Below are 72,089 nucleotides of genomic sequence, written 5' to 3'. Positions count from 1 at the left end.
TACACAATATGAAGAGGCTTGAAAAGCCCTACTTAATTTCTAAAGGAAGGGAAGAACTTCCCAAAGGCCATTTTGACATCCTCATACTTTAGGTATATATCAGAAGATTCAGAGTTGGGCTCAACATAGTGTACAGCACATCAACCAGTTTACTCCTCTCTGGGCTATAGCAACAAATAGGACTTATGTAGGCACAGAAAACAGTTGTGTAATACATTAACACCACAATAAGATGGGATAAACAGGTAGAGAATTCCCTCTTCTTTCGCTCTGATGTCTGAATTTTCAGGATGCTGAAGATAACGAGCCCATAGGACACCAAAGTCAGAAGAAAATTTATAAAACCATAGAAGGCATCTGCCAAGACAGTACAGGAGAGCAACAAGAAAGGAGGGATCTCACAGAAGAAATGAGTAATTACATTGGATCCACAGAAGGACTGTCATGTCATCAGACCAGTATGTATAGAAGAACTGAAGGCACACATCAGCTGCATGCCAGCTGGCAACATATTGCAGAGTGTCTTGCTCATCATAGTGCTATAATGCAGGGGGTGACAGATGGCCACATAAGTCATAAACCATGACTGTGAAAAGAAGCAGTTCTGATGATGCAGACCAAGTAGAGAAGTAGAGCTGGCCATGCAGCCCCCACAGGAGATGGTGTTCTCCTGTGAGAGCAGCCCCTCCAGCACTTTGGGCAGAATGGAGGAGGTACAGATGATATCCATGGTAGCCAAGTTGAACAAAAAAAGGACATGGGGCTATGCAGGCTTGAGTTGAATGTGAAGACTATAATGATGAGTAAATTGCCTGTGAGAGCCACCATATACAAGCAGAGGAAACAGCCAAATAATAAAATCCAGAGATGTTCAGAGAATTTCTGGAAGATGAACTCTGTCACCTCTGAGTGGTTACTACTGGCCATTGAGCTAGGAGGGTTTCCTGGATCAGACAGCAGTTTCTTGGATTGGACTTTCAAGTCTTGACCCAACCATACTACTTTGACTGGGATAACAACTAGAAAATGAAAACAGATTTGATAAGTGTGCATGCTTGATTTAAAACTCATGTCACCCAAACTATGGAATAACTTTCACAATAAGAACACAAGAGCAAATAAAGAACATTACAACTTTCCCATGAACTCCTTGCACAGTCATATCCCTTAAAATTAAATCTAGCATTAATCTACAATTACAATTTCATCTTCCATTAGGTTCTTTTGCTTTGTTTGTTCTTTTCATGAATTTCTGGCATCCTCCATATGCACCAGTTTCTTCTATATATGCATACACTCTAGGCCTTCCATTACTTGGTTGCACATTACTTATATTCCCAATCCATCCCAGCATGGGTACTCCTGTTATATCACAGATAGGATATACACATATGAGTAAATGTATGTGTATATATTGATATTCACAAATATATGTATTTATATATCATATATATTCTTTATAATCTGATTTGTGGTACATGAAATCAAAAGGTTAAGATATCTCCTTCCTTCCTGAAATTCATAGTCTAGTGGCTTTCCCACATTTATTTTCAGATTCTAACATCTTTATATCTCAGTCTCCTTGGGAAATAGGTAGTATTATCATCAGTATTCCCCATTTTATGAAAGAGGACACCAATGTTAATAGAGGTTTAATGACTTGCCCGGGTTACCTAAACATATTATAAGCTTTAAGAGTGCAGAGACCAGGATTTTACATATCTTACTCCTTAGCATTGTACTATGCCTACAGAAGGTGCACAGTAAATAATGTTATATGTGTAGTCTCTCCTCTCTGTCTCTTGTTCATTCACATCTGCTCTCTCTCATTCTTTCTCCCTCTACCTCCTTTGTGATTTAAGGTTTTTTTCCCTTATTTGGAAACTCAAATATAATATTTTCCAAATGAAACTAATCTTTCTATGCTCCACACATTCCTAGCCAGTTAGTTAAACACATAGTATAATGACATACTTGTGATGTGAGATTTAATGCCTAATATAGTTATCATTTATCCATAACTGTCATTTTGAAAGTATTATGTATTCTTTGGAAACATTCAAATAATAAAGCAGATATTCTTGTTATCCTACGAAGCTGTCATACTTTATTTGGCAAGGGCTCTTCTCTTTTCCTCAGCTGGTGGTGCAATGGATAAAATGCTAGGACTAGAGTCAGGAAGATCTGAGTTCAAAATCTGCCTCAGACACCTTTCCTCATGAATGATATTACGCAAGGCACTTGACCCCAGTTTCCCCAACTGAAAAATGGGGATAACAACAGCACTCACCACACAAGGTTGTTTTGAAGATCAAATGATAAAATATTCGTAAAAGTGCTTAACAAGGTGCCTGGCACATAGTAGATGCTACCTAACTGTTTATTTCCTTTCCCCCATTTTCCTTCAGTCAAGAGACTTCCAAGTCACCCCCAAGAATATATAGGAAGAAGGGAAGGGACAAAGACAAGGTGAAAAAGAGAGGCAGGCACCCAGATGAACTATCTAAGCATACCGCTGCCAATAATTTTAAAATAACTTCCCAAATCAAAAGCTCAGGTTTGAGACATTTTCCCAGATTAGGACCACTTAAGAAGTCAGTAGGAGAGGTCTGTGGCACCTGGGTGGGCTCTGACCTAGAGAGCATATGCTGCTGCACCTGTGGTGGGCATGGGGGACAGCTACAACAATAGCAGCAGTAGCAGGAGCAGCTTCAGGAGCTATAATTTCAGAGATGGTGCAGCTGGTTTGAAAAACATTGCAGGGATGTGCTTTGTTGGCACTGAGTGCAGCTGATGCTGACTGGAACTTCTATTGCAGATACTCAGATCTGGGTTGTAGTTCCTAGCCAGAGAGTAGTGCTGGTGCTCAGTCACAAAGGAGCACAAATGCAGGCCAGAGTTCCAAGACAGAGATGAACACTAGTAAGGAAATTGTAGGAGAATAGATGCCCTGCTAACCATCCCAGGGCCAAGAAGAGTGCTAGCACTTGGAGCTGCAGGGAAATAGAGGTGTTGCTGGGTAAAGACCAGAGTGCAGATGAGAAGACCAATGACCATACCTCTTCCCAGATAACACATTGGAAGCACCAAAAATTGCAGACCACCAGAACTAGCTCTGAAAACAGTATCACAAAAAAAGCCTGAAATTTGAGACAGAAAGAAATGAGAGCAAGGCAAGAAAATTATGAAAAGAGAATTGACAGCCTGCTCAAAAGAGACACAAAAAATATTGAAGGAAATAACATCTTAATAAAGGAATTAACTTAATAGTGAGAGGCACAAAATTCAATAAAGAAAAGAACTATTTCAAGAGCAGAATAAGCCAAATGGAGAATCAGGTACAAAAATTCACTGAAAACAAAAGCTCCTTAAAAAACAAAATTGGCCATATGAAAAAGGAGTACAAAAACTCACTGAAGAAAATAATTCCATAAAAATTAGAATTGGACAGCTGAAAGATAATGATTCCATGAGACTGAAAGAGTAATAAAAACAGTCTAAGAAATGAAAAATAGAATAAAATGTGAAATATTTTATTGGAAAAGCAACTGATCTGGAAAATAGATGGAGGAAAGATAATTTAAGAATTATTGAAGTTGAAAAAATACTACCTTAAAAATTAGATTGGAGCAAGTGGAAGCTAGTGACTTTATGAGAAATCAAGATATTATAAAACAGAAACAAAGGACGGAAAAATGGAAGACAATGTCAAATATCACATTGGAAAAACCACTGACCTGGAAAATAGATCCAGATAGATCGAAATTCCAGAGCTCCCAGATCAAGGAGAAAATACTGCAAGCAGCCAGAAAGAAACAATTTGAGTATTGTGGGAACATAATCAGAGTAATACAAGATCTAGCAGCTTCTACGTTAAGGGATCAAAGGGCTTGGAATATGATATTCCAGAGGTCAATGGAGCTAGGATTAAAACCAAGAATCACCTACCCAGCAAAACTGAGTATCATGCTCCAAGGCAAAATATGGATATTCAAGAAAATAGAGGACTTTCAAGCTTTCTCAGTAAAAAGACCAGAGCTGAATAAAAAATTTGACTTGCAAACACAAGAATCAAGGGAAGCATGAAAAGGTAAACAAGAAAGAGAAATCACAAGGGACTTACTAAAGTTGAACTGTTTTGTTTACATTCCTACATGGAAAGATGATGAGTGTGATTCATGAGACCTCAGTATTAGGGTAGCTGAAGGAAATATGCATATATGTACATATATATGTGTGTGTGTGTATATATATGTATGTGTGTGTGTGTGTATATATATATATATAATATATATATATATATATATATGTAGACAGAAGGCACAGAGTTAGTTGAATATGAATGGATGATATCTAATAAAACAAAATAAAATTAAGGAATGAAAGAAGAATATATGAGAGAGGGAGAAAGGGAAAGATAGAATGGGGTAAATTATCTTGCATAAAAGTGGCAAGAAAAAAGCAGTTCTGTAGGAAGGGAAGAGAGGGCAGGTGAGGGGGAATGAGTGAATCTTACTCTCATCGGATTTGACCTGAGGTGGGAATACCATACACATTCAATAGGGCATCTTACCCCACAGGAAAGAAGGAGGAAGTAGATAAAGAGGGGTGGATGATAAAAGGGAGGGCAGATAGGGGGAGGACGTAATTAAAATCAAACACTTTCAAAAACAGACAGGGTCAAGGGAGAAAATTCAATAAAGGGAGATAGGTTAGGAAGGAGCAAAATATAGTTAGTCTTTCACAACATGAGTATTGTGGAAAGGTTTTACATAATGATACATATCTGGCCTATGTGGAATTGCTTGCCTTCTTAGGGAGGATGGGTGGGGAGGAAAGAGGGGAGAGAATTTGGAACTCAAAGTTTTAAAAACAGACATTCAAAAACAAAAAAAAATGTTTTTGCATGCAACTAGGAAATAAGATACACTGGAAATGGGTCATAGAAATTTATCTTGCCCTACAAGAAAGGAATTGAAAAGGGGGTGGGAGGGGAGTGGGGTGACAGAAGGGAGGGCTGACTGGGGAACGGGGCAACCAGAATATGCACCATTTTGGAGTGGGTAGGAGGATAGAAATGGGGAGAAAATTTGTAATTCAAATTCTTGTGAAAATCAGTACTGAAAACTGAATATATTAAATTTTTAAAAATGCAAAAAAAAGAAGGTATGTATTTGAATCCTGCCTCTGACTCATACTAACTCAATAAACCTGGATAAGTAACTTAAAAAATGAAAAAAAAAGAAAAAAAATAATCCAGTTTCTCTTATGAGAACTCACATTTGACTAAAACTACTGGGAAAACTGGAAAATGTTATGTCAGAAACTGGGCATATGTTGCAAGGTCCTCCACCTCAACAACCAAATCATGGGGGTCTGTTAGCCACCCACACCCAGTCCTTTGCCTAGCAAAGGGCCTGATCATGCGGACAATGTATGGGGCGGGAGCCGAAGGTGGTGAATGCCTCCAATTTATTCAGGATAGCAGCAAACTTTTATATCTTAAGTGACGTAGGTACATTCTTTGGTTACGTGGGTGAAAGAACAGGTAAAATCAAGACACCTGGGTACTAGGACCGCCCTGACTCTGCCTACTCTCCTCCCCTTCTCTTCCCGTGCTAACCCGAAGCTCCCTGTGGTCAGGCAGTCCAGGCAAAGAACTGGAAGTTCCATGTGCTCTGGCAAGCCCAGACAGAGAGCCAGAAGTTCCATGTGCTCCAGCAGGTCCGGGCAAAGACCTGGAATTGCTAGGGAGGCAACAAAGGCCAGACCCCTCCTCCTGGCTACACCCATGTCTCAGAGCCCTGAGTTTATCTCAGCAGGCCCTGGGCATGGAGGTCCAAGGAGGGCAGGGCTCAGCTCTAACTTGGCCCATAACAGGCATAAATCAATATCTTATACTGCATACCAAAATAAAGTAAAAATGGTTTCAGAATTTAGATATAAAGGCTGATAGTATTAGCAATCTGGGAGAAGAAAGAATAGCTTGCCTGCCAGATTTATGGAGAAGGCAAGAATTTATGACCAAGCAAGAGATAGAGAACATTATCAAATGTAAAATGGATAGCTTTGATTACATTAAACTGAAAAGTTTTTGTTTTGTTTTTTTTTTTGTACAAAGCCAATGCAACCACGAACAGGAGGGGAAAAAGAAAATACTTAAATAATTTTTAAAACCAGTGTCTCTGATAAAGGCTTCATTTCTAAAATATACATGGAACTGAGTCAAATTTATAGAAATAAAAGTCATTCCCCAATTGAGAAATGGTCAAAGGATATGAACAGGAAGTTTTCAGAGGAAGAAATTAGAGCTAACTATAGTCACAAGAAAAAATGCTCTAAATCACTAATGATTAGAGAAATGTAAATCAAAACAACTCTTATGTACCACATCACACCTGTCAGTTTGGCTAACATGACAAAACAGGAAAATTATAAATGCTGTAGAAGATATGGGAAAATTGAAACCCTAATGCATTGTTGGTGGAGTTGTGAACTGATCCAGTCATTCTGGAGAACAATTTGGAACTATGCCCAAAGGGCTTTGAAAGTGTGCATACTCTTTGATCCAACAATATTACTTCTCAGGATGTATCCAAAAGAGATCATACAAGTGGAGAAAGGACCCATATGTACAAAAATATTTATAGCACCTCTTTTTGTGTTGGCAAACAATTGGAAATTGAGGGGATGCCCATCAATTGGGGAATAGCTATACAAGTTGTGATCTATGAATATGATGGAATACTATTGTACTATAAGAAATGATGAGCGGACAGACTTCAGAAAAATCTGGAAAGTCTTATATGAACTGATGCTGAGTGAGGAGAGCAGAACCAGGAGAACATTGTACACAATTACAGACACGATGTGTGGTGACTAACTTTGATAGACTTGGCTCTTCTCAGCTATGCAAGGTTCTAAGTCAACTCCAAAACACTCATGATGGAAAATGCTGTCCACATTCAGAGAAAGAATTATGGAATCTGAATGCAGATTGAAACAAACTGTTTGCTCTCTCTTTTTTGTTTTGTTTCTTCTTTCTCATGCTTCATTCCATAGGTTATAATTCTTCTTTGCAACATGACTTATGTGAAAATATGTTTAATGTGAATGTATATGTAAACACTTTGTCGGACTGCATTGCCATCTCAGGCAGGGAGGAAGGGAGGAAAGGGAGAAGGAGAAAATGTGAAACTCAAAAATTTGTGGAACTGAATGTTGTAAACTAAAAAACAAATAAATCTGAAGTAAAAAATTAAAACCCTTAAATTTTACTTTATTCTACTCAAAAAAAAAATTGTGATGCAAACTCTTGTGGAAATCAATGCTAAAAACCAAAAAAAAAAAAAATTAAATAAATAATGATAATACAAAAGAAATAATGTATTGAGTTCTCCCCTCCCCAATTCAGATGGGACTGTTGGTTATTTATTATTTTGTTTGGGAAATGCAATTTTCCAATGAGTGACAGCAATCACATGGAATAAATTCTAATAATACGTTAAATTTAGAAACCAAATTATATGAGTGGATTTTAATTTAAATGTATCCTATATTTTCCTTTCGATCAATTTTCAGATTCTGCCGTGGTGTTTTCAGTAGGGTTTCTTCTTCCTACAGCCAGTCTCAGATTGTTTTCTCAGTTGGAGGAGGACCAAACTTACGCTCATTTTTGCAAACTGGATCATTTTTAAATTGAATTCAGCATTGTACGAAAATCTTTTCTGACCATTTCTAGGCAGAATGTGGCAAAATGTAACCTAATATAATGGTAACAAATGTGAAACAATGAGTGCAAAGACAAGAAGTGCGAAAATGTGGGAAAAGCAAGTAAAAAAATCTACAACCACTGAATGAGACACACCTAGTTTTAAGACCCCAATTTTTTTCAAAAAAAGGTGCGTTGTATACATGGGGAAATACAGTATATTCTCTTAACTATCCTAAAACTGAGAAAGGTCTCATGAATTGCAAATGTGTGGGACAAAAGAGAAATCAAAACAAAGATTTGGATGCCTTGAAAGCAGAAAGGAATTTATTGCTTTCTCCTGAGAAAGGGTACAGCGCCTTGTGCAATAATGCCGGCCAGGGAGAATAAAAGTTGGGGGCCCCCTGTCCCTTCAGTCCATTGGTTGGGCTTCAGAGGGCACACCATGTTCATGGAAATCTATCCCAGCAACAGTGGAAAATTAAAGAATCCTGCCCAGAGACAAAGAACAAGGAAGTCTTTTAACAGTCCTTTCGCTATGTGCTCAAAAACAAGATCTAGGTGCAAGGGGGAGTGTTTGCACATGGTACAGCTTGTGCTGTAAAGCATATTTTTTGCAAGGTCAGCTAGCTGAAGGTGCTGCTTTGCATGGGAGTGTGTTTTCAACCTGAAGTATAAGAAACTATTAACTCTTTGAGGAGGCTTCACTTCTGAGAGTTCATCTCTCACGTAAGCATCATCTTTCCATGTAGGAATATTAAACAAAATAGTTCAACTTTAGTAAGTCCCTTGTGATTTCTCTTTCTTGTTTGCCTTTTCATTCTTCTCTTGATTCTTGTATTTGAAAGTCAAATTTTCTATTAAGCTCCTGTCTTTTCATTGAGAAAGTTTGAAAGTCCTCTATTTTATTGAAAATCCATATTTTGCCTTGGAGCATTATACTCAGTTTTGCTGGGTAAGTGATTCTTGGTTTTAATCTTAGCTCCAGTACAAGCTGCTAGATCTTGTGTTACCCTGCTTGTGTATCCACAAGACTCAAATTGTTTCTTTCTGGATGCTTGCAGTATTTTGTCCTTGACCTGTCTGGGAACTCCGGAATTTGGCAACAATATTCCTATGAAGTTTCTTTCTGGGATCTTTTTCAAGAGGCAGTTGGGGGATTCTTTCAATTTCTATTTTACCCTCTGGCTCTAGAATATCAAGGCAGTTCTCCTTGATAATTTCTTGAAAGATGATGTCTAAGCTCTTCTTTGATCATGGCTTTCAGGTAGTCCAATAATTTTTAAATTATCTCTCCTGGATCTATTATTCAGGTCAGCGGTTTTTCCAATGAGATATTTCACATTGTCTTCCTTTTTTTTCATTACTTTGGTTCTGTTTTATAATATCTTGATTTCCCATAAAGTTACTAGCTTCCACTTGCTCTAATCTAATTTTAAGGCGGTATTTTCTTCAGTGTTTTTTTGGACCTCCTTTTCCATTTGCCTAATTCTGCCTTTCAAGGCATTCTTCTCCTCATTGGCTTTTTGAAGGCCTTTTGCCATGTGGGTTAGTCTATTTTTAAGGTGTTGTTTTCTTCAGTATTTTGGGAAGTCTACTTTAGCAAATGGTTGACTTGTTTTTCATAGTTTTCTTGCATCACTCTCATTTCTCTTCCCATTTTTTCCTCTACTTCTCTTACTTGCTTTGCCCTATCATTTTTGAGCTCCTTCATGGCATTAGACCAATTCATATTTTTTGGAGGCTTTTGATGTATGCTCTTTGACTTTGTTGATTTCTTCTCGTTGTATGTTTTGGTCTTCTTTGTCACCACAAAAAGATTCCATAATCTGAGTCTGAGTCCTTTTGTGACTTCTGATCATGTTCCAAGCCAACTACTTGACTCTTGAGCTTTTTGTCAGGGTATGACTGCTTGTAGAGTAGAGAGTACTTTGTCCCAAGCTTTAGAGGCTGTGCTGCTGTTTTCAGAGCTACTTCTACTCCACAGTCACCACAAGCAAGCTCTGCCAAACCTGCACTCCTCCTAGCCCAAGAACCTCCTACCAGGATCTTGACCTAGGCCCAAGCAGGACAAAGCAAGAGAACCCTGCCTCTGCTCCAGCAAAGCACTCCCTGCACTCCCACTCTGATCTGCTGCTTGATTCCTCCCACAGTGTGACCCAGGGACTCTGGAAGCAACTGACACTGGAGATCTGGAAGCAGCCACAGGGGCTTCCTACTGCTTTAGCAGCTATTCCACCTCCACTGCCCCAGGGGCCTGACCACCCATTTCTCTCTCCCTGATCCAGCAGTTTTCCCACTAACCTGTTCAGGTGTCTTTGGCATTTGTGGGTTGAGAAGTCTGGTAACTCCCGCACCTCAGTGATTGATGACCCTAAGTCCTGCTCCGTCCAACTCCTGGTCTGGTTGGTCACAGCAGAGCCCATGCTGGGTTGCGCTCTGCTACCAGCACTGTGTGATAGACCCTTCCAGAAACCATCCAGGCTGTCCTGGGCCAGAGATCTACTTCCCTTTTTTATTTTTTGGGTTCTGCAGCTCTGGAATTTGTTAAGAGTCATTTTTACAGGTGTTTGGAGGGTTTGGGGGGAGAGCTTAAGAGAGTCCCTGCTTACCAGCCACCATTGTGGTCCCGCCCCCCACATAGTAAGCTTTTAATAAATTATTTTTTACTCAATAGACTTGATTACATAATGTTATTGTTGTTGTTCAGTCATTCCAGCAGTGTCTGACTCCTTTGGCAGTCTTCTTAGCAAAGATACTGGAGTGGTTTAGCATTTCCTCCTCCAGCTCATTTTACAGATGAGGAAACTGAGGCAAAAAGGATTTACTTGTCTAGGGTCACACAACTAGTAAGTGCCTGGGGTCAGACTTAAACTTGGGTCTTCTTGACTTGAGGCCAAGCTCTTTACCCACTGTGCCACCCAGTTGCCCAAATGTACATAATTCCCTCACTCAGAAAATTTTCAAGGGCTCCTTATTGATTCATAAGTAATATTCAAACTCTTTTGACTGACATTCAAGACCTTCTATATTCTGACACCATCTTGATTTTCAGCTTTATCTCATTTGATTCCATTCCACACGCCTAACAACCCAGCCAACTGGGACTACCACATGACAACATCAGTTCCCTGTTGAAAAATCTTTAACGGCTCCCTATTCCAGGATAAAGTTAAACCTGGCAATTGTACCTATACCTCTCTTCTCCAGATATATTTTATATTGCTTCCTTCTATGTAGTCCATATTCAATCCAGACTGGTCTATAACCTATTCCATGATCTTTAAATTTTCATCTCCAGCCTCCATTTCTTTGCATTGGTTGTTTCCCACGCAAAGAATGTATTTTCTCTTCACTTTCTTGAGTTCCCTCAGTTACTTCTTTTTTTTTTCTTTTTTTTATAAGAGAAATGTTATTGTAGGGTATATTATCATAAAGCCACCCTCAAAACACTATTTTAAAAATGATATTTTAGCAGCATGTTACACTCTCCCCTCCAACCCCCCAATACACACATATTTAGTTAATGCCAATGACTTCCAATTTTCTCCAGGAGCAGATACAAAATGTTCTGGTTGGCGTTCAAAGATCTTTATAACCTAGTCCCCACCGACCAGTCTTGTACCTTATTTTTTTATTTATTATTTTTTATTTTGCAGCATTGATTTTCCCAAGAATTTGAATTACAAATTTTCTCCCCATTACTACTCTTCCCCCCACTCCAACATGGCATATATTCTGCTTGCCCCATTCCCCAGTCAGCCTTCCATTCTATCACCACACTCCCCCCCCCCCACATCCCCTTTTCCCTTACTTTCTTGTAGGGCAAGATAGATTTCTATGCCCCTATTGCCTGTATATCTTATTTCCTAGTTGCATGCAAAAACTTTTTTTTGAACATCTGCTTTTAAAACTTTGAGTTACAAATTCTCTCCCCACTTCCCTCCCCACCCACCCTCCCTAAGAAAGCAAGCAATTCCACATTATGTGGAAGGAGTAAATGTATTTTACTCCTTCCTATTCTATCTCCCCTTATTGAATTTTCTCCCTTGATCCTGCCCTTTTTCGAGAGTGTTTGCTTTTGATTACCTCCTCCCCCTATCTGCCCTCCCTTTTCTCATCCCCCCTTTTTTATCTCCTTCCTTTCTTTCCTGTGGGATAAGATACCCAATTGAGTGTGTATGTTATTCCCTCCTCAGGCAATTCCGATGAGAGCAAGATTCACTCACTCGCCTGCCCTCTCTTCCCTTCCTACAGAACTGCTTTTTCTTGACATTTTCAAGTGAAATAATTTACCCCCTTATCTCTCTCTCTTTCTCCCTCTCTCAATATATTCCTCTATCATCCCTTAATTTGATTTTATTTTTTTAGATATCACACAGTCATACTGAAGTCAATCTGTGCCCTCTGTCTTTCTATATGTGTATATTCCCTTCAGCTACCCTAATACTGAGGTCTCATGAATCATACATGTCATCTTTTCATGCAGGAATGTAAACAAAACAGTTCAACTTTAGTAAGTCCTTTATGATTTCTCTTTCTTGTTTATCTTTTCATACTTCTCTTGATTCTTATGTTTGAAAGTCAAATTGTCTATTCAGCTCTGGTCTTTACACTGAGAAACCTTGAAAGTCCTCTATTTTATTGAAAATCCATATTTTGCCTTAGAGCATGATACTCAGTTTTGCTGGGTAGGTGATTCTTGGTTTTAATCCTAGCTCCATTGACCTCTGGAATATCATATTCCAAGCCCTTTGATCCCTTAACGTAGAAGCTGCTAGATCTTGTGTTATTCTAATTGTGCTTCCACAATACTCAAATTGTTTCTTTCTGGCTGCTTGCAGTATTTTGTCCTTGACCTGTCTGGGAACTCCGGAATTTGGCAACAATATTCCTAGGAGTTTTCTTTTTGGGATCTTTTTCAGGAATTGATTGGTGGATTCTTTCAATTTCTATTTTACCCTCTGGCTCTATAACATCAGGGCAGTTCTCCTTGATAATTTCTTGAAAGATGATATCTAGGTTCTTTTTTGATCATTGCTTTCTGGAAGTCCAATAATTTTTAAATTATCTCTCCTGGATCTATTATTCAGGTCAGTGGTTTTTCCAATGAGATATTTCACATTTTCTTCCTTTTTTTCAACCCTTTGGTTCTGTTTTATAATATCTTGCTTTCTCACAAAGTTACTAGCTGCCACTTGCTCCAATCTAATTTTAAGGTGGTATTTTTTTCAGTGGTCTTTTGGACCTCCCTTTCCATTTGGGTAATTCTGCCTTTCAAGGCATTCTTCTCCTCATTGGCTTTTTGGAGGTCTTTTGGCATTTGAGTTAGTCTATTTTAAGGTGTTATTTTCTTCAGTATTTTGGGGGGTCTACTTTAGCAAATGGTGGACTTGTTTTTCATGGTTTTCGTGCATCACTCTCATTTCTCTTCCCAATTTTTCCTCTTCTTCTCCAACTTGTTTTTCCAAATCCTTTTTGAGCTCTTTCATGGTCTAAGACCAGTTCATGTTGTTCTTGGAGGCTTTTGATGCAGGCTCTTTGACTTTGTTTACTTCTGTCTGTATGTTTTGGTCTTCTTTGTCACCAAAGAAAGATTCCAAAGTCTGAGTCTGAATCTGATTCCATTTTCACTCTCTGGCCATGTTGTCAGGCAACTTACTTGACCTTTGAGTTTTTCATGGGAGTATGACTCCTTGGAGTATAGAGTACCTTGTCCCAAGCTTGAGGAGCTGTGCTGTTGTTTTCAGAGCTACACAGCAAGCTCTGCCACACCAGTGCTCTTCCTCCCCCAAGAACCACCAACCCAGACTGGATTCTGATCTTAGCTGGTTCTGCACTCCAGCTCAGATCTGCCCCTTAATTCCTCCACCAGGTGGGCCTGGAGTCGGAAGCAATTCCAGCTGTAGTTCTGTAGCTGCACCACCTCCACTGCCCCCAGGGCAGTGGCCGAACTGCGAACTCCCTTCACTTTCTCCCTGCAGCTTTTCCCACTAACCTTCTCTGTTGTCTTTGGTGTTTGTGGGTTGAGAAGTCTGGTAACTGCCATAGCCCAATGATTCAGGGCACTATGGCCTGTTCCCCCTGGCTCCAGGTCTGTTTGGTCCATGTGGCCCTCACCAGGCTCTACTCCACTCTGCTCCCCAACCCCGTGCAATAGACCCTACCCAACAACCATCCAGGCTGTCCTGGGCTGGAGTCCTGCTTCCCTCTGCTATTTCATGGCTTCTGCAGTTCTAAAATTTGTTCAGAGCCATTTTTATAGGTGTTAGGAGGAAGCTGTGTGGGAGCTCACACAAGTCTCTGCTTTCCAGCTCCCTCAGTCATTTCTTGCAGGGCTCAACTGAAATGTCATTTCCTGGGCTCTCATTTTGCTCAAATACTCTTATACTTACTTACCTGTATACATGTTATATTCTCCCATAGAAGGTAAAACTTCTTGAAGGCAGGAGCAATTTCAATTTTGTCTTTGTATCCCTGAGGCCTATCATATTTCTTACATTTAGTAGGTTTTTTAGCAAGTATGATCCAGTTGAATTGAGCTGAACTGATTTTATTTGCAGTGGTGAGGAATGATATCATAGAACCATCAAAGAATTATTTGCTGATTTTCACGGTAGGGGAGTAACTTCTCATAATCCTAATGGCACAAAATTTTTATCAAGTTGAAGTCTAGTCAGTCATAGTGTTGAGGGAGTGAAGTAGATTTGGGTATGAACTTTTAAGTTCAATTTTGTAAATTCTGATAATACCTGACAGTTTAAAGGGTGAGCAAAGTAGATTACCTAACATCCCAAGAACAGGAAAGGGCCAGTGAAAAGCCAAGATTGGCCCAGGGATGAAAGTAAAGTCACTCTTAGGCAGTAGAAGAATTTTGAGAAAGTAAGGGAGACAAAAGAGTTCAAGAACTGAGAAGGTCAGAGAAATAAGCAGGCATTCAGGGATGAAAGTCTCTGCCCTGGTCCTGACTTTGATGGTTGTGCGATTTCTTTCTTCATCAAGAATTATATTTCTAAAGCCAAGGGAGTCAAGAAAGATTGGGGGACTGGACTAAGCAATGCAGTTCCCAGGAAGAAAATAAGTGCTTTATGTTCTTGCGTTTTCCTGAGTCCAGGACCCTATGCCATGAGGAAGAACCAAGTTACCCCAAAGTAGAAGTTCTCTTGACTTACAATCATTCTTATGAACACAGTCAAGGGTCCAGGATTCAAAAACTAGATTTCTTTGCATGAAACCCTTGTGTTCTCTCCCTTAAGTGTATGGACTGGTGAGTTTGAAGAAAAGACAAACTAAAGGATCAAAGGGATGACATGGAGGGGAGGGGAATAAAAGAAAAGGAAGAAATGGAAAAACCTGAGAATGGGGAAAGTCAAGAATAGAGAAATTGCAATGGAGATGAAACAGAATATTTTATTTACAGATCATAAGTGTTAAGCAAATTCTTTCTTTAGCACTTTCTTCTTATTTTTAAAGAGGAGTTGGGAAGAGTGGGAAAACGGACAGGATGGAGGGAAGTATGCAGTTAACTATAACAACAGTGAACACAGATGGAATGACCATACCCCTACAATCAAAAAAAAAATAGCAGGACAAATTAGAAAGCACAATTTATTTATAAGAAATACAATTGAAATACAAAAGTTCTCACAGATGGGCTTAAGAAAAAATTTTTAGGCTTTAGCGGAATGAAAAAAAGATCTTATAATAACATAGTTTTACATAAGTCTTCAGTAAATACAGCCATAAGAAAAAGGGAGAAGCAGAGAAACAACTTTATAGATAAAGGTTCTAGAGATAGCCCCATGTAGCCAGAATGGCCTTTGTTTTCTTTGAATGACTCAGTTTACCTCATTGAGCTTCCCTGGACGCTGGGGCTTGCTCTTCCGGGGCAGGACCAGAACTTCCTGTGTGATGAGTCATGGGGCTGGCTGAGGGGAGGTGTTAGCTCCAGAACCTGGTCTACCCTAGGGGGAGGAGCCAACTCAGGAACCAATCGGCCCTGGTCATTTGGGCGGAGCTTGATGATGTCAAAAACCCTATAAGAGGGGAGAGGACAGCTTGAAGATTCCTCTCTCTTCCTTTTCCGGTTGGAGCCAGCGACAGTTACAACGACAATTACAGAGGCAGTTACGACAGTTACGTCAGTTACAGCCACAGTTACAGCCACAGCTGAAGCAGGAGCTGCCAGTAGCAGAGCTAACCTACGGGAGAAAGCTGAACAAAGACTTCAGGCCATTACAGCGACAGTTACAGCGACAGTTGGAGCCAGAGGCAGTTACAGAGGCAGTTACGACAGTTACGTCAGTTACAGACACAGACACAGCTGAGGCAGGAGCTGCCAGTAGCAGAGCTGATCTACGGGAGGAAGCTGAACAAAGACTTCAGTCCAGTGGGTAATCTTATTACCATAAAAGGGGGAAACATGATTTTGCTTTACGCAATCATGTTTCTCTGTAGCCTCCTGGTTACTCTTTCAAGGCGTACTTATTGGGCCTGGAAGCTTTCGATCAACATATCAAAATGGGGTTGCTGGTTCATGGGTTGGTTACTGTTGAGCCTAAATAAATGTTTTGATTCTTCTGCCTTCTACTTTGAGAGTTTCTTATATCCGGCGATTCCGAACCTTTCAGACATGTTTATGATCCTCTTTGAGATTATAAACTCTGCCCTCCTGATACATTTGGCGTCACGAACAGGATCGCTAGGTATAAGATCTCTATTTAGAAGCAGAACAATTCCAGAGGAAGAGATGAATATCCCAGGATGGGAGGATCCATTTTATTCCTCCCTAGCAAAAGAATTGGCTAAAAAAGCTGGACCCTGTGAAAACTGGGAACCAAGGCTACGGAGAGGAGATCCTAGGGATTTGGAAAAGTGTTTACGAGAAGTTGGGATTCAGTCAGGGGCATCACTATCTAGGCAAAGCTGGATAGTGTTATCAGCCTACCGGCTAGTATACGAAAGATTGAGATTAAGTGAAAGACATGGGGGCACTCCTACCCCACAGGAAGAAGAGGAATCTCAGATAGCAGGAGACCAAACTGACTCAAATGAGAACTTTTCTATTAATGTGGCTAAGAGCAACAGGAGACCAAAAAAGCCCAGAGTGCATTTCAACCCAGCCCAGAAAGAGCCTGACTGCCTGCTTCGTCCTAGCCATGGTGGCAGAGGAAGTGAGTGGGGAGAGAATGAGACAATGTTACAGGATGTGCCTCACACAGAGAATAGGAGATGGTTAAATGATCAGACAAGGGCTCGACCCATACAAAGGAGGAAGACAGAAACCCGAGGTGAAGATTCAGTTACAAGGGAAATTCAGGAAGATTTCTCACCGCAAGAGGTCACAGATATTTTGAGTAGATTCAGCCAAAGAATAGGAGAACCATTGATATCTTGGATGGTAAGACTCAGTGATCAAGGGGCCGGTGGAATATCAGTAGATGGGACAGACTGCATGAGATTCATAGGTATCAGCCATGATCCTCTAGTTCAACAAGCTTTTAGGGAACATCATCAGCAAGGAGATGGTGATAGCAGGACTACTCTGTTGGCATTAGCCGCTGTGGGATGCAATAAGAGATATGCTACTGATTCTATGTGGCCCACTGAGCACAGACCCTGGTATTCACTTAGAGATTGTATCATGAGACTAAAGGAGGAGGTAATGAAGACTGCCATTATGACAGGAACTGCAGACAAATATTACAATGATTCAATGGAACTGCCTCATAGGAATTTAATAATTAGGACAGCTCCCCCTGCTTATAAACAACTAATTTTGAATTTATTACTTGGAGAAGTAGGGAGCCGTCTTACAACAGTGATAAATAAGATTTTACAGTTATATGACTTAGGTGACTGGGGAAGGGATAGATCTCCTCGAGAGAGAAGAGTGAATAACCAGCAAACTTGGCGCCAAAGGAGAGTAACAAGGAAAGAAATGTTTACTGCTTTATTGAGAGCAGGGGTAGGTTTTGAAATGATAGATGGAATTCCAACCAATGAATTATACAGAATGTATAGAGGACTTGATAACATGAGAAATAGGGAAATAAGAACTGCTCCTGCAAGCCCACAAGCCACTCAGACTGAAGGTGACCTTGTGTGATTAACGGATGAAAACTTGTACATTTGGGGAAAGGCTGGGAGGACAATCTTAGTCTCTATCTAGGGTGGGATCCTCTTGGTTTCCTCATTATGTTCCTTTTGAAAAGAAACATTTCCCACCTGAGTTTGGCTTTGATGTTGGATCTTTGCATAACTGAAATCTCAACCAAACTTGAGATGATTTTATTTGAAGAATTATAGTCCATACTTGTCTATTCTTTCTGTCCTTTGTTTTGGCTAACCTTGTTGCTAGTTTTGTTTCCTTCAGGCTTAAGCACCCTGCACTTTCCGGTGACTGCCTAAGCATGTAGCATTCTTGGAATTCCTGCCAGCTCGTTAAAGAAATGACCTCTGGAATGGGACTTTTTGGGGGCAGGGCCATCTCTACATCCAATTTCAGCATGAAGAAGCTATGGAAAATGAGACCTTCACCCCTCACCCCAAGATTTTGAGCCCCAATCGTTCAAGGGGGGTGGAAATGATGATAGTGTTCTGTTTACTTATTTTGTGTTATCCTTGCTGTGTTGTTTTATTGTTATGATATTATTGATCCTATGTAATGGATACAAGGATTTAGGGGTGGACATTTGAATTGTTGATAATTGTTTTGGGGATGATTGATTGAAGAGATTATTTTGCTGGGACCTAGGGGTGGATCGCATTTGAATCGTTAACCAATGTTTGGGAATGTCACTGAATGATATGTTTTGCTTTATAATGAATGATATGTTTTAGTTTCCTTTGTAATTGGATCACAATGTATGTTCTAGGATACATGGCTGATTAGATTATGTATCCTATAACAAGGGGTGGAGTGTAGCCAGAATGGCCTTTGTTTTCTTTGAATGACTCAGTTTACCTCATTGAGCTTCCCTGGACGCTGGGGCTTGCTCTTCCGGGGCAGGACCAGAACTTCCTGTGTGATGAGTCATGGGGCTGGCTGAGGGGAGGTGTTAGCTCCAGAACCTGGTCTACCCTAGGGGGAGGAGCCAACTCAGGAACCAATCGGCCCTGGTCATTTGGGCGGAGCTTGATGATGTCAAAAACCCTATAAGAGGGGAGAGGACAGCTTGAAGATTCCTCTCTCTTCCTTTTCCGGTTGGAGCCAGCGACAGTTACAACGACAGTTACAGAGGCAGTTACGACAGTTACGTCAGTTACAGCCACAGTTACAGCCACAGCTGAAGCAGGAGCTGCCAGTAGCAGAGCTAACCTACGGGAGAAAGCTGAACAAAGACTTCAGGCCATTACAGCGACAGTTACAGCGACAGTTGGAGCCAGAGGCAGTTACAGAGGCAGTTACGACAGTTACGTCAGTTACAGACACAGACACAGCTGAGGCAGGAGCTGCCAGTAGCAGAGCTGATCTACGGGAGGAAGCTGAACAAAGACTTCAGTCCAGTGGGTAATCTTATTACCATAAAAGGGGGAAACATGATTTTGCTTTACGCAATCATGTTTCTCTGTAGCCTCCTGGTTACTCTTTCAAGGCATACTTATTGGGCCTGGAAGCTTTCGATCAACATATCAAAATGGGGTTGCTGGTTCATGGGTTGGTTACTGTTGAGCCTAAATAAATGTTTTGATTCTTCTGCCTTCTACTTTGAGAGTTTCTTATATCCGGCGATTCCGAACCTTTCAGACATGTTTATGATCCTCTTTGAGATTATAAACTCTGCCCTCCTGATACACCCCAATACTTAATATTAAAAGATAAAAAGTAATGGACACTTTCTAATTTTCTGAAACAACCCTCCCCAATGTTTACATTAATGATTTATCATTTTTTCCTTGAGAAAGAAAAAGTTGTTTTGTTTTTTTTTTTCTGGGCACTCTTGACATCCTTATTTCTCAAAGTACAGATAAGAGGGTTCAATGTAGGACTCACAGTAGAGTAAAGCATAGCCATGATCTTGCCCTTCTCTGGGAAGTAGCTGGAGGCTGGGCTTACATAAACATAGACTATATTTTAGTCACTACAATGAGGTAAGAGGAGCAGATAGAAAAGGCTCTTCCATTTATCCTCTGTTGTCTGATTGTCATGATGCCGAAGGTGCTGGAGCCTTAGGACAGCAGGGTAAATAGGAAACTCGTAACAGCAAAGAATGTCAGCCATGGTGCTCATGACATTATTCTATATGTGGAGGACCAGGAGAGTAGCAGCATAGAGGCGATCTTACAGAGAAAATGGTCAATCCCATTAGGTCTATAGAATGACACTTTCAACAAGATGATGGTATTTGTTTTGGTGCCAAATGCGCTGATCCACCCCACCAACACCAGGGAGACACAAACTTACCAATTTATAATTGTTATATGGTAATGTAAAGCAAGACCTGGGAGAGGCCACATGCCAATCATAAGCTATAACCAAGAAGAGTGGAACAGTATTTCAGCTTCTTGTTCCTAAGGGTTGTATCTCCGCCCAAGGCATGGCGGGGGCAGGGGGGGGGGGACCTTGATGCTTTGCTTTGGTCCTATGGGTGTAATATATGAAACTTTTTTTTCATTCATTTGTGGAGCTACCTTGATAGGAAATAGTGATCTTATATTTAATTATGGATATTAGTGAACTGGGGAGCACGTTTTAGAAAGGCATTGCATAATCACTGAGATTACAGAGTCGTTTTAGTGATTCAGTACATTTAATTAAATAACTTCACCTTAATCTGCTTTTATTATATTCTATGCAGGTTTCATGACCAAGCCAACGTTCAACATTCTCTGTCTCTCTCTCTCTCTCTCTCTCTCTCTATCTATCGTTGTCTCTCTCTGTCTCTCTGTCTGTTCCTCTGTCTCTCTCTGTGTCTCTGTCTCTGTGTCTCTATCTCTATCTCTGTGTCTCTGTTTCTGTCTCTGTCTCTGTCTCTCTCTCTCTCTGTCTCTCTCTCTCCATCTCTCTCTCTCTCTGTCTCTGTCTCTCTCTCTCTCTCTCTCTCTCTCTCTCTCTCTGTCTCTCTCTCTCTCCCTCTGTCTCTCTCTCTCATACTCTACTATTTCTAAAAGAGCAAAAGGAAGAGAGAACATCCACCATCTGATTCTGGCCTACCATATTTGCAAATTCCCTTGCAGGCCCATTACATCTGTATTACCACTCAAAATTGATGAGAGGGTTCTGTAAACTGCACATCTATGAGTACAAGAATAACTTATCATTGATACTCTAGCACCTGAGACTATACAGTAAGAAAAATCTTTGGGGTATTAGAAAATCAATTAAAGTCTTGGGACTTTCTATCAGAAGTACAAGAATACACTTATCCAAATCAATCCAGTCCAGAAATCTATACATTTCTAAGCCTTCACTTACTAAATAGAGGCAGTTTTCTGAGGGCTTCCCTGACATCCTTGTTCCTCAAAGTGTAGATAAGAGGGTTTAAGGTGGGGCTAACTGCTGTATATGACACAGCCACCAACTTTGCACTTTGGGGAGAATAGTTAGAGATGGGACTTACATAGGCATAAAACACAGTGCAGTAATACATGGTGACCACAATCAGGTGGGAGGAGCAGGTAGAAAATGCTCTCTTCTTGCCCTCTCTGGTACGGATTCTCATGATGTTAGAGATGATGAAGCAGTAGGACACAATGGTCAGCAGGAAATTCGGAACTGAGAAGAAGACATCAGCAAGGAGTGTCATGATATCATTCACATATGTTGAGGTGCAAGAGAGAAGCAACAAAGGGGGGATTTCACAGAAGAATCGATCAATGATGTTGGGGCCACAGAAAGATAATCTAATCATAAGCCCAGTATTGATGATTGCATTAAGTCCACAGATGCTCCATATGCCAACTGCCAGAAGGATGCAAATCTTCTTGCTCATCATGGTGCTATAGTGCAAGGGGTGGCAAATGGCTGCATACCTGTCATAAGCCATGGCTGTGAAGAGCAGGAGCTCACCAGATATAGACCAGCCAAGGAAGTATACTTGGGCCATGCATCCACCATAGGAAATGGTGTTCTTTTCTGAAACCAAGTTTTCCAACACCTTGGGAAGAACAGAGGTTGTGCACATGATGTCTAACATAGACAAGTTGATTAGGAAAAAATACATAGGTGTGTGAAGAACAGAGCTCCAAATGACCAGCACAATGATGAGGAGGTTCCCAGTGAGTGCAGCTGTGTATAAGGAAAAGAAACTGCCAAAGAGCAAGATCCTTAATGGAACACTATCTGAGAAACCTTGAAGGATGAACTCAGTCACCTGTGTCTGGTTATTCAGCAACATCCTGTTGAGCGCAGAATTTTCCACACTTTTTCTCTTGTTGTCTTCCAATACCAGTTGAAATAGTTACATAATTCTCTGGTTCTCTCTCCCAACTAGCTGAATTTTAAGAGAAAACAATTTTTAAAAAATTAATCTATGGAAAACATATAGGAATAATCCAGGCGATCCCATAATTTATTTGCATTTTAAATTTGGAATATGAGTCAGTGAACAAAAAAACTTAATTGGAATATGAATCAGTGAACAAAAACAACTCAATTCAATTAATATGAAAGTTACAAAACAATTTTTAAAAGCCTGGATTATCTTCCTAATGCAGAAGGAATCATAGGGTACTTTTGTACAAATACTTATGAATAAACATTTATGGTGCCTACTATCTGCCAGGTCAGGATTTGAACCCTCAATACAGTATTTTTTTCAACTAGAACACTTTTATATTTCTTCCCAAAATGCAATGACTAAAATATACATTCATTCCAGGTTTATTGACAGCATGGTTTTCTGAAAGGGCAAGACAACAATTTATCCTTTATTTGAACTTTGGCTGGAATGCCAGCTGGGTAAGACATTGGTGTGATCTTGGTAAATTATCTAATTTCCCTGGGCCAATATTTCTCCATCTATAAAATTAAAGGGCTAGATTACCTTGACCTCTGAGGTCCTGTCCAATTTTGAATTGATATGATTCTATGATCCTGTAACTTCCAGTATCTTCCTCAAATAATTTCCTCTAACTACAGATGGCTGAGAAGGTGCTAATCTGCATTGATGGAAGGAGTTTATTTCCCTGCAAATTTTCTATGCCAATGAAATCACAAGTCCATCCTAGTCTCAGCCAAAAAATTAAAAGTCAGTACAACCAATCCAACTTGCTTTGTACCTATTTACATTCATACAAATTTAATTCAGTACATAAAATGTTACAGCTTTTCAAACACTGTCCCTATGTCTACATCAGCAGTCTTGGTCTATTCATTCATTTTCATTTTCTCTTACCAGGATAATCCTGAAGAAAATCTGAGAAATCCAGATCTTGGATGAATCACTTAAACTCCCTCTGCCTTAATCCCTCAACTGCAAAATGAGGTGGTTGGACTGGATGGTCTCTAACATTCCTTACACTTCTAAATCTATGGTTATATTACTTTTTGACACTCTAAAATAGTTCACACTTCCAATATCTCAGTTGTTCAAGAGGTCTAGGGAATGAAAGATTCCAAAATGTCTATAGTTTGCTAATTAGAAAAATACATTTGGCTTGACACAGAAAAAATGGGGCCTTAAATAGAGGCTTTCTTTCATGTACAAAGGTCCTGGGGGAGAGACGTTGAAAGCTCCTTCTTCCTCATCAAAGAGAGATGGGGGACTGCTAGGAACAAATGCTACATACATTGCAAATAGAATCTCTGCATGTTTCTCATTGACTTTCTTTGTCATGATGGAGAGATAATGCAGAGGAATGTAGGCGTGTCAGCTATCAAGCAAGGGAAATAAGTGCCACGTAAAGACAAAGGACTTCAAAGAAATGTTTTTTAAATATTTCAGTCCAACAGAAATTCCACCAAAATTCCATATATATATATATATATATATATATATATATATATATATATATATACACACATATATATATATGTATGTATATATATATACATATATATATATATGTATGTATATATATGTACACACATACTTTATTCAATATCATGTAAGTTATTGGATAAATTTGACAATGGATATGACTGTTTAATGATCACTGACGTGTCAATGATAAATATAGGATCTATTTACAAACACACACACACACACACACACACACACACACACACACACAGGGGCAGGGTGGGGGGGAGGAATCGGGGTTAAGTGATTTGCCCAGGGTCACACAGATAGTAAAATCCCAGATATGAATTCTGGTTCTCCTGACTTCAGGGCCAGTGCTCTATCCACAATGCCACCTCCCTGCCCCTTTATTCAAAATATTAAACCTCTTTTACTGTGATTTTTCCATCTTTCAGTTCTGTCAAATATTTTTCATGTTTATCATCCATGTTATCTTTCTCACTTTTGTTTTATCTTACATAGAGTGTGATTATAGACCCTACTCAGGTTTATAGAAATCACATTTGGGGGTATGACACAAAAGAATTTCAACTGGTATATTACTTGCCAACAAATTTTGTCCACGAATAAAATTTCAAGTATTATTCTATCAACTTGGCAGTTCTCCAAATAACTTACATAATATTGCATTTTCCTTATAAATAGGCAAATATTTTGGGACTTCACTGTTTACTATCTTTTGGCTGTAATTTATTAACACATTAAATAAGGTTTATCTTGAAACATAATGTGATATGACCTACATGACCAGCTTTGGAGTGAGAAAGATTTTGATTCAGGTCCTGACTCTAACACTTTCCACCTGTGTAACCAAAGGCAAATCTCTTCACCTCTCACTCTCTGAGGGGACTCTCTAAGACTAAAAGTCACATATAAATTGCTTGAATTCTATCAGTGAAAAGAGCTTTTATGCTTTGAATGTAAAATATCCACCTTGAGTTTCTGTCAATGAAATCACAAGTATAAATCCAAACAAGGAAACAAATGTCTTTTTCCAGGCATCCATTCTAGGGAAGATATACACAGAAATGTCAATTTATTCTGATCTTTTATTACGTCTGAATAAAATAGTTTCTGTCCTATGCCAGCATTCCTAGCAGTCTGTGGGTGAACTCTTTTTAATATATATTGTCTAGTGTGGAATTTTCTGAATATGTTTTTTAAAAGTCTAAAAAATTATTTTCTCCTATACCTACTCAGCCTACTCAGGTACTGTTTCTTCTCTTACAGAAACTACATTTCCATTCTCAAGATAGTTCAGGCTCATTGAAGGGATTAGGATTCCCTTTATCTGTTAAGATTTTTGGCTTGATAGATTACTCTATGGCTTAATAGATCACTCAATCGAGTACATCATATATATCTTAACTTCCCTTGACATCCTATGGGGGATCTTAGCTTGGATGCTATGGGTGCAGGACACTCAATGTAATTAACACTACATCTTTATTTACTGCCAAGCATTTCAATTTATCTATTCTTTTTTTTCAGGGTGCGGGGAGGATTGGCTTTTAGATTTTACATGCCACTGATCTAGTCAAATGTCCCCAGGACTTAGGTCTAAAAGATCTGAGTTTGAATCTTGTGCCTGATGCTTAGTAGCCATGTGATCATCACATCTCTGAGCCTTAGATTCCTCTTCTATAAAGTGGGAGGTCATGCTTAATTCCTTCTAAAGTCTTTACCAGGACTAAATCTATGATCCTGTGTGAATAGGAAGGATATTATTTGTACTACCAATCTCAGAGTTGATCAGAGATCATTTTTGTTATTCTGTGATGCAAGAGCATGGTGAGAATAAATTAGCTCTGTGCTTGGAATCAAAGAACTTGATTTCAAATGCTGCATCAGCTATTTAGCACCTGTATGACTTGGGGCAAGCCATTCATACCCCCAAACCATTTCAAAAACAAAGCAGAATATTGATTCACTTTCCTTGCATTTACCAGTAGCTAGTTATTTCAAGAAGCAGGCATTTTTCTTGTCCCAAGAACCTACATCTAAATCTTCCCCTGATAAAGCATTCTGCTAAGGCTGGATCACCGAAGTCCTTATTATTATTCCTTAATATAATTTGCTATTTCCCAAATCATTTTCAAACTTTCCAGGTAATACTCATTTTATCTGCTAAGTACATGTTAGAATCATAGGATCCTAGATTGAGACCTGGAGGAGACCTTAGAGATCTTCCAGTCAAACCCTCTCATTAAAACAGCAAAGGAAATGGAGATCGAGTGATGCTTCAGTGACTTGGCCAAGGTCATATAGGAAGTAAGTGAAAGAGACAAGATTTTAACCTATGTCTTTAAACTCCAAATAGAGTGTTATTTCCCTTCTATTAATTCTCTTTTTTCTTATTTCAACATGAAACATTCATATACTACTGGCCTTATCTGGTAACAATCCTCCCACCTCCAGTTACTTACACACTATACCACATCTATGTATTTTTTCTCAGGTTCTTAAAGGTGATGATAACTTTGAAGCATGAATACCTCTGGTTATTCCTCTTGGGTCCTGGTTTTCTGGCAAGGATTTCAACTTTATGCATTTATTTATTTTCATTTTTAGCATTTACATACACCGAACTGGACTATTGACTATATTTCACACTTGTTCAGTAAGTAATTACCTGAACTACCTTGTCTTCTCCATTTCTTCCACGATTTCTCTCTGGCATCACCATTTCTCTTCATTGTTGGCCCTTCATTAAACCAAGCCTGTCTGTCAGTCTTCTGCATTCAACATCTTTGGCTTTTCATACTTTTATTTTTCATTTCCCAATAAAATGCTTTAGAAAATGCAGACTTATAATATTTTGCCTATCAATCACGCATTTGGTTTTGGAATTGTAATACTAATCTACTTCAAGATGCATTTGGTCACAAAGAAACACTAAATTTTACCTCAATTATATATCCTTTCACATGGTCATGGATGATTAACCTGAGGATTTGTGACCTCGTACTAATGGAAGAATATCATCCTATTGCTAACAAGCCCTTGAACAATTGTATGGAGCCATTGAGGGGTTTAGGGACAAAGCATCCAAAAAGGAGTAATTATCGAAAATTGTCACTGGGCTGTGTTTAACTGAAGACTAATGAGTTTATTTGTGCAGAGGAGGCAGGATATTCACCTCTAAGGATTCCTACTTTTAGAAATGACCATGCTTGTTCCACTGATCTCAACATCTATAGATGTACCTCTCTACTTAATATTCTTATATTTAATTTTGTGCTGTACATGCTGCATATTGATTTTGAATTTTTGTTATTACACATTTATCATTTGCAACTTGTTAACTTGCGAGAGCATAAGTTCCAAGAGGGCAGGCATTATATCATAATTGTTTCCTTTTCTCCCATTATGTACCATATGGTAGCTGCATAATCAGTGGGTACCGTGCCCTGATGAGCTCCAAGTTGTGCTTATTCTGCACGAGGGATAATCAGACTAGTAGAATGAGTAAGGCCCATAACAAATAGTAGCGTGGATGACCGGAAAGTCCAAACACAGGGAAGATAAAAGCCCAATGTTTAGGGTAGCAATAGGAAACATCATGTAGGATGCAGTGTGGTATTAGCAAGCCAAGGTCAGAGGCAAGAGAAAGACTCTAGGCAAACGACATTCTGAGATATCTCTGAAGGCCATGGTGGGAACCCAGCAAGTGAATAGCCCTTGAGCTTACAATGAGGAATGAACAAAGGCAAAGTCTAATGTAGGGATCATCCTGGAGACCTATGGAAAGACAGAGTCTCTAGACAGAGCTTATCATAAAGAATGAGGTCCAGGTCCAAAGAAGTTGGGATCACACAAAACTTTACAAGGTCAATACAAAGGAAGTGAAATCTTATAGCATGATATTCTAAAATGAAACCTATCTGACAAAACTAAGGATAACTCTATAATGGAAAAAATAGATTTTGATGGAATAGAGAATTTGAAAAAATTCCTGATGAAAAAAGCAGAAGTGAAAAAGCATTTTGAATTGAAAATATAGGCATCAAGAAAACATACATTGTATGTTTCTGTGGCCCTGACCAAACAAACATAATTGTTTAATTAAAAGATAACATTAAATGATAGACTGTTTATATTTTAATAGAGTTCTAAGAAATACATGTCTTCTCATAACTTCTCAAAACTTCAAGAGTCATAGAAAAAAGCTAAATAAGACAGAGGACCTGAGGATGGTTTTATTCTGTTTTTATTGTCTTAGGAGAAGATATAAATGAAAGGGATAGAGGGCCCATAGTGAGGAGGAAAGGAAAAGGAAGAATAGGTAAATCACTATTACATAATAGAGATGCATCAGATTAATAGTATTTAAAGATGGAGGAAGTGATAAGGGTATAGGCATCATGTAAACCTCACAGTCATCCGAGCCAGGAAGGGGAAAGTTTAATATAATTTTACAGAAAAAGAAACAGAAATAGAAACAGAGCCAGAAAGAGAGATATTGTGATATACAAACATATTAAACTAAAAATAGACAACAGTGAGGTTGAATCAGGGTTTTCATAATACTTCTTAGAATCTTTATTCTCCTGCGGTCAGGGCTCCAGGGCTCTCCTGATGATGATAGGATTCCAGCTTTAAACATACACACACATACACACACACACACACACACACACACACACACGATTATTCTGGGCTACTACAAAACTAAATTCACTTGGACACCCACTACATCTGCGTTCCCACGTACAACTGATCAGGAGATATTATACGTTGCAATAATTGAGTACAAGAATAACTTATTGATCATACTCTAGAATCGGAGATTCTATAGTGAGGAAAAATCTTTGTGATATTAGAAAATCAAAGTGTTAGGACTTTCCATCTTTACTACAACACATTTGCCCAAACCAACCCTATCCAGAAAACAATAAATATCTAAGCCCTTGCTTACCGAATAGAGACACTTTTCTGAGGGTTTCCTTGATGTCCTTGTTCCTTGAAGTGTAGATGAGAGGGTTTAAGGTGGGTCTAAGTGCAACATCTGATACAGCGTCAATTTGAGATGGGGCTGACATAGGCATATAAAACAGCACAGTAGTACATATTGACCACAGTCTGGTGGGAAGAATAGGTAGAGAATGCTCTCTTCTTGCTCTCTCTGGTCCAGATTCCCATGACGTTAGAGATGATGAAGCAGTGAGATACAGTAATCAGCAGGAAATTCAGAATTAAGAAGAAGACATCAGCAAGGACTGTCATGACATTGTTCACATATGTTGAGGTGCAAGAGAGAAGCAACACAGTGGGGGGGCATTTCACAGAAGAATTGGTTTATAATGGATAGGGCCACAGAAAGATAATTGAAACATCAGGCTAATATCAATAGTGGTGCTAAGTCCAGAGATTCTCCATACTGCAACTGCCAGAAGGACACAAATCCTGCTCATCATGGTGCTGTAATGCAGAGGCTGGTAGATTATGACATATTTGTCATAAGTCATGGTTGTGAAGAGCAGGAGCTCAACAGATACAGACTAGATGTGGATGTACATTTGGGCCATGTTTCTACCATAGGAGATGGTCTTCTTTTCTGAAACTTTGTTTTCTGACACCTTGGAAAGAAAAGAGTTTATGCACATGATGTCCAGCACAGACAAGTTGACTAGGAAAAAATACATAGGGGTATGAAGAACAGAGCTCCAAATAACCAATGCAATAATCAGACTATTACCAATGAGGGTTTCTGTGTATAGCAGAAAAGAGTGCCAAAGAGCAAGATTTTTAGTGGATAATGAGAAGTCTTGAAGGATGAACTGAGTCACTAGTTTCTTATTATTTTCCACCATTCTATTGATCGTTGCTTTGTTTTCTTTACTGCCCTTTCTTAGTACCTTTTTACTTACATGTCAGTTCAAATAGTCCTTAAGCTTTTCTTCCAACTAATTAATTATTTAGTAAAATCATAAAATAAAAAATGAAATAAAACACCAAAGGACTCAATCTTAGAATAATAATTCACAAAAATAATATGAATGATGAATTAGAATTTTAAATAGGTACAATAATTCAGTGGAGAAGATTAAAAAAGACAATACAATTAATCCGACAGTTATACTACTATTAGTAAACTCTAAAATTCATTTTCTTGCCATTCTACACAGACTCAGATTACTTATAAAAATCATAAGCCTTGAGAATGCAGGGACTTGCATGAGCTCCCCACCAGGTCCCTCCGAAAACGTATAAAATGACTCTGAATAAACTATAGCACTGCAGAACCCACAAAATAGCAGAGGGAAGCAGGGATCCAGCCCAGGACAGCTTGGATGGTCGCTGGATGAGGTCTATTGTGCACGGAGCTGGGAGCAGAGCAGAGCAGAGCAGAGCCCAGCGTGGGCAGTGCAGACCAACCAGACCAGGAGCTGGGTGGAACAGACCCTTGTGCCCTGAATCAGTGAGCTGTGTGTGAAAAAATTGAAGACAATGTGAAATATCTCATTGGAAAAACCACTGACCTGGAAAATAGATCCAGGAGAGATAATTTAAAAATTATTGGACTACCTGAAAGCCATGATCAAAAAAAGAGCCTAGATATCATCTTTCAAGAAATTATCAAGGAGAACTGCCCTGAGATTCTAGAGCCACAGGGCAAAATAGAAATTGAAAGAATCCATTGATTGCCTCCTCAAATAGATCCCAAAAAGGAATCTCCTAGGAATATTGTCGCCAAATTCCAGAGCTCCCAGATCAAGAAGAAAATACTGCAAGCAGCCAGAAAGAAACAATTCGAGTGTTGTGGAAACACAATCAGAATAACCCAAGATCTGGCAGCTTCTACATTAAGAGATCGAAAGGCTTGGAATACGATATTCCGGAGGTCAATGGAGCTAGGATTAAAACCTAGAATCACCTACCCAGCAAAACTGAGTATCATGTTCCAAGGCAAAATATGGATTTTCAATAAAATAGAGGACTTTCAAGCTTTCTCAGTGAAAAGACCAGAGCTGAATAGAAAATTTGACTTTCAAACACAAGAATCAAGAGAAGCATGAAAAGGTAACCAAGAAAAAGAACAAGAAAAAGAAATTGCAAGGGACTTACTAAAGTTTGTTTACATTCCTACATGGAAAGATGATGTGTATGATTCATGAGACCTCAGTATTAGGGTAGCTGAAGGGAATATGCATATACATATATATATATATATATATATGTTTATGCATATATATAAGTGAATGAGTATGTATGTGTGTATATATATATATATATATACATATAGAGAGAGAGAGAGGGAGGGAGAGAGAGAGAGAGAGAGAGAGAGAGAGAGAGAGAGAGAGAGAGAGAGAGGACACAAGGTGAGTTGAAAATGAAGGGAAGATATCTAAAAGAAATAAAATCAAATTAAGGGATGAGAGAGGAATATATTGAGAGAGGGAGATAGGGAGAGATAGAATGGGGTGGATTATCTCGCATAAAGGTGGCAAGAGGAAGCAGTTCTGGGGGAGGAGGGGAGAGGGCAGGTGAGGGGGGAAGGAGTGAATGTTGCTCTCATCAGATTTGGCCTGAGGAGGGAATATCATACATACTCAATTGGGTATCTTTCCCCACAGGAAAGAAGAGGGAAGAAGAAAAACAAAAGGGGGGGATGATGGAGGGGAGGACAGATGGGGGTGGAGGTAATCCAAAACAAACACTTTGGAAAGGGGACAGGGTCAAGGGAGAAAATTCAATAAAGGGGGATGGATTGGGAAGGAGCAAAATATAAGTCTTTCACAACATGAGTATTGTGGAAGGGTTATACATAATGATACACATGTGGCCTATGTTGAATTGCTTGACTTCTTAGGGAGGGTGGGTAGGAAGGGAAGAGGGGAGAGAATTTGCAACTCAAAGTTTTAAAAACAGATGTTCAAAAACAAAAAAAGAAGTTTTTGCATGCAACTAGAAAATAAGATACACAGGCAATGGGGTGTAGAAATTTATCTTGCCCTACAAGAAAGAAAGGGAAAAGGAGATTGGAGGGGAGTGGGGTGACAGAAGGGAGAGCTGACTGGGGAAAAGGGCAACCACAATAAATGCCATCTTGGAGTGGGGGGGGAGGGTAGAAATGGGAAGAAAATTTGTAATTCAAACTCTTGTGAAAACCAATGCTGAAAACTTAATATATTAAATAAATACATTTAAAAAAAGAAAAATTTTAAAAAATCATAACTCTGAATGTGAATGGCATGAGCTCACCAATAAAATGGAAGTGTATTAACAGAGTAAGATAGATACCAAAGTCCTACAATATGTTGTTTCTAATAGACACACTTGAAACAGAAAGACACAGGCAGATTTAAAACAAGGAGAGAGAGCAGAATCTATTAGCTGAAGTAAAAAAAGGCAGGAGTAGAATTAATGTTCTCCAATAAAGCAAAAGCAGAAATAAACCAAATAAAAAGAGATAGGGAAACCACATTTTGTTAAAAGGTGTGATGACAACAAAGTAATATTTTTGGAAATTTATACAATATAGCTAATATGGAAATTTTCTACATGATTTCACACATAATTGATATCATATTACTTGTCTTCTCAGTGGGTGAGGGAGGGTCCAGAGGGAAGGAGAGAATTTGAAACTTAATTTTTTAATTAAAACTAATAAATATTTGAAAATAATATACATGATTTACATTTATTTAGAACATTTATGAGTTCAGTATTGAATTAAATTTTAAAACAAAAAAGTTCCTCTTCTTGAATTTTTAAAAAAGGACTTTTTAAAAGACCTCCAACTCTTAAAATTGAGTAAACTAAAACCCAGTGTGCCAAAAGAAATTGCCTAATCTGACAGCTAAAAGGAGAACTAGCTATCAGATCACTGGACTCCTATTCTGGCAGGTTTCAAAAGCATCAAGATGTCTCTCACAGTGACTTCTGGTCTTTGAGTATATTTCAACGGGATATTTGACCTTCAGATTATCTAATCAGTTATACAGGCAATTCAGCCAAGGAAATAGAAGATAATTTTAAAATAAAAGAGTTTCTATTTGTTTCTTCTATTTCTAATTACTCTGTATTCAAGCTGTATTTTTAATTGTGATTTTGTTCTGAGGTAGATGGTGGATTATGTTTGTGCTTGTTTCTGTCACAAAATGTTCAGATTTTGGATAGGGCTCCATCTCTTATGTGAACTTTTATTTTTTGTAATGAGTAGATTATGATGCATTTTGGGCAACAGCCAGGGTGTGTGAAGAGAAGTTACTGTTATAATCAATAAAGCTTAAAACAAAATAACTATATCTCTTTTGTATGATGGGCAGAATCACTATTGAGTTTTTTGTTGTTCTGTCATGTTCAATTTCATGACTTTGTGGAGTTTTCTCAATAAAGATACTATTTGCCATTTCCTTCTTTAGCTTATTTTACAGATGAGGAAAATGAAGCAAACAGGGTTAAATCATTTGCCCAGAGTCTCACAGCTCATATGTGTTTGAGGCCAAATTTGAATTTAGACAGATTTGTCTAGGCCCAGAAGTCTATCCACTGTGCCACGTAGCTGCCGGCAGAATCAATATTATACTTCCCAGTACATAAAATTAAGTAATAGGTAGTTCTTACAAATGTGTCCTTGGAATTTATATTCCACAGCAAAACCAAGCATTTCTGGAATAATTGGGAGAGAGAGGGACAGGGAGATAATTTGTGGTCTATGTTTCCCTCTCTTTCCATGTCTTTACAGGAGTTGTGCTGAAATCAGTCACTACTCCACTTTCTCTTCTTCCATGAATTCCCCATTGGGAGTCTAAACACTAAGATATTCCAAATGATTTCAGGAAAAGATGTTGCCCCACCAGGAACCACGATAGTCCCATGACCCAACTGTCTGTTGCAAAGGCATGCAAAATCATTTTCCTTGTTCCTTTTTGTATTTAGAAAAGTTTGTTCATTGGTGATTATTAAGTTCATATTATTTTTAAAAGAAATTATAAAGAAAAGTAAATGGATGCTTCAGAATAGCAGCATTTTCAAAACAATATAAAATCATTGTACTGAACACACAGTTGTCTTTAACAAAGATGACAGATTCCTAAGTATTTTTAACTAAAACACAAAGCATTACATATTGAGGACTTTTTTCATGTTTGCTTTGTTAATGCATCACCAAGAAAAACAGACTTTTTTGAGGTATAGAGTAAGGAATAAGAATTAATTCTGACTTAGAGAAGGGCAAGCAGGATGGACCTGGGCTCTATATTGAAATCTTTGAGTTATAAGGAGGACATTGCAGAACTGAGAGGGAAGTGTTTATAGAAGAGGTAATAAGAAGTACCCAAGAGACCTAAATTGTGCTTACAAAGGAGTATGGGAGGGATCTTACATTTCTTTTCTGCTTTTTAAAAAGATATCTTAAAATTTACTTTAAAATTTCTTTAAACAAAATTTCTCCTATACAGATTAAAATCAATCTATCAGTAAACATTTGTTAAGCATCTACTATGTGCCAAGCACTATGCTAAGTGATGGGGATACAAAAAGAGTCAAAAGACAGTCCCTGCCCTCAGGGAATTTCATTCATATGGATAAAAATGATTCTATGATAGATACATTCTTCATTCCTCTGCCAGAATAACGTTCATTATTCTAACTCTAATCACCCTCTTCTCCTTAATACCTTCTTCCCTCTAGGTTTTCCTGATTCTCCTCTCTCTTGGATCTCCTATGTGCTTGGCTGCACCTTTTCTAGATTTTTATTTGGTCACATTCCTTAAGTGTGGGTGTTGTGTGAGGTTCTTGTCCTGGGACTTCTGCCTTTATTCCTCTATATTATCTCACTTGGTAATCTCAACAGCTCCCACTGCCTCAAATATCATGTCTATGAAAATGATTTTCATGTCTACTTCCTCAGTCTTAATCTCTCTTCTGACCTCTTGTTTCCCCATCTCCAACCGCCTATTGGCATCTCAGACTGAACATCCTGTAGACATCTTAAACTCAAGGTGTCACAAAACTGAGTATCTAAAACCATGTGTATCTAGCATACAATTCCTAATATCTCTCACATGCATTCCTTCTCTCTCACACCTCAACCACCTGTTCCAGGCCTCCTCACTTCTTGACTAGTCTTTACAATAGCCTTCTGGTTGATCTCCCTGAATCTAGTCTCCTCTCTCTCCAGACCATTCTCCATTTAACTGTCAAAGTGGTCTTCTTAAAGCTCTTCCTAAAGGTCTGACTATGTCACAGTCTAATATACTGTGGCTCCCCATTACCTCTGAGAACAAATATACAATTCTCTGTTTAGCTTGTAAAAGTCTTTTATAACCTGGCTCCTGCTGATTTTTCCACTACTAAACAATCTAGTGACTCAAATCTTCTTGCTATTTCTTGCACAACACACTATTTCCTACTAGTGCATTTTCACCGATGATTACCTACGCCTGGGATTCTATCCCCCTTCAGTTCAGCATCTCAGCTTTTCTAGCACCCTCCAAGTCTTACCTAAAATCCCACTTCCTGAAAGAAGACTTTCCATTCCCCTTTAATGCTAATTGTCTCCAATTTATTCTGTATAGATATTGTCTGTACATAGTGATTTGTATATTATATAGCCCATGAGACTCTGACCTCCTTGAGGGCAGGAACTATTTTTGCCTTTCTTTGTATCCCTGTTACTTAACACAATGCCTGGCACATAGTGAGCTTTTAATAATTGTTTTTTGACTCAATATATTTGACTACATAACATTATTGTTGCTGTTCAGTCATTTCAGCAGTGTCTGACTCCTTTGGGGGTTTTCTTAGCAAAGATACTGGAGTAGCTTGGAATTTCGTCCTTCAGCTCATTTTACAGATGAGGAAACTGAGGAAAAAAGGATTGGCTTGCCTAGGGTCATACAACTAGTAAGTATCTGGGGTCAGATTTAAACTCAGGTCTTCCTGACTTGAGGCCAAGCTCTTTATCCACTATGCCACCCAGCTGCCCCGATGTACACAATTCCCTCACTCAAAAAATTTTCAAGGACTCCTTGTTGGTTACTAAGTAATATTCAAACTCTTTCGACTGACATTCAAGACCTTCTATAGTCTGACACCATCTTGCTTTTTCAGCTTTATCTCATTTGATTCCATTCCACATGCCCTACAAACCAGGCAAATGGAACTACCATGTGACAAGATCGGTTTTCTGCTGAAAAATCTCCAATGGCTCCCTATTCCATGATGAAGCTGAAACTGGCAGTTGGACCTATACCTCTCTTCTCCAGACTTCTTTTATATTGCATTCTTCTATGTAGTCTATATTCAGTCCAGACTGGTCTATAACCTATTCCATGAGCTTTAAATTCTCCATTCCTTTGCATTGGTTGTCTCCCATGCATAGAAGGCATTTTCTCTTCATTTTCATCTCTTCAATTCCCTCAGTTATTTCTTGCAGGGCTCAACTCAAATGCCATTTCCTGAGCTCTCCTTTTGCTCAAGTAATCTTATGCTTACTTATCTGTGTACATGTTATATTCTCCCATAGAATGTAAAGCTTCTTAAAGGCAGGGGCAATTTCAATTTTGTCTTTGTATCCCTGAAGCCTAGCATATTTCTTACATTTAGTAGGTTTTTAAGTAAATATTAGCCAGTTGAATTGAGCTGGATTGATTTTATTTGCAATGGTGAGGGATGATATCATAGAACCATCAAAGAATTATTTGCTGATTTTCACTGTAGGGGAGTAACTTCTCATAATCCTAGTGCCACAACACTTTTATGGAAATTGAAGTCTAATCAACTGTAGTTCTGAGGGAGTGAAGTAGACTTGGGTATGAATTTTTAAGTTCAATTTTGTAAATTCTGATAATGCCTGTCAGTTTAAAGGGGGAGCAAGGTAGATTACCTAAAATCCCAACAAGTGGAAATGGCCAGGGAGAGGCCAAGGTTCACCCAGGAATAGAAGTAAAGTCACTCTTAGTCAGAAGAAGAGCCTTGAGAAATTAAGCGGAGACAAAAGAGTTAAAGAACTGAAAAAGGTCTGAGAAAATAAGCAGGCATGCAGGGATGAGAGGCTCTGCCCTGATCCTGACTTTGATGGTTGTGAGATTTCTTTCTTCATCAAGAATTATATTTCTAAAGTCAAGGGAGTCAAGAAAGAATGGGGCATTGGACTAAGCAAACCAATTCCCAGGAAGAAAATAACTGCTTTATGTTCTTGGGTTTTCCTGAGTCCAGGATCCTGTGCCATGAGGAACAGCCAGGTTACCCCAAAGTACAAGCTCTCTTGACTTAAAATCATTCTTCTGAAGACAGTCCAAGGTCCAGGATTCAAAAATTGGATTTCCTTGCATGAACCCCTTGTGTTCTCTCCTTTAAGTGTATGGGAGGCTTAAGTTCAATGAAAAGACAAACTAAAGGATCAAAGGGATGGCATGGAGGGGAGGGAAATAAAACAAAAGGAGGCAATGGGAAAACCTGAGAATGGGGAAAGTAAAGAATAGAGAAACTGCAATGGAGTGGAAACAGAATACTTTATTTACAGATCATAAGTGTTAAGCAAATTCTTTCTTTATCACTTCCTTCTTATTTTTAAAGAGGATTTGGGAAGAGTGGGAAAAAGGACAGGATGGAGGGAACTATACAGTTACCTATAACAACAGTGAACACAAATGGGATGACCTTACCCCCACAATCAAAAAAAAATAGCAGGACAAATTAGAAAGCAGAATTTATTTATAAGAAATACAATTGAAATACAAAAGTTCTCACAGATGGGCTGAAGAAAAAAATGTTAGGCTTTAGCTGAACCAAAAAAAGATCTTATAGTAATAATTGTAGTTTTACATGAGTCTTCAGTAAATACAGACATAAGAAAAAGGGAGAATCAGAGTAAAAACCTTATAGATAATGAGTCTAGAGATAATCATCTCAATACTTAATATTAAAAGATAAAAAATAATGGGCACTTTCTAATTATCTGAAATAGCCCTCCCCAATGTTTAGATTAATGATTTATCATTTTTCCTTGAGAAAGAAAAAGTCTTTTCTGAGCACCCTTGACATACTTATTTCTCAAAGTATAGAAAAGAGGGTTCAAGGTAGGACTCACAGTAGAGTAAAGCATAGCCATGATCTTGCCCTTCCCTGGGAAGTAACTGGAGGCTGGACTTACATAAACATAGACTGTATTTGTGTCACTACAATGAGGTGAGAGGAGCAGACAGAAAAGGCTCTTCCATTTATCCTCTGTTGTATGATTGCATGATGCTGAAGGTGCTGAAACCCCAGGACAGCATGGGAAACAGGAAACTGTTTGCCGTTGCAAAGAATTTCAGCCATGATGCTCGTGATGCCATTCCTATATGTGGAAGATCAGGAGACTTAGCAGCATAGAGGAGATCTCACAGAGAAAATGGTCAGTCACATTAGGTCCATAGAATGACACTTTCAACAAGATGCTGGTATTTGTTGTGGTGCCAAATGCACTGATCCACCCCATCCACAACCTCAAAGTCATAGCCAAGGACACAAACTTACTAATTTATAATTGGTCTATGATAATGTAAAGGAAGAGCTAGGAGAGGCCACATGCCAATCATAAGCCATAACCATGAAGAGCTGGACCAGTATTTCAGTTTCCTGTCCCTAAGGGTTGCATGTGCCCCAAGACAAGGGGGACCTTGATGCTTAGCTTTGGTCCTGTGGGTGTTACATATGAAACTTTTTTTCATTCATTTGTGGAGCTACCTTGATTTGAAATAGTGATCTTATATTTAATTAGGGATATTAATGAATTGTGAACCATATTTTTGGAAGGCATTCCATTATTAATGAGATTACAGAGCCATTTTAGTGATTGCGTATATTTAATAACTTCTCCTTAATCTTCTGTTATTATATATTCTATACAGATTTCATGAGCAAACCCCAACATTCTCTCTCTCTGAAGAGCAAAAGGAAGAGAGAACATCCGCCATCTGATCCTGGCCTACCATATTCCTAAATTCCTTTGCAGGCCAGTTACCTCTGCATTACCACTCAAAATTGATTAGGGGGTTCTGTAAACTGCACATCTATGAGTACAAGAATAACTTATCCTTCATATTCCAGAACTAGAGGTTATACAGTAAGAAGAAATCATTGGGGTACTAGAAAATCAATTAAAGTCTTGTGACTTTCTATCAATAATACAAAAATACACTTGTCCAAATCAATCCAATCCAAAAAATATACATTTCTAAGCATTCACTTACTAAATAGAGGCAGTTTTCTGAGGGCTTCCCTGACATCCTTGTTTCTCAAAGTGTATATGAGAGGGTTTAAGGTGGGGCTAACTGCTGTGTACAACACAGCCACCAACTTCCCACTTTGGGGAGAATAGTTAGAGATGGGACTTACATAGGCATAAAACACAGTGCAGTAATACATGGTGACCACAATCAGGTGGGAGGAGCAGGTAGAGAATGCTCTTTTCTTGCCCTCTCTGGTACGGATCCCCATGATGCTCGAGATGATGAAGCAGTAAGACACAATGGTCAGCAGGAAGTTCAGAACTGAGAAGAAGACATCAGAAAGGACTATCATGATATCGTTCACATATGTTGAGGTACAAGAGAGAAGCAACACAGGGGGGATTTCACAGAAGAATTGATCAATGATGTTGGGGCCACAGAAAGATAATCGAATAATAAGCCCAGTATTGATAGTTGCGTTAAGTCCACAGATGCTCCATACCCCAACTGCCAGAAGGACACAAATCTTCTTGCTCATCATGGTGCTATAGTGCAAGGGGTGGCAGATGGCTGCATACCTGTCATAAGCCATGGCTGTGAAGAGCAGGAGATCACCAGATACAGACCAGGCAAGGAAGTACACTTGAGTCATGCATCCACCATAGGAGATGGTCTTCTTTTCTGAAACCAGGTTTCCCAACACCTTGGGAAGAACAGAGGTTGTGCACATGATGTCTAACATAGACAAGTTGACCAGGAAAAAATACATAGGGGTGTGAAGAATAGAACTCCAAAGGACCAGCACAATGATCAGGACATTTCCAGTGAGGGCAGCTGCGTATAAGGAAAAAAAGGTGCCAAAGAGCAAAATCCGTAGTGGGAGACTATCTGAGAAATCTTGAAGGATGAACTCAGTCACCTCTGTCTGGTTATTCAGAAACATCCTGCTGGGAGCAGAATTTTCCCCACTTTTTCTCTTGTTTTCTTCCAATACCAGTTGAAATAGTTACATAATTCTCTGGTTCTCTGTCCCAACTTGCTGAATTTTAAGAGAAAATATTTTTTAAAAAAATTAATCAATGGGCAAGATGTAGTAATAATCCAGATGATTCCATAATTTATTAGCATTTTAAATTTGGAATATGAACCAATGAACAAAAAAACTTAATTCAATTAATATAAAAGTTATAAAACAATTTTTAAAAGCTTAGATAATTAACCTTCCTAATACAGAAGGAAACATAGGGTACTCTTGTACAAATACTTACCAACAAACATTTATGGTGCGTACTATCTGCCAGGCAATGGGTCAGGATTTGAGCTCTGAATACAGCAACAACTAAAATATACATTCATTCCAGCTTTATTGACAGCACAGTTTTCTAAAAGGGCAAGACAGCAATTTATCTTTTATTTGAACTTTGGCTAGAATGCCACCTGGGTAAAGCATTGGTGTGACCTTGGTAAATTGTCTAATTTCTCTGGGCCTATATTTCTGCATCTATAAAATGAGAGGGCTAGATTAACTTGATCTCTGAGGTCCTGTCCAATTTTGAACTGGTTTAATTCTGTGATCCTGTAATTTCTAGTATCTTCCTCAGGCAATTTCCTCTGACTACAGATGACAGATAACATGCTAATCTGCATTGATGGAGGGAGTTTATTTGCCTGCATATTTTCTATACCAATGAAATCACAAGTTCCATCCTAGCCTTAGCCCAAATATTAAAATCAATACAACCAATCCAACTTGCTTTGTACCTATTTACATTCGTACAAATTTAATTCAGTATGTAAAATGTTATAGCTTTTCAATCATTGTCCCTGTGTCTACATTAGGAGTCTTGGTCTATTCATTCATTTTCATTCTCTCTTACCAGGATATTCCTGAAGAAAATGTGAAAAATCCAGATCTTGGATGAATCACTTAAACTCCCTCTGCCTTAATCCCTTAACTGCAAAATGAGGTGGTTGGACTGGATGGTCTCTAACATTCCTTACACTTCTAAATCTATGGTTCTATTACTTTGTGACACACTAAAATAGTTCACACTTCCAATCTCTCAGTTGATCAAGAGGTCTAGAGAATGAAATATTCCAAAATGTCTATAGTTTGCTAATTAGAAAAACACATTTGGCTTGGCAAAGAAAAAATGGAGCCTTAAATAGAGGCTTTCCTCCATGTACAAAGCTCCTGGGGAAGAGACATTGAAAGAGAGGTAGGGGACTGCTAGGGCAAAATACTACATACATTGCAATTAAAATTTCTGTATATTTCCCATTGCTTTTCTTTGTCTTGATGGAGAAATAATGGGGTGGAATGTAGGTGTTTCGGCTATCAAGCAAGGGGAATACGAGCCATGAAAAGACAAAAGGCTTCAATAAAATGTTTTTTAAACATTTCATTACAACAGATATTCCACCAAAATTCCATATATACATATATATACATACACATGCATACATATATACATATATATATATATGTATATATATATATTCAATATCATATGAGGTCACTGGATGAATTCTACCATGGATATGACTGTTTAATGATCATTGGAGTGTCAATGATAAATTTATGATCTATTTATACACACACACACACACACACACACACACACACACAGGGGTGGGGAGGGGCAATAGGGGTTAAGTGACTTGCCCAGAGACACACAGATAGTAAGTGTCAAATGTCTGAGGCTGGATATGAACTCAGGTTCTCCTGACTTCAGGGCCAGTGCTCTATCCACTATACCACCTAGCTACCCCTTTATCTATTCAGAATATTAAACCTGTTTTATTGTGATTTTTCCATCTTTCAGTTCTGTTAAAATGTTTTTCATGTTTATCATTCATGTTATCTTTCTCACTTTTGTTTTATCTTACTTAGAGTATGATTATAGGCCTTACTCAGGTTTATAGACATCACATTTGATGGTAGGTCATGAAAGAATTTGAACCATTATAATAATTTGTCCACAAAAAAACCTCAAGTATTCTTCTATCAGCTTGGCAGTTCTCCAAATAACTTATATAATATTGCTTTTTATTTATAAATAAACAATTTTTGGGACTTCACTGTTTACTATCTTTTGGCTATAATTTTTTTAACATGTTATATAAGGTTTATCCTGAAACATAATGTGATATGACCTACATGACCAACCTTGGAGTGAGAAAGATGTTGATTCAGGTCCTGACTCTAATACGTTCTGCCTGTGAAACCACAGGCAAATCTCTTTACCCCTCACTATCTGAGGGAACTCTCTAAGACTAAAGGTTACATATAAATTGTCTGAATTCTATCCGTGGAAATCCTTTTTTGCCTTGAATGTAAAATGTCCACCCTGAGAGTACATCAATGAAATCCCAAGTTTAAGGCCAAACAAGAAAACAAAAGCCTTTTCCAGGGACCCATTCCAGGAAAATATCCCAATTTATTGTGACCTTTTATGTCTGAATAAAATAGTTTCTGTCCTATGCCAGCATTCCTAGAAGTCTGTGGGTGAACTTTTTTTTTATATTGTCTAGTGTGTAATTTTATGAAAAACATGTTTATAAATTTAAAAAGCTGCTTTCTCCTACACCTACTCAGCCTACTCAGGTACTGTTTCTTTCCTTAACAGAAACTACCTTTCCATTCTCAAGATAGTTCATGCTTATTGAAGGGTTTTGGATTGCCTTTATCTGTTAAGATTTTTGGCTTGATAGATTACTCAATCGAGTACTTCATATGTATCTTAACTTCCCTTGGCATCCAATGGGTGATCATAGCTTGGCTGCTCTGGGTGCAGGACACCCAATGTAATTAACTTTACATCTTTATTTACTGTCAAGCATTTCAATTTACCCATTCTTTTTTTTTTTGGTGGGGTGGCTTTTTGCCTTTACATATCAGTCTTCTGGTCAAATGCCCCCAGGGCTTAGGTCTAAAAGATCTGAGTTTGATTCTTGTGCCTGATGCTTAGTAGCCATGTCATCATGGCACGTCTGAACCTAAGATTCCTCTTCTATAAAGTGGGAGGTCACGCTTAATGCTTTCTAAAGTCTTTACCAGGACGAAACCTATAATCCTGTGTGAATGGGAAGGATATTATTTGTACTACCAATCTCAGAGTTGATCAGAGATCATTTTTGTTATTCTGTCACCCATAGGCGAGGGCATGGTGGAATGAAATTAGCCCCGTACTTGACATCAAAGAACTTGATTTCAAATGCTTGATAAGCTACTTAGCATCTCTGTGATCTTGAGCAAGCCATCCATTCCCCTTGAACCACTTCAGAAACAAAGCAGAATATTGATTCACTTTCCTTGCATTTTCCAATAGTTACTTATTTCAAGAAGTAGGCATTTTTCTTGTCCCAAGAACCTACATATAAATCTTCCCCTGGTAAAGCATTCTGCTCAGCCTGGACCACCGAAGTCCCTATTATTATTTCTTAATATACTTTGCTATTTCCCTAATCATTTTCAAACTTTCTGGGTAATGCTTATTTTGTCTGCTAAGTCACTGGCATAATATGCACCTCTTAGAATCACAGGATCCTAGATTGAGACCTGGAGGAGACCTTAGAGATCTTCCCATCAAACAAGCAAAGGAAATGGAGACCCAGTGATGTTTCAGTGACTCAGCCAAGGAAATATATGAAGTAAGTGAAAGAGACATGATTTTAACCTATGTTAAACTATGTTAACCTATGTTAAACCCATGTTAAACTCCAAATATAGTGTTCTTTCCATTGTATTAATTCATTTTTTGTTATTTCAACATGAAACATTCATATACTACTGTCCTTATCTGGTAACAATCCTCCCACCTCCAATTACTTACAGACTATACCACATCTATGTATTCTTTTCTCAGGTTCTTATACATAATGATGACCTTGTGGCATGAATACCTCCGGTTATTTCTCTTGGGTCCTGATCAGCTGCCAAGCATTTCAAGTTTATACATTTATTTATTTTCATTTTTAGCATTTACATACACCAAGCTGGATTATTGACTATATCTTACACTTGTTCAGTAAGTAAGTACCTGAACTACCTTGTCTTCTCCATTTCTTCCACGATTTCTTTCTGGTATCATCATTTCTCTTCACTGTTGGCCCTTCATTAAACCAAGCCTGTCTGTCAATCTTCTGCATTCAACATCTTTGGCTTTTCATACTTTTATTTTTCATTTCCCAATAAAATGCTTTTGAAAATATAGACTTATAATATTTTGCCTATCAATCATGTATTTGGTTTTAGAATTGTAATACTAACCTACTTCAGGTTGCATTTGGTCACAAAGAAACACTAAATTTTACTTCAATTATATATCCTTTAACATGGTCATGGATCATTGACCTGAGGATTTGTGACTAGGTATTAATAGAAGAATATCATCCTATTACTAACAAGCTCTTGAATGATTGTATGTAGCCATTCAGGGCTTTAGAGACCAAGCTTCCCAAAAGGAGTAATTACCAAAAATTGTCAATGGGCTGTGTTTGACTGAAGACTAATGAGCTTCTGTTTCCAGAGGAGGCTGGATATTCACCTCTAACTATTCCTACTTTTAGAAATGACCATGCTTGTTCCATTGATCTCTATATCTACAGATGTACCTCTCTACTTAATAGTCTTATATTTAATTTTGTACCATATATACTTCATATTGATTTTGAATTTTTATTATACATTTATCATTTGCAACTTATTAACTTGCTAGAGAATAAGTTCCAGGAGGGCAGGCATTATATCATAATTGTTTCCTTTTCTCCCATTATGTACCATGTGGTAGCTGCATAATCATTGGCTCCTGTGCCCTGATGGGCTCCGAGTTGTGCTTGATCTGCATATACCAGGGACAATCAGACTAGTAGAATGAGAAAGGCACATAACAAAGAGCAGCATGGATGACCACAAATTCCAAAGACAGGGAGGACAAAATCCAAATGTTTAGGGCAGCAACAGGAAACACTATGTAGGATGCCATGTGGTATTAGCAAGCCAAGCTCAGAGGCAAGAGAAAGACCCTAGACAAAGGTCATCCTCAGATATCTCTGAAGGCCATGGTGGGAACTCAGCAAGTAAACAGCCCTTGAAGCCACAATGGAGGAATGAACACAAAGAAGGCTAATGTAGGGAAGGTCCCAGAGACCTATGGAAAGACCGAGTCTCTACACAGAGTTTATCATAAATAATGAGGTCCAGTGCCAAGGAAGTCAGGATCAATGCAAGGCCAATATTATGGAATTGAAATCCTATAACATGATATTCCAAAACAAAACCTATTTCACAAAACAAAGGAAAATTCCATAATGGAAAAAAATATATTTTCAATGGAACAGAGAATTTGTAAATATTCTTGATGAAAAAGCCACAAGTCAAAAAGCATTTTTAATTGAACATATAGGCATCAAGAAAATATACATTGTATGTTTCTGCGGCCCTAACCAACCAAACATAATTGTTTAATTGAAAGATAATATTAAAACATGGACTGTTTATATTTTAATAGAGTCCTAAGATATATATATATCTTCTCATAATCTTGAAATCTTCAAGAGTCATAGAGAAAGGTAAATAAGACAAACACGATCTGAGGATGGCTTAATTCCATTTTTATTGTTTTAGGAGAAGACATAAACAAAAGGGATAGAGGGCCCATTGTGAGGAAGAAAGGAAAAAAGGAAAAGAAGAGGCAAATCACTCTCACATAATAGAGATTGATAGTATTTAAAGATGGAGGAAGGGAAGGGGGTTTAGGCATTCCTATGAACCTCACATTCATCTGAACCAGAAAGAGAAAAGTTGAATATGATTTTAGAGAAAAAGAAACTGAAACAGAGGCAGAGAGAGAGATATTATAATATATAAACATATTAAACTAAAAATAGACAGGGATGAGGTTAAATCAGGGTTTTTATAAGGCTTCTTAGAACGTTTCTTCTCCTGTGGGCAGGGCTCCAGGACTACCCTGATGATGCAACTTTTTCTCCTCTTTTGATAGGATTCCACCTTTAAGCATACATACATACATATATACATACATACATACATACATATATACATGTACACACACACACACACACACACATGATTCTGGGCTACTAGAAAACTAAATTCACTTGGACGCCCATTACAACTGCATTCCCACCTACAACTGATCAGGAGATTTTATACATTGCCAGAATTTAGCACCAGAATAATCTATTGATCATACTCTAGAATCTGAGATTCTATACAAGGAAAAAATCTTTGTGATATCAGAAAATCAAAGTCTTAAGACTTTCCATCATTACTACAAGAACACACTTACCCAAACCAACCCTATCTAGAAAACAATAAATATTGAAGCCCTTACGTATTGAATAGAGACATTTTTTTCTGAGGCTCTCCCTGATGCCGTTGTTCCTTGAAGTGTAGATGAGAGGGTTTAAGCTGGTTCTAAGTGCTGAATATGATACAACCACAATTTTAGATGAGGCTGAGTTAGGCATAAAAAACAGTTCAGTAGTACATGTTGACCGCGATCAGGTGGGAGGAATAGGTAGAGAATGCTCTCTTCCTACTCTCTGTGGTCTAGATTTTTATAATGCTAGAGATGATGAAGCAGTAAGACAGTGATCAACAGGAAATTCAGAACTGAGAAGAAGACATCAGCAAGGACTGTCATGATACTGTTCACATATGTTGAGGTGCAAGAGAGAAGCAACACAGAGGGGATTTCACAGAAGAATTGGTTTAAAATGGTTAGGGCCACAGAAAGATATTTGAAACATCATGCAAGTATCAATGGTGGTGCTAAGTCCAGAGATTCTCCATACTCCAACTGCCAGAAGGACACAAATCCTGCTCATTATGGTGCTGCAATGCAGAGTGTGGTAGATGGTGACACATTGTCATAAGCCATGTTTGCGAAGAGCAGGAACTCAAAAGATACAGACTAGATGTGGAAGTACATTTGGGCCTTGTATCCACCATAGGAGATGGTCTTCTTTTCTGAAACCTGGTTTTCCAACATTTTGGGAAGAACAGAGTTTATTCACATAATGTCCAACATAGACGAGTTGACAAGGAAAAAAGTCATAGGGGTGTAAAGAACAGAGCTCCAGATAACCATTGCAATAATCAGACTATTACCAATGAGGGTTGCTGTGTATAGCAGGAAAGAGTGCCAAAGAGCAAGATCTTTAGTGGATACTGAGAAACCTTGAAGGATGAACTCAGTCACAAGTTTCTCATTCTTTTCCACCATGCTGTTGAGAGTTGGTTTGTGCATTGGTAACTAAGGTAGGACTTTCTTACTGTTTTCTAATGAGAAATTAATTAAGTGTCTTTGATTGAGCCTTACCAGGTTCAAAGCCCCAGGCCCAAACCCCTACCTACTAGGTGCTAAGCCTATGTGGGCTTGAAGTCCTCAGGGTCCCAAGGGGAGTTGCTAGGACCAGATCCAAAAGTAGGAGCCTAGGTTCTGGTTTCCCAGATGACTTTTGATGATGGCTAAAGAGTGTATAAAAAGAGTGAACAGAGTTATTTGCCGGGGCCCTCACTCTTGGAGGAATGTTGACGTGGAGACACTGGGCAGCTGTAGTAAAGAGCACTCCACCTTGTGGACCCAGATGTTAATGCCTTCTTGGTAACTATGAATTGTATTTGCTCTGTTTGTAATGTGTGTGTAATTTGTTTGTGTTTGCTCTGAAGAGTAGGGTTCTGGCTTTTTCGCTGAACTAAGTGAATGATATTTGTATGTTGGATTGAAATAAAACTGTTAACCCTTTAGTGTCACATTCCTTAGTAAAGCAGATCAAAAGAACTTGTGCTGGCAGTGTTCTTGTTGTTGGGCTTGTTTCACCCCCACAGCAGCTGCTAGCCAAATTGTTGCAACAAATGACATAGTCAGCAGAATCTTCAGATTAAAAGGAAAGTATGGCATTTTGGGGTACTGGGATGGTTGAATGTTTCCCAGATTTTGGGTTTCTCTTTGTACTTGGGGCGGCTATGGTTCTCTGGAGCCCCAGGAGGAACAAAGGCCTGATGGAAAAGAGGCCAGTGGCAATGATGGAAGTGGTTTCCCAGGAGCCCAGAACAGGGCTCCTGGGAGATATTCCCTCCTTTTGAGGTCTTGAACTCATAAGCCTGGTTATGGAAGACTGTGCTGAAATAGTGAATGCCTTGAGATTATATGCTATGACAAGTTTTGAAACAGGAGTGGAGAATGACATTCCTGCAGAATTGACAGGAGCAGGATTGGCTGGTGAGGAGAGAGAAGAAGCAGGAGATGGTAGCAAGGAAAACATCTTCTGAGAAGTTTGGAAAGGTGAGAGTTGTGAGATGCTTGCATCAGAATTCCAGCAGAAGCCAAGAGGGGCCAGCTGGAGCTGAAGGACCAGGACCCCAGGAGCTTGGAGTTCAGGCCTGGGGCAGGATGGAAACTTTGCAGCAAGGCACTGAGTGGGCTTATTTGCTGCCTTCCCCAGCCAGAGTAGAGAACTTTGAGGTGAGCACAAAGGTGGAGAATCACTTACATCACGATCGGGATTCTGGCAGAACTCAGGAGAGGCCAGATGGAGCTAGATGACCAGGAAACCAGGGGCTTGGAATTCAGCCCTGGGGCAAGTTGGAAATTTTGAAGCAAGGAGCTAAGTGTGCCTTTTTGCTGCTTTCCGCTGGGGCTGTTTGGGACCCAGGACTGAGGGGTGCATTTGTTTATAGTGGGGTGGGGGAAGTGCCTTGGATCCCCAGGGAACCCACCCTGTTGGCTTTATTGTCCAGCCGCTCCTCATGACTTGGAAGCAAGGGACTGGAATAGCATGGGGAGGACAGATGCCCAACAGATCTTTATTTGGACTTTTTCTTTGAGTTGGGACTTTGGGTACCAAGAAGAAGCCTGCAGCAACAGTGTGGGGAGAAGGACATATCCCCAAGACATTTTTGTTTTCATTGGGACTTTGCTAACTAAAGCATGCCCCTGCCTGAGGATACTGGGAGGAAGCCTGCAATAGCAATGTGGGGAAAAGGACCCACCCTCAAGAAGTACTTTACTTGGACACACTGATTGATTGAAGAGATTAACTTCCTTTTACCTAGGGGTGCATGGTGTATTGTAAACAAGTATGTTGGGGGATGATGCTGATTGACATGCTATAGTTCTCTGATTGGTTGAAGAGATTAACTTGCTGGGACCTAGGGGTGGATCATGTTTGTATTGTAAACAAATATTTGGGAATGACCCTGAATGATATGTTTTGTTTTGTTGTGAATGATATGTTTTAGTTTCCTGCTTGATTGGATCACATGGTATAATACTTCTATTTGTTCCAGGATACAAGGCCATTTAATTTAGATTTTTGTTATGCCATGGACCCTGGAAGGGGTGGAGTGCATTGGTAACTAAGGTGGGACTTTCTTACTGTGTTAGAATGAGAAATTAATTGTCTTTGATTGAGCCCTACTACGTGCAAATCCCCAGGCCCAAATGCCTATCTATTAGGTGCTAAGCCTATGTGGGCATGAAGCCCTCAGGTCCTAAGGGGAGTTGCTAAGACCAGAGCCAATAGTAGGAGCCTAATTTCTGGTCTCTCAGATGACATTTGATGATGGCCAAAGAGTGTATAAAAGAGAGAACAGAGTTATTTGTGGGGGGTTCTCACCCCTGGAGGACTCTTGATGTGGAGATGCTGAGAAGCTGTAGTAAAGAGCCCTCCAGCTTGTGAAGTCAGATGTTGATGCCTTCTTGGTAACTATGAATTGTACTTGGTCTGTTTATAATGTATATTTGTAATTTGTTTGTGTTTGCTCTGAAGTTCGGGGTGCTGGCTTTTTCCCCTGAACTAAGTGAATGATATTTGTATGTTGGATTGAAATAAGATTTTTAAACCCTTAATGTTGCATTCCTTAGTAAAGCAGATCAAAAAACCTGTGCTGGCAGCTTTCTTGTTGTTGGGCTTGTGTTGGTCTTTCACCCCCACAGCAGCTGCTAGCCCAATTCTTGCAACAGTTTGTTTTCTTTATTTCCCTTTCTTGGTATCTTTTTACTTACATGTCAGTTCAAATAGTCCCGAAGCTTTTCTTCCAACTAGTTAATTATTTAGTAAAATCATAAAATAACAAATAAAACAAAAAACAGAGGATTCACTCTTAGAATAATGATTCACAAGAATAATATGAATGATGAATTAGAATTTTAAATAGTTACAATAAGTCAGTGGAGAAGGATAAAAAAGATGATACAATTAATCCAAAAGTTATACTAATATTAGTAAACTGTAAAATTAATTTTTCTTGCCATTCCACACAGGCTCAGACTACTTATAAAAATCATAAGCCTTAAGCCCAAGGAAGACCTTAGAGTCTTTGGAAAGCCCAAATTAAATTCTCATTTATTAGTTGAGGAATATTAACCCCACATTTCTTAGGCTTGATTTCCCTTGTTTTCAATGTCCTCACCGGTAAAATTAGAGAGTTGGAGTAGATGGTTTCTAAAGTCTTTTCCAGATATAACTTGATAATGCTATAATTCTATGACTCCAGGAATGGAAAGCAATTTGCCCCAAATATAACAGTAGTGTGTGTGGCAGAGTCAACCAATCAAATAGTCTTTATAGTAAAGAGTTTAATATGTGCCAGGCACTTGATTAGGATTTGAACCCACTCCTTTTGACACTTAGCTCAATGCTATATCAACAGTCATCATGTATCTCCTTAATATGTGGAAGCTAAATTTTTCCTGGAATTCCAGGTGCAATGGCAGCATGATTTCCTATAAAAGAAAGATATAATTTTATATTTTGTTTAGACCTTGATTCATATTCCAACTTTACAACTTGCCGCATGTGTGACCTTAGTGAAATTCCTAATTTCTCTGGACTGAAGCTTCCTCATATTTAAAATGGAGTAATTTGATCTCTCAATTCCTTTTTCAACTCTAAAAATGTGTAATGCTATGATTCTGTAATTTGCACCATCTTCCCTAGTGATATCCAAGTGTTTCTTAATTGTATTTGACATTAGAAACTGCACATGTTAGTTATAGAATTTGAAAGGTATTCCTGGGTTATAATATGACTCAGAGTTCATGATCTTATTTATAATGTCAATTTCAGTAATTCTTGACTAATTGTATTATTTGATATCTTGTCAATATCAATATGAAGCACCCAAAAGCTAGATTGCACTTCTAAAAATATAAATAAATATGCAATGAAAAGTATAATCAAAATAATTACATATTTTATATATTATATATAATAATCCTTTTAAAATAATTTTTGAAAGGTTTTTTAAGTCATTTCAGCCATTTTTTACCTCTTTATCACAAGGCTGTCCAATCTTAGGTTTTTGTTGAAACAATAGACAATATATTTTGATTTGCCAGTTTAGTGAGAGCTCTGCAGTAGTTCGGCTTCATTTACTAAAGCATTTATGTGAATTTCTACGCTTGTAGGCAGACCACATAAATCACACTGTGGCCCCATGCGGCCCATGGGCCACATTTTGGACCGCCCTGCTTTATGACACCAATTTGGAGTAATCTTGTCAAAGATACTGGAGTGGTCTACAACTTCCTTCTACAGTTCAATTTACAGAGGAAGAACCTGAGGTAAACAAGGCCACACAGGTAGTAAATGTCTAAAGCCAGATTTGAATTTAGGTCTTCTTGACTCTAGGCCAAGCACTGGGCCACATAGTTGCCCTACTAGGGAAAGATTCAGCCTCATAGGCTAGGGGATTTGTGTTGAAGTCCTGCCTTTGGTATACATTGGGTGTGTGATTCTGGAAAAATCACTCTCCCTCTAAGACCACTAGGCAATTCTCTCAAATTATAATTTGCAGAGAAAGTATAATCTGTGTTGATAGAAGGAGTATCTTCTCCTGCAAATTTTCTATGTCAATGAAATCGCAGGTCCAGCCCCTAACTGTATCCCTATCCTTAATATTACAAAAATTGTTCCAACCAATATAACTTGATTTACAACTATTTACATTTGAATAAATTAACTTCAGCACTTAAAATGTGACTTTTCAATCCTTGACTCTATGTCTCCATCAGGAGTCTTTGTCTATCCAGTCATTATCAATCAATTTTACCAGGGTATTCCTGAAGAAAATCTGAAAAAGTAGTAGGCCAGCCCTCACAGACCTTGGGCAAAATAATTTAACCTCCCTTTGCTTCAGTATGTCATTTGTGAAATGAAGGGGTTAGACTCAATGGCCTCTAAGGTTTCCTGAAATTCTAAATCTATGACTCTATGAACTTAGAAACCTCTACCACACACTACAGGTCCAGGCTCCCAAATGACCAGGAGGTCTAGAGAAGAGAAAAAGCCAGTGCACATGCTGTTTGCTAATTCCAAAAATACATTTGATGCAAAAGAAAGAGAATATTAAAGGGTCTCCTTAGCACCTACAATAGTTTTGGAGAAGAGACACTGAAAGGTAGGTACTTCACAACAGAGATGTAAGGGACTACTAGTTCAAAAGTGTAAGTAACACTATATTCATATACAACTATCAGTATATACATACACATATGTTAGCATATACTCCCATAGATACACTGTGTGTATGTATGTTGTCAAACACAGTCTCTGTATGACATGTTGCACATAGTTTGGAGTGTTTGTCATAAGAGAAACTTTAATCAAGGTAGAGCAGTAGTACGATCTAAAGACCAAAAACATACACACACACAAATTTTATATGCACATATGTATGTATGTGTGTATATATACATGTGTGTATATCTATGTAGAGAGAGATAGAGACAGATATCTTATAGAATAATGACTGATTCTCCCATACATAGTTTGAGGTCAGAAAAGATGCCTGGATAAATAAAATCAAGGACATAGCTACGTTTAATCCTCTGAGAACTGACTAAAAAAAATCAACATATTACCTATTGTTGTTCAGTCATTTTTCAGTCATGTCTAACTCTTCATGACCCCATTTGGACCTTTCTTGGCAGAGATACTAGAGTGTTTACCATTTCCTTCTCCAGCTTATTTTACAAATGAAGACCTCAGGCAAATTGTGTTAAGTGACTTACCCAGGGTCACACAGTAAGTGCCTGAGGGCAGATTTGAACCCAACCTAAATGCTCCTGACTCCAGGGTTCTATCCATTGAACCATCTGGTTTCTCTCTCTCTCTCTCTCTCTCTCTCTCTCTCTCTCTCTCTCTCTCTCTCTCTCTCTGTGTGTGTGTGTGTGTGTGTGTGTGTGTGAATACAGATAGACAGTGTATGTGTATGTACTATATATATAGTCATTTCACTGTGTACTATTTTTGATGATGATTTATTAACATGGTCAATAAGATTTATCCTGAAACATGCCATATTTACTACATGCAAATAATTGTGCTATGTATAGGGTAAACAAGAGAAAAGTAAGTCAGTTCCTGATCTCATGAATGAAAAATGTTATTAGATGTATAGCCAGGTATGAAAAAACACATTTTGACCACTGCTGCCTAGCCTAAGGTTGTACATTGCATAATTATTTTCGTAGGTATATTTAGTGATCTGAGCATCACAGTTATAACAATATAATCATCACATGGTAACCAAGAGCATAGTAATTATGAATAAGCACTAAATGGAAGAATAGTAAGAGTAGTAACAGCCACAGATCTAGGGTTATAAGGTCTTGATCTCTTGGACATCACCCATGTTTTTAACTGGGATTTTCTTCAAAAGTTCAAGGAGTATATCCCTAATGTAGGGTGTACTAGATGAACCAGGAATTTCAGGAAATGTTTTCCTACTTAGAAAGATCTACTGGAAAATCATTGATGAATTGATCAAAATTTTGGAAAGAGCCAATCAGAGTATTTCCAATGCTTGTTTTAATAGCTGAACGCTGTAAGTAGCAGAAAAGAAGGGAAAAAAGAAACACGGCAAGAACAGAAATATTGATTTTGGAAGCATATAGTACCCAAGAGAACAGTACTTTGAACGTCTGATTGAATGTATGACGTTAAAGGTTCACATCTGGGCACTTGCCGGCCGAGGCGAGCAGAGAAGACCGCGGGAGCCCGAACTTGCTGAGGGGTGTCCCCATCGCCGCCGCAGTCACCGTCACCATAGTGAAGCTGAGCAAGGAGTCCAAACAGCGGCTGCAGCAGCTCTTCCGGGGCGGCCAGTTCGCCGTCCGGTGGGGCTTCATCCCCCTCGTACTCTACCTGGGATTTAGGAGAGGTGCAGATCCTGGAATGCCTGAATCAACTGTTCTGAGCTTGCTTTGCGGATGAAAGACTGTTTGAACATCTGGATTGGAAGCAATCAGTGGTCAAGAGAAATCCTGCCGGTGTGCACTTTGGCCAGAATAACGAAGTGAAACTCATCATTTGGATGCCCCTGGGGTCTTACTTCACGGTGTATATGGCAAAATAGTTCTTCTAATTAATTCTTGGGGACAGAATGTATCAGAATAACTTAAACCACAAAACAAGGGTCACATCTGAAGGAGAGTAAAGAACAGCTGACTTATATATGAAGGGATAAGATAATTGTCATTGAAAGGGTTTAAATACCTACATCTTAGAATATTTTTGTATTTTTTAATAAAATCGAAAGCATTTAAAACACATTAAGCAACCTAGGATTGCCTCCCTAACTGTGATGTGTTCAAAATTAGTTACTTATAATTAGGTTAATATGTACAAAATATGAGTGAAATTAAAAGTAGGACTGTTACCAGATGAATTCCTGTTATGGAAGGAAAAGTCTTCTTTTTTCCCCTTAAATGTCTGACCTTGTCAGAACAATTCAACCTTTCACATTATTTTTCCATCTTCATACCACGAACAAGACTTGTCTTTGTATCCCCAGAATCCAGCATAATGCATGGCATGCTGTAGAACAGTCAATAAATATTTATTAGGTGCCCATAACATGACAGGCTCTGCGCAAAGTGTTAGTGATATCATCAGAGGTAAAAATAGCCCCTGTTCTTAAGGATACCAATGTCTAATGGGGGAGGCAACATACAAGCTACATAATGGCAAGATAGATAGGCAGACAGATAGATTCATTGATTGATAGATAAAAACATAAATAGGAACTAATCAACAAAGGGGAGGCACTAGAATTAAGAGGGATCCAAAAAAGTCTCCTGTAGAAAGTGACATTTGAGTGGGACTTGGAGGAAAGTGGGGGTGCTGGGAGGCAGATATGAGGAGAGAAAGTACTTCATGAATTTTGACTGAATGGAATTTAAATGAATCTTGACACAAGTGAATGTGATCTCTCATCAAGTAAAGAGCAGGAATCTAAGTATAGGTAATGTCATGATTAACATCATTTATACTGTCTGTTTTTTCTGGCTTGACACTTTTTCCATAACACTAATCATTATGTACAAGGGGGATCAAAGGATTTTAATTCAAATCACACAGTGTTTCATACCAGTTAAGGATAAAAGGAAGAGGACGTCATTATTGGTTCCATTCTTAATTTTATCACGCCTTTTCCCAGCATTCTGTATCTATGATCTATTTTGGGAAAAGCTGAGCCAAAAAAGCTGAGTTTGAGGGCTAGGTTATTTGCCAGCTATTGCTCTCATTGTTGTTTGTCATTCTTTCTTGAAGAGGATGATGACATCAGGGAGGCAATGCCATGACATGCGAGTGAATTAGAGTTAAATGAGAGAGGGCTGTGCAAAGTTACAAGCCTTGCTTTCTCCTCCAGAGTCATCTGGGTCCAATGGCCAGACAAAGATCAGGACAACTGGAAATGGCCCAGAATACAGTGGGGAACTTTGGCCTTTTTAAGGTAAGGTCTCAGTTTGACTGAGGCAATGCCCGTTCAGTGATTAAGGTTGTATGACCTTGGAAAAATGGCAACCTCTCTGAGTCTCAATGTCTTCATCTATAAAATGATAATTACAACAGTTGTATTACCTATCTCACAGGGTGGGTTGTAAAAAATTGCTTTGGTAATCTCCAAAGTATTATAGAAGTATGAGCTAGAATGGAGAAAGTTTGTCTATTAACATAGTGCTCAACAGGGTCTAATATAATGCTATGTTAAAAGCTTCTAAATTGAATGAAGATAAAGATAGTTGACATTTTTTTGTTTTGTTTTTGGAGGGGGGAGGGCAAGGTAATTGGGGTTAAATGACTTTCCCAAGGTCACACAGCTAGTAAGTGTGTTAAGTGTCTGAGGCCAGATTTGAACTGAGGTCCTCCTGACTCCAGAGCCAGGGGTCTTCGCACTGCTCCATCTAGCTGCTTCGTAGTTGACATTTTTAGTCTTTGAGTTACCATTCCTGAGAATTTAGAGGAATGAATTATAATTTCCCCTTGACAAAGATAAAGAGTTTTCTGTGGGCCCTCCTGACATCCTTATTCCTCAAAGCATAAATAAGAGGATTCAAGGTGAGACTCACTGCAGAGTAAAGCACAGCTATGATCTTGCCCTTGTCTGGGGAGTAGTTGGAGACTGGGCTTAGGTAAACATAGATTATGGTGGAGTCATACATGGTCACTACAATGAGATGAGAGGAGCAGGTGGAAAAAGCTCTCTTTTTGCCCTCTGTGGTCTGGATTGCCATGATGCTGAAGACGATGAATCCGTAAGACAGCATGGTAAGCAGGAAATTCAGGACAGCAAAGAATATGTCAGCCACAACTGTCATGACATCATTCACATATGTGAATGAGCAAGAGAGTGGCAGCAGAGCCAGTATCTCACAGAGAAAATGACTGATCACACTGGGACCACAGAATGACAACCTCAACAAGAGGCTGGTATTCGTTGTGGCACCAAATGACACAGCCACAGCCAAGGAGACACGAACTTCCCTACTCATCATCTTGCTGTAATGCAGCGGCTGGCAGATTGCTACATACTGATCATAAGCCATGGCCTTGAAGAGCAAGAGCTCAGCAGCCACAGACCAAGTCAAGAAGTACAGCTCACTCATGGACTCCCTAAAAGAAATGATCAATGACATAGTCAAAAAAATGGATTTTAAGAAATAAGATCTAAGATCATCCTCTGGCTCTGTGGCTCTCAGTCCGTCCATCCACCAAATGAAAGCTTGGTACCATACCGTCTCTAGGGTATTTTCCTCTAATCACTTTATCAGAATTATAAATTTTCAAAGATGGAAGAGAAGTTAGTGGCCATACAGTCAAACACATATATGGAAAAACAAACATTTCTACAACACAATTTCCAATTTGTCAATCATCTTTTATTTAAAGACCTCCACTGATGGGCAGGGAGGGGCATCCACTATTTCCTGGGAAAACCAGGTGTATTTTTTTTATAAATTATGGTTAGGAAGCTTGTACTTATTTCAAATCTAAATATGCTTTTACAAATTTCATCCCATACTCCTACTTCTGCCCTCAGAGACCAAAAAATGTTTAGTCTTTCTTCCATATAGTAGCCCTTCCAATATTTGAAGACAACTACATTATCATGTGTCATTCCCATCAATCTTATCTTCTCCAGTCTAAACATCCCCAGTTCTTTCAAATACTCAATGAACACCCCTGTATCAGATGAAGATGTGATCGACTATAAGTAGAAAAGAAGAAAGCCTGGAACAAACTCACCCTTACATATTGTTCTTTGAGTTTTGGGGTACTTTTGGTTTTGTTTTGGTGAATTTTCAGATTGGACTGGCTTAATAGTAATAAAAATGAAGCACTTGTTCCTCACTTTCACACCATTAAATTGACAGCAATGTAAGCATAAGAAGTCTGATGAAATGGAATGAGCAAGCATTTACCACATGAATATTAGCATTCATCGCAAATCAATATTCTTGCAACAGTTTGTCTCCTGTACCTTTAAGGTGATAGGCTTTCCTGTAAGAACAGGATATACTTGGAGTAAGGGAAGAAATAGCTATGGGACTAGTGTTGAGTCTCTTTTTAAGTACAGGTAAAATAGACCTTCGAATGAATGTGGGTTATAGAGACATACCTTAAGTATACAGCCTTTGTAAGGTGGGTGTGTAATGACTAAGGAGGGTGTTTTTTTTCCTTCTTAATATGTTTAATGCACTAGATGACATAGGTCACTTGGGAGATTCATTATTTCAAAAGGCTCCAAAGGAGCAATTAGTCAAGCTTGCAGTGAGTTTTTAAAGTTTTGAACCTCTCAGAAGTCCTATTTGAACCCACGTGGCTATACCAACTATGTTCACATGGACTGCTGCCACCACTCTCCCCTATGGTCCATCAATGCTATTTCTGCTTCTAGCACAATCATTTTACAGAACACATCTTGCAAGGCTTTGCCTACAGGGATACCAGAAAACTTAATACCTCACCTGTAGCTCAGCAGCTTAGACGGACAAGAAAATCAGGCTAGATTATCCCAATTCTAGAGGCAAAATGTGAGGCATGATTGTAGACTCTCAGAACTGAAAAGGACTTTCGAGATCATTTCAGCCATTTGCATTCATGTTCACTAGATTCACTTTCCTATGTGGAGATGGCAAAGAACTTTTATTGAGAAGATAGAGAAATATATTTGCTCTGGTTATTGTGCTACTTTCTCACACTACTTCCCCAACAAAGTAGATTAATCATCTGTTTTTATTACAATCATAAGCTGAATTTTTCCCACCTTGTTGCCCTCTTTCACTGTTTCCCACATGTCTGATATGTACGCCACTTTATCTCTTACCTTTGTGGTTGTGCCCATCTTTCAAAGTCTAGATCACATGATTCCTGCTCAATGAATTCTTGCCTATTTTACCCAGGAATCATCTCTCCCTCTACAGAACTTGCTTAACACTTTGTATTTCTAAACACTGATTGTTTTATTAGGGATGGTTTTGTATGTATTATTTGTCAGTGAACGAATATTTATTAAGACCTTGATATGTAAGTGGGGTACATGTACTTTGTAAGGAGCTACAGAGAAAGGCAAAAACACAATCCCTGCCTCATGGAATTCACATTCTAAGTGAAGAGATAAGTTACAAAAAAAATTATACATACTCAATATATACAGCTTAAATAAAAGGTAATCTCGGAAGAAGTCACTAGAAATGGTGGTGAGGGTGGAAAGAGGAGAAGAAAGAATGGGAAAAACCTTCTGCGTAGGCCACAGAGGTGGCAAGCTATAAGGGTGAGATTTGAATACGAGTCACCCAGAAATTTATCTTCAGATAATGTTGACTGTAGAACTTCCAATATGTCCATAAGCACTGTACTTTGGAGAATTTGAGAAACCAGTAAAATCCTGTAGGCCAACTCTTCATACACTAAGGTAATTAGACATGCAATAGAGGAGATTGGAGATTGTTTCCAATAATTTTAAATTCCAGAACTTAGCACAGTGCTTAGCACATAGTAGATGCTTAACAAATCTTGATTTGTTGACAGTGATGTCAAATAACCACAGATCCGTCTTGTGTCCCATTAACACTATGAAATTTGACTTACTGAAGATTCTTTGGTTTACCAGCTTTAAGCACCATGACATATTTATTTGGATTATTTGAATCAGAAAGTTTAAGATCTGTATGTGACATTAGGGACTGTTTTTCATTCCATGAACTCATCAGCGTAGGGATTTCTTCCTTCTACTAGTATAGGGTACAACCCCTTCAACACCTTCTGATACTGTCTGATTCTTGTAAGCTATCTTTCAGTGAGTTTTCTGTGAAAGAATCACTCCATTTACAGAAGGTCTTTTCTTGTCCTTTTACTGTGTTGTGGTGCCCTCCTTACCTCCATCTCTTAGAATCTCATTTCCTTCATACTCATCTTAAGCACCACTTTCTATAGAAATCCCTTCCAGACTGACCCTGCTGCTAGTGGCTCCCTCCCCAGACTACTCATCTATATTCATATTTCTCCCCTAATAGAATACAATCTCCTTGAGGGAAGGAGCTATTTCATTTTTGTCTCTGTGCCTCTAGCACCGTGTGTAAAAGAGAGTAATATGAAAGGTATTTTTCATGAACTGTGTTCTTGATGTTTCTCTGAGATCTCTTTCAGTTTTAGGTCTGGCAGCAGGAAGATGGAGGTATCAGGAAAGGGCATAGACATAGAATGAACTTCTAATCCTTGGCATGTGGAAATCTAAGGAAAAGAATGAGAGGGAAAAGGTCTGGCCCCTGTTCTTTTTGACCGACTACCCTGAAACCAGAAAAACAGACTGACCTTTAAGGTAATTCTTGGTTCAACTACAATTTCAAGTAAAAGGAAAAAAGACAATGAGAAGATCCTCTGCTTCCTTTATGTTGTTGTTGTTGTTGCTGGTGCTGCTGCTGAAGGACTAATAGCTAAGGAGCTTAGGGTCGTTATAAAGAAATGTGCCTTGGAGCCCCACAAAGTTCCTAACTATAAACCTGAAGGTTTTCAAAGAGCTGTATAGACATTATCGCATATGATATTCACAACAACCCTGTAATGTAGATGTTATCATTATTCCCATTTTATGGATAAGGGATTTGCTGCAGGTCATAATCTAACAAATGGCTGAGGCAGGATTTGAACTTGGCTGCTTCTAACTCTAAGTCCCATACTCTACACCCTGAAAAGGGAGGAGGCATGCTTGAGGTGAGATTGTTGCCTCCCCTAGGACTCTGAAGACAGGGGGAAAGTCATTTCATCTGGTGGTCCAGATTTATTAATATTTCTTTCTACCTCATAGAATTCTGGCAAGGATCAAATTTTGTTACTGAAATGACATAATGTTCTTTTACCAAACTATGCAAACGGCATTTTTTGTGGGAAAAGGGGAACATATATATATATATATATATATATATATATATATATATATATATATATATATATACACATATATATATATATATATATATATATATATCTGTGTGTATGTATACATACACACATGCATGTATGTATGTATACATATATATACATATATACAAATACATACATATGTGTGAGTGTACCTATGTGGATATATGTGTGTATGTGTATGTATATATGTAGTGAGTGTGTGTGTGTGTGTGTGTGTGTGTGTGTATCAGACAGACAGGGACAGAGAGCAGGTTTGGAACTTGTAGCCAGGAGGATCTGAGTTCAAATCTATCCTCAGATATTTACTTGCTGTGTGACTCTGGGCAAGTCACATAAACCCTATTTGCTTTAGTTCTCTTCTGTAAAAAGGAGACACACTGGAGAAGGAAATTGCAAAGAACTCCAATATCTTTGCTAAGAAAACCCCATGGACTTTGCTCTTAAAAATTTCTTCCTTCCCTCCGAAGCAGCTTCTGTGTAGGTTGGCTTAGCAATATTATCTAATTTCAATAATGAACATTGGATGTACACATACATCTACACACATACACGTATGTATATATAATGCTTTCTCAGGAGAATGATTATATATTATATATATATACATGTGTGTATATGTACATACACACATACACATACATACATATAAGCTCATTTGGCCTTTACAATGACCCTGTGATTGTTTTATTTTACAGATTAGGAAACTGAAGGATAGAAAAGTATACTGACTTATTCTAGGTCATATAGACAATAAGGAACTGTCATGATTTGAACCTTTACCTACAAATCCAGCATTTTTTTTCCTCCAAGCAGAAAACTATGTCCACTTCCAGGTCAGCAAGCCGCTGAATTATAATTAACCGTAGCCCCACCCAACAGGGACAAACACACACACACACACACACACAGACACACACCTCACCACTCCTTTGACTGCCATTCTTAGGCAAGGGTGATTAGTAGATCTCATAGATACATAGAAGACACATCAAGAACTTTTCCCATTTAAAATAACTCTAGACAGTATAAAATACCTAGGAGTACACCTGCCAAAACAAACCTAGGAATTATATAAATAAAATTATAAAATGAAACCTTTTTATACCAATAAAATCAGATTTAAATAATTGGAGAAATATTGTTCATGGGTAGGCAGGGCCAATATAATGAAAATGACAATTTTACCCAAACCAATTTATGTATTCAATGCTATCCCAATTAAATTACAAAAAAATATTTTACTGAATAAGAAAACATAATAACAAGATTCATTTGGAAGAACAAAATGTCGAGAATATGAAAGGAGGTAATGCAGAGAGGGAATGTAAAGCAAGGAGCTTTAGCAGTACCAGATCTTAGACTATATTATACAGCAGTCATCATCTAAACTGTCTGGTACTGCATATGAAATGAAAAGGTAGATCAATGGAATATAGTAGACATGCAATTTATAGCAGCAAACAAGCATAGCAGCCTCATATTTGACAAGTAGAAAGACAAGATTTTGGGATAAGAATTCATTACTTAGGACAAAAAAATTATTGGGAAACCTGGAAAGCATATGGCAGAAACCGGGCATAGACCAATATCTTACATCATTTACCAAAATAAAATAAAAATGGACACATGACTTAGATATAAAGAAAGATATTACAGAAAATTGGAAGGACATGCAATATATTACTTATTAAACCTATGAATAGTCTAATATTTTATAAATAAACAAGAAATATAAAGCAAAGTTAAGAGTAAAATGGATAATTTCTAATACATTAAATAAAAAGGAGTTTGTACAAATAAAACAAATGTAGCCAAGGTCAGAAGGAAAGCAGAAAATTGGGGGAGGGGAGGATTTTAGAAAGTTTGTCAGATAAAGGTCTCATATCAAAAATATATAAAGACATTGTCAAATCTGCAAAAATACAAGTCATTACCCAATAGATAAATGGTCAAAGGATATGAACAGTCATTTTTTGGAAGAAGAAATCAAAACAATTTATATTGTCATATGAAAAGTCATATGAAAAATGCTCTAAATCATTGTTGATTAGAGAAATACAAATTAAAACAACCTTGAGATATAAATTTACACCTACAGATTGGCTAAAAAATTTAGAGAGAAAACAATAAATGTTGTAGGAGATGGAGAAAAATTGTGACACTAATTCATTGTTGGTGGAATTGTGAACTGATGCAACCATTTTGGAGAGCGATTTGGAATTTTGCCCAAGGAGTTATTGAACTGCCTTTACCCTTTAACCCAACAACACCACTTCTAGGTCTATTTCCAAAGATGATTAAGGGAAAATGAAAAGAACCTATATGTTGTAAAATGTTTATAGCATCCCTCTTTGTGTTGGTAAAAAACTGGAAATTTCAGGGATGCCCATAAATTGGGGAATGGCTGAACAAATTGTGTTATATGACTGTAGTTGTATACTACTGTGCTGTAAGAAAGGATGTTTCAGTGATCTTAGAAAAACATGGAAAGACTTGGATGAAATAATGAAGAGCAAAATGAGCAGAACCAAGAGAACACTGTATTCAGTAACAGCAATATTATTTTAAGAATGACTTTGAATGAATGTTATTTTTACTATTATAAATACCCAAATTAACTATAAAAGATGCATGAAGAAAGATGTTATCTGCATCCAGAGAAAGAACTGATAACTAGAATTACGTATAAAATAATTTTACATACATATACATATACAAATTTACATACATACATATACATATACTAATGGCAGCCATCTCTAGGGTGGGTGGAGTAGGGAAGAAAAGAAGGGGAAAAAGAAATTTACATGATAATTTTGTCATATATTTGTAAGGAATAACAAGTCATGCACAGCAGATTTGCAGTTTCATGTGCAATTATCTTTATTATACTGTTATGGAAATGTTGGTTTTATTCCACAAATTCAAAATAAAATAAAATTTTACATTGAAAATGGAAGCATTCAAAGGACCTATGCTCAAAATATGTCCCCTGAATGACCTTGGGCCAATCACTCAACTCTCTAGGACTCAGTTTCTTCCTCTATAAGGAGAGGGACTGGGACTTTGAGGCCCCTCCCAAAACCAGATCTACAATTCTATAAGATTCTTACTCTGAATCTAGCCTGGTTGCATAGATGAGCACACCAATTAAATTCCAACCTGTCTTCCATTTTCAATACCCTGTTTCCTCTACTTTTAGCCTTAGAAGACTTAAGAAAATAATAATAAAAGACCAGTAAAGCCACTTTGTTTCAAATGGACTGCCAGACCTCTGGCTGAGAGCAGTCTCCTCAACTGCTCAGCCCAGCCATTGCTTCTCTCTGCTGCCTGTTCATATCCAGAGAGTTTGAGGCATCCCTGCACAATTCTGATTAACACCATGTGTCCGGGGACACTGACCTACCATTCAAGATAACTATTCAATGTCAGCTCTGATCATCCAAGACTAAGAAGGAAAACATGCAAGAGGTGAGGGGGAAAAAGCAAGCCACATAAGAAAAAGGAAATTGAGCTTTGACATATCTAGGAATCACAGAAGCTAAGATGGAAGGAATTGTAATGGTCTTCTAGATTGCTGAGTCATTATTACCATTGAAAACACTATAGCTAGGTTGATTTTTCACTTAGTTGTATCTGAAGACAGGGGGATGAATTAGGCAAAATGCTATAGTCCCATCCCATTCCAAGAATCTGTGGAAGAGATTATGAGTCACTAATATTTCAAACTTTGAAAAGGTTAATCAAAAGAAATGAGATAGCAATATAAAATACATATTGTTATATATAATTCTTCAATGCTAGTGGTCCCAAAGTTTACATTTGTAGTGATTTTCATTTTTCTTTCATTCATGACTATTTAGAGGAGGAGTTCTTAATTTTTTTTTTTATTATAGAACGCTTTGGTGTTTTGGTGAAGTCTAGGGACCCCTTCTCTAAACAATCCTTTTAAATAAAATACATAGATTACAAAAGGAGAAATAATTGTGTTGTTTATATAATTCTTTAATGTTTGAAAAGTATTTTACAAATATTATTTCATTTTGTCCTCACAAGAACCCTGACATGGAAATGTTATTACTGTTCTCACTTTACAGATGAAGACACTAAGATAGACAGAAGTTAATGACTTGCTCAAGCTATTAAGTGCCTGTGGCTGGATTTGAGCTCAGTTCTTCCAGACTCCAGGTCCAACACTCGATCTGGCACTCCATTTTTACACTGAAATACAGTTATCAAGAAAAAAATAGTTTTTAAGGTCATGGATCCTTGGTTAAGACTCCTTGACAGAGAAAAGGCCTAGGATCTGAAGTGCATCAACATTTCAAGCCACCCTAAAATGAGAACCACCTCACAAAGAGCTTTCTTAGGGCTGCTTTGACATCCTTGTTCCTCAGAGTATAGATTAGTGGATTTACAGCAGGGCTCAGCGTGGTATACAGAACAGCCATGGCCTTCCCTTTTTCAGGAGAATAGCTAGCACTTGGACTTATATAGGCACAAAATACAGCAAAATAGTACATGGTGACCACCATGAGGTGGGAGGAACAGGTAGAGAATGCCCTCTTCTTCCCCTCTTCAGACCGGATCTTCAAGATATTGGCAATGATAAAGCCATAGGACATTGTGGTCAGAAAGAAATTGGTACCACCCAAGACAAGATCTGTCACAAGGGTCATAAGCTCATTCACCTTTGTTGAGGAACAAGATAGGGTCAAGATTGGGGGGATCTCACAGAAAAAGTGATCAATTATGTTAGGACCGCAGAAAGACAATTGTGCCAGCATTGCTGTGTGCATTCCAGAATCCAGCCCACCCACAATCCACAGCCCAGTCACCAACACTCCACAGATCTTGTTGTTCATCAGAGTGCTATAATGTAGGGGCCGGCAAATGGCCACATACCTATCATAAGCCATAGCTGTGAAGAGAAGGAGCTCAGAACCTAAAGCCCAAGAGAAGACATAGACCTGGGTCATGCACCCAACAAAGGAGATGGCTTTCTTCTCCTCCACCAGGTTCTCCAACAACTTGGGCACCACTGTGGTTGTGCAAATGATATCCAACAAGGCCAAGTTAATCAGGAAAAAATACATGGGTGTATGAAGACCTGAAGTGACCCAAACTGAAGCAATGATGAGGGAGTTGCCGATAACACCCAGGGCATAGAAGAACAGGAAGAGACAAAAGAAGAAGATTTCAAGGTGGGGGTTTTGAGAAAAGCCCTGTAGGATGAATTCAGTGACCCATGTCTGGTTATTAAGAGCCATGGGTTTGGGGGATGGGGTTGGGGGCTTGATTAGTCCAGATTAGCTAGAAGTGACTGTTGTATCCTTGATGGCTGCCTGATGGATGCACTAAGCACTTGAGGGCATTGAACAAAGCCTGAGAAAGGAAGAAAGAATGACTTTTTATTGCCAGATTTTAACCAAAAATCAGACAATGTTCACCATGGAAGGAAATGAAGGGGTGCAATTACAATGCAGAAGCTAGACATCTATATACTCAGTTCAGTAAGGGTGAGGCATGAGTGATGTCAGGGACATACATGTGATTTCTTTGTGATTGTTTTATTTTATTTTCCTGTTCAGTTAACAAGCATTTTAATGATGTTTAATGTTCCCACTCCCAACTGAAAAGACAACAAATTGATAACTTATGCTATTGAGTTATCACTCTTAGACCAGTGCGGTCCAAGAGTAGATCCTTGAGCTCTAAGGAACATGGAACACTAAGGACTGTGCCAGGGAAGGGTGCATGGATTCATACAATACCAAGGAAAGAAGAAGCAGGTCCTCCCAACCATAAGGATGAGCTCTTCTGGGTCTTCTTTTTCTGCCAAATAATCTCAATTCATTTGCAGCCCAGGCTTCATGCCACTATAGGAAAGTGGGTGATCTGAGGCAGCTGAACACAGAGACAATTACCAGCATTCATATAATAAAACATTAGCAACACCTCTCACTTCACCTCCAGGCTTGCATCTCCAATGTGTCTCCAACTGACTATTAGACATTTAAATCAGGGTATCCCATAGATAGCTTAAAATTGGCATGTCAAAACCTGAGCTCACTACTTTGCCTCCAAACCCTCTCCCTTCTGAACTTTCTTATTCTTATTAAAGTCACTCCCTTCCTCCCAGTAACCCAGGCTTGCGCTCCAGATATCATCATTGACTTTTCATTCTTTCATTCTGCTATATTCAATCTATTGCCAAGTCTTACTAATTTTACCTTCATTAAATCATTCTAGAGGCCTCCTTCTCTCCTTTGACTCTGTGACCACCTTGATGCAGACCCTCATCATTTCCTGCCTAGACTATTTCAATATTTTGCTGTTGATCTCCCTACTTCAATTATTTCCATACATTCTCACCCTCTGCTCAAATGTCAAATTAGTCTTCCTAATTGACTATGCCACCTTCTACCTCATTCAATAAACTTGTATGTTGCCCTATCCCTACCAGAATCAAATAAAAACCCTCTGGCACTCAAAGTCCTACACAATCTGCACCCCATTAACATTCCAGTCTTCTCACACACTTTACTCTCACAACTCCCACTTACTCTGTGATCCAGTCACACTGACTACCATACTGTTCCTCTCACAAAACTCTCCATCCCCAGACTTCGAGCATTTTTACTAGTTATTCTCAAGGCCTAGAATGTTCTTCCTCCTCATTGGCACCTTTTTTCTTTCTTGGCTTCCATCAAGTATCAGCTAAAATCTCACCATCTACAAGAAACCTTTCCTGACCCATATTAATGCTAGACCTTGCCTTCTGAGATTATCTCCAATTATTTATCCTGTCTATATCTTGTTTCTATAGAGTTGTTTGCATGTTTTCTCACCCTTGAAAGCAGGGACATGAGGAGGGAGAATATTCCAATCATAGGGAAATACTGTAAAAAATACTGGATATGTGCATGAATCTGGATATGGGGGCCTGTGAGAGGAATGGGAAGGCCTTTTTCACTGGATCACAGACTCCATGGGACCTAGGGGTCATGAGAAGTTATTTGTAGGAAGACTGGACATGTAGGAGAGGGTCTGATTGGGAAGAGCTTTGAATGCCAAACAGAGAATTTCCTATACAACTCTAGAGGTGATAGGGATACAAAAAGAGTTTATTTCTGGGGTTACATCACTTTAGGATGATTAATTTGAAATCTAAATGGAGTAAGTGGGTAGACACTTGAGGCAGGGGCCAACCAGCAGGTTATTTCATTAATCTAAGGTAGTAGGGGCTGCACTGAGCAATTATCAACATTTCCAAAAATGTTCAGTCCAATGAGCATTCTCACCTGGAGTAGGGAGTCTCTGAACCTAGAAGGAAAAAGTAAGGATGGCTGAACAGTGGGTGAGGCAACTTCCACTCTTTCTTTCCAGTTCATGAATTGTGAATAGCAATAGTTCATCCCTACCCCTACCCAGAGGGAACCAGTGATGGAGAGACTAGGTAGAAAAAGAGATTGCCTTCCCTGGCCCCTGTAATACTCAACTTCTCTTAGCATTGTCTGTGCTAGGCCAGCTGCACAGGGTTGGGAACCCTGACAAAGCAGTTCTAGTGCCTCTGTGCACTAATATAAATATAATATAAATTCCTTTCTCTTTCTCAATCTTCCCACACTTTAGCCTCAAAAATATCAGGTGCAAACTTTCCTCAAGGAGAAACTCTGTTATCTAAGACTGATGTTCTTAACCTAGGGTCTATGAGTAAATCTGTTGCTTTTAATATTTTGTTAACTGTATTTCAACAGAATTTGTTTCCTTTGAAATCCTTACATAGTATACACAAGAAACCTGACAGGATGTATATGTCACATCCCCGAATACCACCAATTCTCCTTAATTGTTTCTCTCTGCGAAAGATTTTTAATGTAATTTCCCCAAGGAGTCATTTATAATGAGAACTATGTATGTTTAATAGTCTTTCAGTTATGATTATATACAAGTCATCTTTAAGACACTAAGATGAATACCTAGAGATCAAATGTTGGAGTGGAAGAAGATTCAGGAACTGAAGTAGGTTTATATCCAGCCACCCAGACAATGTCATTTGTTCCTGTCACCACCATTTCTGAGCCATGTAACTTAGCCTAAGGACAAAGACTTGGAGCATCTGGCACATAGTAGACATTTCAAAAAATGTTTGTTAATTAATTGGTGGATTGTTTGATTACAGCAACTACAAGTAGAATCATAGAACGAAGTTGGAAAAGCTCTTAAAAGTCCTCCAATCCAACTCCTTCATTTTACAGATAAGGAAATAAAATCTTACAATAAGGAAATTTACATGCAAGGAAACTGAGGGATAGAGCAGGTAAATGACTTCCAGAGATCATACAACTAGGTGTCTGTGATTATATATGTTGTGTATGTATGTGCGTATGTATTTATATATTTATATGTAATATATATATACACACATATACACACATACAAATGCATATATACATATGTATACATATATTACTATATATAAATGAGCAGAAGGGCATGCTTAACACTAATGCTGGTCAGCTGGGAGAGAATGTTCAAAATATCCATAATTACTAAGTAAGAAAGGACCAACCTTGGCATCAGACAGACCTGTGCTTAATTCTTATCTCAGATATATATGATTCTGTGACTATGGGCAAGTAACCTAACCCTTTCAGTATCTTAAACAGCTCTCTTAGGCAATTAATTACACAGGAGTTTCCAGTCTTCGTTGATAGAGGTATTAGAGTTTCTTCACACCCATAAAATAGTAAGTCTAAAATTAAAAAAAAAAAAATTCTAATTAGGAAGAATTACTAAAAATTTAATTAAGGTGATATTTCATTACCCACCCATTGTGAGGGAAGGGAAAGGAGAGAGACCTAATTTAAAAACTAATACAAAGCAATGAACAATGAAGTTAAAAATTATTATATACATCATCTGATTTCAAGTGGTGCATTTTTGGGACAGAAAACTAAGGTCCAGATCATAGGATCATACATTTAGAGATGAAAGTGACTTTAGAGATCTATCCAATGCCATATTTTTGCATATGAGGAAACTGAGGCCCAGAGTTGTGACTTCTCCAAGGCCACAAAGGCATTTTAGGTGGCAGAACCAGGATTAGAAGCCAGCCCATTGCTCTCTCTACTACTTTCAGGCTACTTCATGGCAACCTCTTGCCAACATCTTTCTTTTTATTGAACAAATCCCATAAAACCCAATAGTGAGAAGGTTGCTGCTTACCTGAAAGCCTTCCATGAATATCATTAAAAGGAGACAGTTCCCCTGAAGTCTCAGAGATGTTAACTTTGAGTCTTGCCTTCAGAAAAGTTGGGAGAGGGGATCATTTTAGGCTATTCAGGATCAATGATATACAAATATATGATAATGCTAAGATCTCTAATCACCTACAGAGCAATTCTGGAGAAAGCAAAGAATGAACCAGGTTTTAAGAAAATAGCAGTGTCTGAAGGGGATAGATTCAGGTTGGCCACAAGGGATTCTCTTAATCTGTGGGAAGGACCCTGAAGGAGCAATTAGCTGATGGTGGTGGTGTTGGGACTGTTGTTGGGCTCTAAACTCAATTCTGGGTCAGGCTTCCAGGAGAAAAATTCCTGAAGTCACTCATAGAACTCTAGAACAGGAAGAATTATTAGTGATGATCTAGCATCCCCTCATTTTACAGATAAGGAGACTGAGATACAGGGAGTAAAAGTGAGTTGAATAAAGCCATGAAGTAAAGCAGTTCCAGAAAAAGGAGCTGAGAGCCAGGTTTCCTGCATCCTAATAGAATGCTCACTATTATATGAGCCTGAATTCTGAAGGAACTGTTTATAAGCATGATCAAATTTATATTCCCTCTTTATCATTTGTGGTCTTGAGAGGAATTGCAAAGTAAAAGGAAACACAGTGAATAAAAGGTGTGTGGTCTAAACCCTGTTTATCCACTAGCAGTCTCCAGGACCCTAAGTAAATTCCTTCCTTTCTCTGGGCCTCAGGGGAAGGGACTCCCTATACTTGCATGCCTTGTGCCTAGTACAGTGTCTGGAACATAACAGGTGTTGATAAATGATTGTTAATTGATTGGATTATCTCTAAGGTTTTATTCCCCAGCCTCAGAGAGATAGAGCAGGAGAAATCCCAAAAAAGAGAAGAGAGGAATAGAATTTAGTCACTCACATATTGGGGGGAGTAAGGGTTGGGCACTTTCTGTTGAGAACAGTAAGTTAACAATTCTTAGAGTTGCCTGAACAGGAATTTTGTGTTCCAATTGCATTCTTATTGTGTTCTCATGAGGCTGGGAAACAATGGAACTGTTAAAGGTCTTGAAGAGTTGGTGATGTAACACTAGAAAGCATAGGAATAAATGGAGACTTCCTTAAAATTATAAATAGCACCTACCTAAAACCATCAACAAGCATTATTTGTAATGGGGATAAGCTAGATCCATTCCCAATAAAATCAGGGTTGAAACAAGGATGTCCACTATCACTCCTACTATTCAATTTGGTACTAGAAAAGTTAGCTGTAGCAATAAGAGAAGAAAAAGAAATCAAAGGAATTAGAATAGGCAAAGAAGAAGCAAAATTATCACTTTGTGCAGATGATATGATGATTTGCTTAGAGAATCCTAGAGAATCAAATAAAAAACTACTTGAAATAATAAACAACTTTAGCAAAGTTGCAGGATATAAATAAAACCCACATAAATCCTCAGCATTCCTATACATTACTAACAAAGTCTAACAGCAAGAGATAGAAAGAGAAATTCCATTCAAAGTTACTGTAGACACTATAAAATATTTGGGAGTTTATTTGCCAAGACAAACCCAGGGCCTATATGAACATAACTATGAAACACTTTCCACGCAAATAAAGTCAGAACTAAATAAATTGAAAAATATCAATTGCTCATGGAGCAGTTAGGCCAAGCTAATATAATAAAAATGACAATTTTACCTAAATTAATCTATTTAGTGCCATACCAATCGAACTACCAAAAAATTGTTTTATAGAGCTTGATAAAATAATAACACAATTCATCTAGAAGAACAAGAGGTCTAGAATATCTAGGATATTAATGAAAAGAAATGCTAGAGAAGGTGGCTTAGCCATACCAGATATTAAACTGTATTATAGAGCAGCAGTCATCAAAACTACCTGATAAAGGCTAAGAAACAGAGCTGTGAATCAGTGAAATAGGATAGGTACACAAGATGGAGAAGTCAATGACTATAGCAATCTACTCTTTGATAAACCCAAAGAGGCCAGCTTTTGGGCAAGAATTCATTATTTCACAAAAACTGCTGGGGAAATTGGAAACTGGTAGGGCAGAAACTGGGCATAGATCAATATCTTACACCATATACCAAAATAAAGTCAAAATGGGTTCATGATTTAGGAATAAAGGCCGAAACTATAAGCAATTTGGGAGAGCAAGGAATAGTTTACCTATAGGATTTATGGAAAAGACACAAATTCATGACCCAACAAGAGATAGAGAGCATTACAAAATGCAAA

General features: G+C 38.4%; 4 protein-coding genes and 1 pseudogene across 4 annotated transcripts; all 5 read right to left on the bottom strand.

The window, feature by feature from the left end:
* Positions 1–32: 32 nt before the first annotated feature.
* On the bottom strand, positions 33–927 carry LOC118830166 (annotated as a pseudogene).
* Positions 928–21,120: 20,193 nt separating this feature from the next.
* On the bottom strand, positions 21,121–22,068 carry LOC118828966 (olfactory receptor 13A1-like). The gene has a single exon (XM_036735883.1). It carries the CDS (start codon positions 22,048–22,050, stop codon positions 21,121–21,123), a length of 930 nt encoding a protein of 309 aa, XP_036591778.1. The 5' UTR covers positions 22,051–22,068.
* Positions 22,069–38,853: 16,785 nt separating this feature from the next.
* Positions 38,854–39,783, bottom strand: LOC118828982 (olfactory receptor 13A1-like). The gene has a single exon (XM_036735901.1). It carries the CDS (start codon positions 39,781–39,783, stop codon positions 38,854–38,856), a length of 930 nt encoding a protein of 309 aa, XP_036591796.1.
* Positions 39,784–56,128: 16,345 nt separating this feature from the next.
* On the bottom strand, positions 56,129–56,794 carry LOC118829488 (olfactory receptor 13A1-like). Its single transcript, XM_036736489.1, has one exon. The coding sequence runs from the start codon at positions 56,792–56,794 to the stop codon at positions 56,129–56,131; it is 666 nt and encodes a 221-aa protein (XP_036592384.1).
* Positions 56,795–64,915: 8,121 nt separating this feature from the next.
* On the bottom strand, positions 64,916–65,851 carry LOC118829487 (olfactory receptor 13A1-like). The gene has a single exon (XM_036736488.1). The coding sequence runs from the start codon at positions 65,849–65,851 to the stop codon at positions 64,916–64,918; it is 936 nt and encodes a 311-aa protein (XP_036592383.1).
* Between the last annotated feature and the right edge of the window lie 6,238 nt (positions 65,852–72,089).

This window comes from Trichosurus vulpecula, chromosome 8, assembly GCF_011100635.1.
Source record: "Trichosurus vulpecula isolate mTriVul1 chromosome 8, mTriVul1.pri, whole genome shotgun sequence".
In the NCBI taxonomy this organism is placed as follows: Eukaryota; Metazoa; Chordata; class Mammalia; order Diprotodontia; family Phalangeridae; genus Trichosurus; species Trichosurus vulpecula.
The sequence above is the reverse complement of the archived record's forward strand: the minus strand, read 5'-3'. Positions and strand labels throughout refer to the sequence as shown.

Bases quoted from the DNA above. Each gene is read 5' to 3' on its own strand.
- LOC118828966 (XM_036735883.1), bottom strand. From the start codon at position 22,050: ATGTTGCTGAATAACCAGACACAGGTGACTGAGTTCATCCTTCAAGGT.
- LOC118828982 (XM_036735901.1), bottom strand. From the start codon at position 39,783: ATGTTTCTGAATAACCAGACAGAGGTGACTGAGTTCATCCTTCAAGAT.
- LOC118829488 (XM_036736489.1), bottom strand. From the start codon at position 56,794: ATGTCATTGATCATTTCTTTTAGGGAGTCCATGAGTGAGCTGTACTTC.
- LOC118829487 (XM_036736488.1), bottom strand. From the start codon at position 65,851: ATGGCTCTTAATAACCAGACATGGGTCACTGAATTCATCCTACAGGGC.